The sequence below is a fragment of the Quercus suber genome, unplaced genomic scaffold (assembly GCF_002906115.3).
Source record: "Quercus suber isolate HL8 unplaced genomic scaffold, Cork oak 2.0 scaffold_154, whole genome shotgun sequence".
Taxonomy (NCBI): Eukaryota; Viridiplantae; Streptophyta; class Magnoliopsida; order Fagales; family Fagaceae; genus Quercus; species Quercus suber.
Window position 1 is genome coordinate 77,221 of NW_027069615.1, and position 72,089 is coordinate 149,309.

The 72,089-nt window shown below is 34.9% G+C and overlaps 4 protein-coding genes and 1 pseudogene across 4 annotated transcripts; 3 read left to right on the forward strand and 2 right to left on the reverse strand.

Moving 5' to 3' along the window:
* The first annotated feature begins 18,524 nt into the window (after window positions 1–18,524).
* LOC136069151 (proline-rich extensin-like protein EPR1) lies at window positions 18,525–19,250 on the forward strand. The gene has a single exon (XM_065777358.1). It carries the CDS (start codon window positions 18,525–18,527, stop codon window positions 19,248–19,250), a length of 726 nt encoding a protein of 241 aa, XP_065633430.1.
* Window positions 19,251–29,321: 10,071 nt separating this feature from the next.
* Window positions 29,322–30,035, reverse strand: LOC112039615 (uncharacterized). The gene has a single exon (XM_024072500.1). It carries the CDS (start codon window positions 30,033–30,035, stop codon window positions 29,322–29,324), a length of 714 nt encoding a protein of 237 aa, XP_023928268.1.
* Window positions 30,036–32,422: 2,387 nt separating this feature from the next.
* On the reverse strand, window positions 32,423–37,943 carry LOC112039620 (pentatricopeptide repeat-containing protein At4g16470; the record flags this gene model as incomplete). The annotated part of the gene is given in 4 exon segments (XM_065777359.1): window positions 32,423–33,077; window positions 33,796–36,802; window positions 37,656–37,705; window positions 37,707–37,943. Coding segments are annotated over 3 exon segments (1,572 nt in total), but the record flags the coding sequence as incomplete, so codon positions are not given.
* A 1,765-nt stretch (window positions 37,944–39,708) lies between these two features.
* Window positions 39,709–42,713, forward strand: LOC112039621 (cell division cycle 20.2, cofactor of APC complex-like; annotated as a pseudogene).
* Window positions 42,714–54,510: 11,797 nt separating this feature from the next.
* LOC112039622 (metalloendoproteinase 2-MMP) lies at window positions 54,511–55,680 on the forward strand. Its single transcript, XM_024072506.2, has one exon. The coding sequence runs from the start codon at window positions 54,542–54,544 to the stop codon at window positions 55,481–55,483; it is 942 nt and encodes a 313-aa protein (XP_023928274.1). The 5' UTR covers window positions 54,511–54,541; the 3' UTR covers window positions 55,484–55,680.
* The last annotated feature ends 16,409 nt before the right edge of the window (window positions 55,681–72,089 follow it).

The following is a 72,089-nucleotide window of genomic DNA, read 5'->3' on the forward strand; positions in this document are numbered from 1 at the left end:
CTAGAATTAAACACCATTAGTTGAGTGAAAGTAGAGATGCTTTACCGCGACTAGTGTGATTTTTCAAAAAATTCAAAGTATGTAATAAGTCTCCAATTAATTAAATTCACATAGAGATATGGAATTGTTAGTTGAAGATATTTTTGATATTATTCGAGAGAAGATATTGAATACTTAAGGAATTTTTAATCATCAATGGGAGATTATTAGAATTTAATAATTAGGATGGATAAATTGTGTGGGATTTGTTAGGTAAAATCAATCGCTCTAGATCCATTCTTATCATATTTTTACACTGTTAGATTTTTACGCTTTGTTAATTCTTTTTATTCGTAGATTTATTTTTATTAAATAGTTTAATTTAATTAAGATAGTAGAACATTCCATTTATTTTCGATTTTTCCAAATAGTAATTAATTTAGTGAATTTTGGTACTCAATAACATAGTTAATCCTTGTGGGTTCGACACTCATTTTCTAAAAACACTTTACTACTTGTTACGATTCTGTGCACTTGCAGATTATTTTACGTGAACAAAGAGCAACCTCAAAACGTGATTAGGGTTTATCCTTTTATACTTAAACCAAAACATAAAACCCTACATGTCAAACAGGCTTGTGCCGAGTTGAAAAATTATACAGAAAAACAATCTACACGATTTTCGATCGATCGAGCCTAATTTTCGATCGATAGAGCTAGGCAGATTTACACAATAAATCCTGCAGTAACTCGATTCCAACTTTACATAGAAACATATACTTTGAGCAAGTCTAAACAAGACTAAAACGTTTTGATCATGGATTGTCAACATTACAAATTAAAGTTCTAATCATTAGTTCCTAATTCCTTAGAACCTAACACTTTTATTATTGTAAAATTTTTTTATGCCGACAATTCCTGTCGCAATGATTGTCATAATAATACTGTGACGTACGAGATTATGAATGATTATTGATTACTTTTATATTGATATATATCACTTTTTATATTTACTAATTACAATTAGTCACATTAATTAGAATTGTAACAAAATTTATGGTACAAGAGTTCTTTATATTGAGCCCCAATTAAAATATGATCATGTTAACAGATGTCTTAAAGGCAATTTTTAATAAACCATAATAGGAAAGTTTTGACACCACTTTTATGAGAAATATAAAAAGCTGTCAACAACATTTATTATTTTATCTTTCTCTTAATAAAATATTGGCGTAAATGCACTTTTAGTCCCTATATTTTAACTTTTTTCCATTTTGGTCCCTACATTTTAATTTTACCACTTTTAATTCCTAAACCAATTAACGCATGTTATTTTCATCTATTCCATCAGTCAACCGATGGAAATAGTTGAGGTGGCAGCCGAAGGAATTAAAATATTATAAAAAATGCCACATCATCCATGACACATCAGCATATAAATTTAAAAAATTAATTTATTAATTTTAACTAAATAAAATAAAATAAAATTTCTGGGTTTCAAATAAACTGGGTTTTGTTTTTGAAATAAAATCTCTGCAAAATTGAATCCAATTCAACTTAAAAACAAGCTCCTAATTACACAAAATTCCAAAAACAATCACATTCTAAAAAATTCAAATAAAATTCTTCAAATTGTGAAATTCCAAAAGAGACAAAGAAAGAATCATACAATTTAGTGACGACTCTGTAATCGTCTTGATTGGAGCAAGTGACATCGGACCACGGCGACAGATCTCCATCTCCACAAGGATCGTCTCCAACCTAGGCGTACACGACTGTCCACCCTAGAAACGCCTTGATTTTGTTCAAAGCTTTCACTGCAGCCAAAAAAAAAAAAAGAGAGAGAGAGAGAGAGAGAGAGAGAGAGAGTGTGTGTGTGTGTGTGTGTGTGTGAGAGAGAGAGATTTGGATCTGATCGGAAAGGATCGAATCAGATCAGAGAGAGAATAGTTAGTTAAGAGTGAATACTGTATCATTACGTTTGAGGGTTTTGGAGACAGTGACGGAAAACGAAATGAGAATGAGAGAGTGCGAAGAATGAAAGACATGGTACCGCCATTTTAGATGTATGTATGTATGTATGTAATCTATGAAAATAAGGGGTGGAATTTTGAAGTCAGAGTCATAGATCTTTCTAGTTTAACGCTAGTTAGTTAGAGTTTATCAGTTTAGGGAGAGACAGAGAGATTTTATTAATAATTTATAGTTTTTTAAAGTCACTTCTAAATCTTAAAATAGCTGAGGTTGATTGATTTTGTTGTTGATTGTTTGAAATAAATTGGGTTTTGTTTGAGTTTTTGGGTTTTTGATTGCTTGAGATTTCTAGGTTTTCTTTGATTTTATGATTTTGGCTATGAATCTTTGGGGAAGAACGAGAAAAACTAATGGGTTTACAGCATGGGTCTTTCAGCATTGGTCTTTGTTCTTTTCTCAAATTTTATTGCATTATTGATTTGATTTTAAGTGGGAAAGGAAGTTGATTCAATAGGTTTAATTTTGAATTCGTGTTCTTGGGTTTCAATTTTTGGGTTTGTGTTCTTGTGTTTTTAAATTTGAGTTTGTGTTTGGTTTTGGGTTTGTACTTTTACGTTTTTGTGTTGATGTTTAAATTTGTGATCATGTTCTTGTGTGTTCTTGTTCACACTACAACAAAATGTATTTTCAGTGACGAAAGTCATTTCGTCACTGTAGCCCTGTCACTAAAAGTCCTGGTGACGAAAAATTTCGTTACTAAAAGTCCGATTTGATTTAAAAAAAAAAAAAAAAAACTTTTAGTGACGAAAACGTTTCGTCACCAAATGTTTTCCTCACTAAAAATACTATTCAGTGATGAAAATATTTCGTCACTAAAAACACTTTAGTTTACTAAATCATATTTAGTGACGAATAATTTTGTCACTAAAACTATGTTTGGGTACATATAGTGACGAAAAAATTCGTCACTAAAACTATTTTTAAGAAAATCCAAAAATGTATAATGACGAAAATTTCAAGTGCTAAAACAATTTTTTGTTGCTATATTTGTGACGAAAAAATTCGTCACTAAAACTTATTTTCTATTTTTATTTTTTTCATGGCTTTGATACTAACCTATAACCTGTCATTACATTATTAAAACCTCACATTTGAATAACACATTTATTTCAACAAAACATTTATAAAAAAAGATCCATACATTTCACAAGTAAAAAATAAAACAAGTATCCAATTCAAAATTCTTCCATACAATAATTGTTTGCAATACATACAATAACTCTACCTAAACCCTATTTTAGAACTAACGGAAGATGTCCTCATATATCTTCAAGTAATGCCAAAAGTAAAAACCCCTAAAAGCCACCAATAAGAAATCTACACAAATATAAAAACAATACTTCGTTAAAATTGTAAAGTAAAAACATTAACTATGTTATAAGAAACATTTCAACAATGCATTAAGAGTAACCACACCAATAACTATTCTTGCAAAATTAATAAATGCATTGACCCCTTCAATATATGGATGACTTAATCTGCCATCGGGTGTCTTACCCATTGTCATCCAACTTTTATCCATGTTTGACTACAATTACAAGATGAATGCTACTTTAGTAAAATAAAGACAACTCATGCATAATGTATTATAACATCTAAGTCTATAAGCTACTTAGATAAAGTTCTATCCTATTCATGAATGCACAAGTCTAAATTAATACTTAAATAAATATACATTGCACACACAAATATACACTCCCAATATGAATTTAAACAACTTTATAACATCACGCAAGCCACCCACTTGCTCCAACACAACAACTCACCATAAAACAAATTTCCAACATCACAACTATAATGCTTACAAGTATTGAAATTGAATAAAGGAACACAATTGCTACTAATCAACAAGTTTCATTCACATTTGCAAGAAATTAAAAACACTTCCAATATGAATTTAAATCACCTTATAACACCATGTAAGCCACTCGCTTGCTCCAACACAACAACTCACCACAAAACAAATTTTCAACATCACAACTATAATGCTTACAAGCATTAAAATTGAATAAAAGAACATAATTGCTACTAATTAACAAGTTTCATTCACATTTGCAAGAAATTAAAAACACTTCTAGTATGAATTTAAATCACCTTATAACACCATGCAAGCCACCCGCTTGCTCCAACACAACAACCCACCACAAAACAAATTTCCAACATCACAAGTATATAAAGAGTTTTATAAGTTTTTAACTAGAATATACTTACTTTGCTCAAACTAAGTTTACAACTTTCAGAAAAAATCTAAAGTTAACTTGTGTTCTTCACCTTGTTCCTCACAATTTCTTCAGCCACCAATGAGAAAGAGAGCTGGAGATAAAAGAAAGATAACTTTTAGTGAACCAAATTAAAATACATATTCTTTATTCTTTTTCCTATTTCTAAATAGTGGTATAGCCAGACCCAATCATTAGAGAAATATGCACCAATTACAAAAATTCCAATTTTGATATCTATCTATATATACGCATTTGAAGGACAACTACAAAGACATCCTTTTTCTCAGTTAATAAACTTGGTAGTTCACGAAATTGCAAGCTGCTACTTCTCTTAATTGCAAGCTCCTTGGAGTGTATCGGTGTGAGGGAGAAATATATGGGTTTCGTCGACGCTTCGTTGACCTTCTGGGTTTGAGAAATATGGGAAAAAAATGAGTTGATTAATTGATATATAAAGGAAATCTATAGTGACGACTTGAGTTTCATCGCTATTGCTTGCCTTTAGCGACGAATCTGCATTTCGTCACTAATAGCATGACTAGCAGCACTTTTAGTGACGAAAGTGTTTTGTCACAAAAAAATAGAACTTTTAGTGACGAAAAAATTTGTCGCTGTAGATCCATTTGTTTCCCACCTACACTTTTTGTTTGGCGCTTGAATTTAGCATACCCTATAGTGACGAAATTTATATTTCGTCACTAAAGGTTACTATTTTTTATATATTTGGTGACGAAATATAAATTTCGTCACTATATGGTACTTTTTTGTGACAAAAAAATTTTCCTCACTAAAATTCGTCACTGTAGTTACATGTTGTTGTAGTGTCAAAATGAATTAGATCTAAATTAATGTATTTTATTGCTTTTAATTCTTTTTTTTTAAAGTTAAAATTGACAAATTATTTTTTTATAAAAAAATTAGATGCTGATGTGGCTTTTTTATAATATTTTAATTCCTCCAGCTGTCACCTCAGTTATTTTCATCGGTTGACTAACGAAAAGGACAAAAATAACACACGGTAATTGGTTTAGGGGATAAAAATAATAAAATTAAAATATAGGAATCAAAATAGAAAAAAGTCAAAATATAAGAACAAAAAGTGCATTTACGCTTAAAATATTACTTTTGTTATCAGATGGTGCCCTAGTCTCATGCCTTTTTCATCAATATCGTTGTTTCCGCAAGTAATAAATATCTAAATCCTACATGCTCTTAATTTTGAAAAATAAAATACAAATTTGACATTATTATGGTTTAATTGAGAAATATAACGAAGGAAATATATAGTTAGGTCTTACTGTTGTTGGGAGGGACCTCTGAAATTAATCTTCCATACAAAAACAACAAATGCTAGATCATGAATGACATCATTCATGAAAACATAGTTTCAAGTCCAAGCAATTATAAAAAGCCACCACATTGCACTAGTTTTGCACCATCCTTAATTTGAAGAGCCCAAAATGTCTTCCAAGTACTTGTTAGTGTTACTCCTGTAGTGGTGCTTCTTAGTCTCACCACTTCCACTCTTGCTGATATAAAAAAAACCTCCAGTTAAAAGCCCCCCACCTCACAAGCCACCTCCTCTTGAGGAGACCTTAGATGGCAAACCAGATGGCTACAAGCCACCACCAACACACAAGCCACCAACCCCACTCGATAAGGAAGAGAAGTCATTCCCTGGACAAAAGCCACCAAGCCCTTTTGAGAAACCTCCAAAGGGTAAGGGAGAGAAGCCACCATCAGAACACAAGCCACCAAAAGAGCATTTCCCTGGACACCCTCTGCTAGAGGATGCCAAAGACTCGTACGAGCCGACCGCTGAGAAGAAGCCACTTCCTACTCCAACAAAGAAGCCGCCAGTGCTACCATACAAGCCTCCCCACAAGCCTCCATCAGCCAACTGATCAGTGGTTTAGATGTGTATTTAGTTAAAAATAAGAGCTGCACAACTGCTGTGTTAAGTGTCTATGGTTCAATTACTTCAGCCCAGGCTCATGTGCATGCTTAATTTGGACTTTGGTTTTTCTGTACGTAGTCTGCATGCATGGACTGATGGACATGCGGGTGGTCTTGTTACGCTTAATTAATTAATGTCGTGTATGTTATTATCACTATCTATGACATACACTCTATTCTACGTAATGATTGTGGATAGAAACTCTAATTAATTCATTCTAAAATAAATTAATTATTCTCAACAATTCTATAAAATATAAATTGAAGTAAAATGGACTTTTTGTAATGACTAGCTATTAAGAAATTTAATTTAAGTTATTAACACGTAAAACCTATATGATATCGCACTAAAAAATTCCGGTATGTAAAATAGGAATAAATTAATTTAGCTGGCGTTCGGAGTTTTGTACAAATCTCGCAACGGGCTCAGTTTCCAATCCGATAAAGATAGGGAAGATCTGGACAAATCTCTTAAACAACTTCTCATAGATCAACTTTATGTCGAAAGAGAGTTGTACGTTATGCACTATTTTGTTTTATCAATGGTTTATATTCCTATTGGCAGCAATATTATTGTTAGTTTGTCAAAGCCATCAGTTCACCTGTACATAGACAAGTGACTTTTTTTTTCTTTATCCTACCTACCAGACACAAGAGTACATTGAGACGAAGGAAACCGATGATACAGGAATGTCGGTGCGTTTTAGGGAAAAAAGAAAAAGAAAAAGTATCCATTATTAATGACATTCATTGAAAATATGAAAAGCATAAACTGGTGGTGCTATTCATCAGTCCAAAAAGAAAAATGTTATGGCTAATATTTTTTTTATAAATTTTTTTTTTTTTTTTTACAAATTGTTAAAGTGGTGAATTGTTATTGATAAGTAAAAAAGTAATGTTAGTAATAAGCTCAAATAAGAATCAATAAAAATTCGTCACAATCTCAATTTGCAAAAAGGTAGTAAAATAATTTGTTTCCATCATTTCTCATAAAAAAAATAGTATATGTAACAAGCCACATGATCAGTGTGCCTTTAGTCACACTCATTTGTGAATGGTTAATTATTTGCTATCCATTAAGATATGCTTACTATGTTTCTCAAAAAAAAAAAAATATATATATATATATATATACGGTATATGCTTACTATGTTATCTTTTGTATAAGTTTGATTTCTGTCAGATTATTAAAGGTTTTCATAGACTTCATTGAGCCAGCTGATGGTAGCCAGTACCATATATTCAATTAAAATAGGTATGCATTATAGAGTTCGGTCAGTCACATGACTTGTTTTCATCCCTCTTCTATCCACAATGGTTTTTTCAATCATATCCTATTTTACCATCCTAAAAAACTACTTTATCAATTATACCATACCATTTTACAATACCCCAAACATCCCAAAACTCTATTTTTTTCCAATCTTATTTAAATATTCTTTTTTAATCTTTTTTTTACTATTTCTCTTTTTCTCTTCCTTTTCCTCTCTTTCTCCCTCAGCCTCTAGCACTGGCCTCTCAACCTCAACCTCTAGCAAACCCATACCTAGCAAAATCACAAAAAAAAAATCACCCCAATCAAACAAGAACCAGAAATCCACCTGCCACCCCAGCAAAATCACAACAAAAAGTCACAACAAATCAAAAAATCCATACCAAAATCACAACAAAAAATCACCACTTGCCACCCCAGCAAAATCACAACAAAAAATCCATACTAGAAACCAGATTACAACCCAGGCCTCTTTCTTTAGCCATCAGTCACAAACACACAACAACAAAAAAAAAAAAAAAAAAAAAAAAAACAACACACACACACACACACATAGAACCCAGATCGCAACCCAAAAGAACCGGATCGCTACCCACTTCGGCAGCGCTTTTTGACACCAAACTCTCCACTATAGTAGCGCAACCCAAATCACAACCCACTCTCAACCCAGATCGCAACCCACTTCGGAGACGCTTTTTAACCCGAATCAAGTCAAAGCTCTCTAACATCTGTGACGAAATCCTCAAGCTTCTTGGTACTAGCTGATTTTGATTTTGATTTTGATCTTAACCCAAACCCAAAAATAGCTTCAGCAATGGAGAGAGAGAGAGAGATGAGAGACTGTGGAGAGAGTAAGGACTGAAATTTACCATAAAATATTAATATAATATTTACCATTGAGTTACAGTGCGATTCTATGTTTAGAATCGCACTGTAGCACAATTGGTTTTTTTTTTTTTTTTGGCAATAGTTACAAAACCCAACATCTAATGGAGTGGCATTTTGGGCCTAAATTGTAAAATAGGCCTACATTTGGGATTTAGCCTATCCATTGCTGATGCTCAACCACCGCTAGTTTGATATCTAGTAATAAAGTCGTCTTGCTAATGGTGTATTTGGATATCGCTTCTTTTGTTGAAAACTGAAAACACTATAGCAAAATAATTTTTAAATGTGCGAATAGTACTGTGGGACCTAGTTTTGAATTTTTTTTTTTAATTTTAATAAAGTATTTGCGGGTCCCATGAATAGTGCATGGAACACACTAGAAAAGCATAATTTTGACATCTAAAAAAGTGAAACGCTATTCTCAAAAAAAAAAAAAAAAAAAAAATGAAACGCAGGTGCAGTTTTAGCATCATTCAAATGAAAGCTAAGTGAACGTTTGGATGCAGCTAAAATGATTTTTTAGTTGCATCCATATCTATCAGTGAGTCCCGTGCACTGTTCACGGAACCCAAAAACATCATTTTTTAGCAAAAATTTCATTAAAAAGGGTTCCACGGTACTATTCACAAATTTAAAAATTATTTTTTATATTTGTTTTTAGTTTTCAGTTTTCAATAATAAACAGTATCTAAACAGACCCTAGTGGAAATTCGAGAAACCCCGTTGTGCACTTTTGTAGTGTTATTGGAATGTAGCTCAAACTGTATTTATCGTGCCGACATATATTTAAATATATATATATATATATATATTTTGATGGGATGTATTTAAATATCTAGTCTACGCATGATGTGGGACTTCTCACTTCATTGCCATATTGCCATGTGATAAAAAATGATGATCAATAATAGAACTAAAAAATTCATAAAAGCTTCGCTGGGCATGTGGCCCATGGGACCAACCACTAACTTTTTTTTTTTAAAATATTATTATTTAATAAATTATAAGAGAAGAGATTTGATTATTGAGGGTGTGTTTGTTTGGAGGTGAAATAAAGTAGATGAAAAACTTTGCGGAGAAAATAGAAATGAAAACTTTTTTAGAGTGTTTAGTTGAGTAAAGATGAAGGAATATAAATAGTGGGATCTAGGTATTTTCTTTTCGGATCCTCCAAAAAGTTCTCTCGTTATAATGGGGAGAGAGAGGGGAAAGCTCAAAAATAGCCTTCACGTTAGACTTCACCTTCAACGTGTTGGCTTTTTTTTTTTTATTCTTTAATTTTTTTTCTTTCTCTGTTACTAACATGTTGGCTTTTTTTTTTTTTTGATTTTTTTTTTTGGATGTGTTAGCTTTCTTCTTCTTCTTCTTCTTCTTCTTCTTCTTCTTTTGGTGATCATATATTTACTTTCTCATTAATTTTGGTTGGTTTTTGTTTTTATTTTTATTTTTTTTTGAGAAAATAGTTTTGGGTTAATTTCTTATGCTATATATATATATATATTTTTTTTTTTTACTTTAATAAAGTGTCCATCTATACATAGTTTTTAAAAAATTATAATGTGTTACTTTTTGTTTTATTTAATAGGGACAGATGGTAAATTTACACAAATATTATTTTCAACAAAAAAAAAAAAGTTTTTCATCCCTCCACTTTTCCTCCCTCCCAACTAAATACAAATGAGGAAAATTAAAATTTTTTCTATCTTCCTACTTTTCCATTATTTCTCCATTTTTTATTTTCCCACTTTTCTATCCTCCCAATTAAACTTACCTTAAATATTTCCAGAATATTACACAAAATACTAGTTGAGGTATGAGACACTTGACAACACCAACCCTTTTTCTTAGGGGTGTGTCGGTTCTCAACCGAAACTGATCGAAATAATTGGAAATCCATCGGTTTCGGTTGGATTTCAGTTTCGGTCGGTTCCGGTTGGATTTTTTGGTTTTCTTATCAAACCCAGAAAATATTAACAAACCCAAAAAAAAATAAACAAACCCAAAAAATCCCTTTGCTTTCCCACGTTTTCTCACCACCCAAACACCAACAAACACCAAGCACCAACAAACACCAAGCACCAAGCAAAGTAGCAAACACAAAACCAAAAAAAAAAAAAAAAAGAAGAAGAGAGAATGGCGAAGAAGCGTACCGGCGAAGCCAACCAAACTCCCAGAAATCATGAAGAACAAAACCCAAACCATGAAGAACAAAACCCAAACACCCAGAAACCTTGAAACCCAAACACGAAGAACAAAACCCAAACCACAAACCCAGAAACCTTGAAGCCCAAACAGAAACCCACAAAGAACAAAACCCAAACCACAAAGACAAAAAAATCAAACCAGAGAGGCTGCGGCAGCAAAGGAGGCGGCGGCGACAACGGGGTTTGTTGATGTTTTCTCTCTGGATCTTTAGGTGGGTTTCTTGATTCTTGTTCTTGATTCTCTCTGAATCTTGTTCTTGGTGTGGGTTTTTCATTTCTTGCTTCTTGATGTTGCCAACAGAAGTGAGAGAGAACAAAACCCAAACGTTGGCTGAAGAAAGAAAAGGGAAGCTGAAGAAAAGAAAAGAAAAGAAAAGAGAAGACGTCGGCTGAAGAAAAGAAAATGGAAGAATAATCAAGGTTATTTTCGTATTTATGCTACTACTAGGGGTTTAAAAAATTAAATAGCAAAAAATACCCCCCCATCCTGCATGAAGGCTCGAACCACTCCCTGCTAGCTAAGCCGTAAAAAGTATACCAGTAAGGCCACTGATCCATTGTGTTTTAATATTACATAAATATATATATATATATATATATATTCGGTCAGTTCGGTTCGGTTTCGGGTGAAAAAATCCAGCACCGAAACCGAAACCAAAATTTCGGTTTTTAACTGAAATCGAAACCGAAACCGTACCGAATCGAAAATTTGGCAACGGTTCGGTCGGTTTTGGTCAGTTTGTTCGGTTCGTTGGTTTTTTGCACACCCCTACTTTTTCTAAATTTTTATACATTATGGGTTCGATTGTTTTTTTTACTACTTTGCGCTAAGGTGTTTATGTGGACCACCTACGTATTACGGACCAATATACAGATGTTTTTCCTTTCGGTGGGAATGATATCCATGTATAGGATAGGATATAAAAAATCAAAGTAAGAAAACTGGGTATGTAACTGAGCTTAAACTTAAAAGATTCAAAGATTGCATGCAAAAGAGATCGCTGCATCAGCATGGAAAGCAAAGAGATAAATTCATTTATGTTACTAGCCTTCACCAGGAACAAAGTAACAAGCATTGTACATTGTCAAACTTTTGAACTCAGTAGGACCCAATTGGACCCCCTCCCCTGACATGAATAGTTGCACATTCTGTTAGAAATAAATGAGAGATAATACCTGAATTTTTCTTGAAAATTATACAATTTGATATTACCAAAAAAGAGGTGGCAGAGATAAGACGTGGACCGAATCACTGTCTCGAGACAAATCATGCTGTCTACGGTATATCTAATGTAGTTAGACAAATAGTTTCTATAAGTTGCCCCCAAGATACAATAGCCTAGCCACCTTTGTTGATTATCCTTGCGAGCTTACACTACTCGTAGGATATAAGCTATCTATAGTGCTTTCTTTTCCCAGAAAATTTTGTAAAAGATAGAATATTTTTAGGACAATAAAAAATTATTTTTGAAAAGTTTTTCAGCTTTGTAAATCAAAAATAATGTGTGTCTTAAATTTTTATTTCTTTCCATATATATATATATATATATATAAAGCTAGACCCATTGCTTGGCCTCAACCAAAAAATAAAAACGTTTGCCAACTTTTAAAACTTCAAATGGTCATAAAATTATTGAAATCAATGTCATGAATAGCTTTCCTTTTATACATATATTATATATAAACCGGTCAAACCTTTTGCCAAAGTGTACGATGAGGTGAGGTAAGTTAGTAGACAACTCAAGTTTGTCTTATAGTGTCATAACTCATAATGCCATTAAAACAAAATTTACAGCCCCTAACGTGCCTGCATTTAAGCTGTCAAATAATGCTTTTCTTTGAAACTTTGACTATACACCATAATTACAACCAAGAATGGAAAGCAATACATAATGCTATAACCCATTAACAGTAAATTATATAAATATATAGTTGTACAATATCTGATACTTTCTATCTATAATGTTGTTATTAAATATATTAAAAGAAACGTTTTAAAGCAAAAGTTTATAAAGGAAAGTATACTAAAAGTTGGCAATATATGGTATTAAAATTCACATTAATTTTTAGAGATTTCCTAATTAAAACCATTGACAATAGTTATTCAAATTTTGAATTATATTTGAATTTTCAAAATTTAGCAATCAATGTATCTGACATTAAGGGATAATTGATTTCCTCAATTCACATAAATGAGTATTAAAATAAATATGATATTTTTTATAAAAATATCCAACAATCCCCCACTTATTTTTATAAAAAATAAATAGGTAAATATATATATATATATAAGAACAACTTTCTGGGTTAAGTAGAACATTATGCATAATAGGAGTGCCAATGGCTTGAACCCTCATTTAGTGTTTTAGCAACATTGTTCCAAAGTTAATAGTGATCTAAGTCTTGAACTATAACGTTTTCTATGGATACAAAACATTACATCACACACATAATGTTCCAATACTCTACTACGAGCTTCTAAGCCAGCACATTACTGCCTTGTGCTTTATCCCAGTATCCATGAGCTATTTAGAGAACTAGATCCATTCTCAAAGGAAGTGGCCTCACTTCCATGCTCACTTAGGTGTGGCTATCAAGGATGTTCTTGTAACTCTAACATCCCACTCATAAGAGCTATTGTCCACATTAAAAGTTTTTTGTTTTTAAATAAAAACTCATCCTATATAACGTTACAAGATACATGCACGCACACCATAGGGAGGGACATGAGTATTATTACTCATACATATATTTAGCGCATGTTAATCAAACTACTCTATGATTAGTTTTTCCCTTTGAACCTAGTTCTTGGGATCTCCAGTCCCTAGGTAGGGTATCCTTATAGGTAGTTTATTCTTCTTTGGGCTTAAGTCCCATCCCCTTATGGTACCATTGTTTATGTATGATCTCACAGTACTGTGTTTTATTCTAATAGATATGGATTTACCATTATAGTATTTATTGCGCACTCTACCAATAGTGGCAGTACTATCATAATCAATTAAGACGGGTGAAATAGGTTTCTCCCACATGGGGATTTCAGATAATAAATTTCGTAACCAGCCCGCTTCTTCACTAGCTAAAGATAAGGCAATTAATTCTGCCTCCATGGTGGATTTAGCAATAATCTGTTATTTTTTAGATTTTCAACTTATTGCTCCACCACCTATTATAAATAAATAGCCAGTGGTAGATAAAGAATCACCTGATAAGGTGTTCCAACTAGCATCACTATGTCCTTCAAGAACAGCAAGATATCTTTGATATAGCAAACCATAGTGCGCAATTCTTTTAAAATATCTCTTTAATTGAGTCATGACACTCCAATGCTTAAAATTGGGTTTGCTAGTAAATCTTGCTAAAACTCCTATGGCATAAGCAATATCAGGTCTAGTACAATCAGTAGCATATCTAAGACTACCAATAATACTAGCATATTCTTTTTTATTGTAAATATCATTTTCATCTTTAGTAGGAAAAAGATGCACACTAGAGTCAAAAGGAATACTTGTAGGCTTACAATCAAAATAATTATATTTTTTCAAAATTTTTTCTATATAATGAGATCGATCTACAAATATGCCATTTGAAGTTCTAGAAATTTTCATGCCAAGAATCACATTAGCTTCTCCTAAATCTTTCATATCAAAGTTATTTTTAAGGAGCATTTTGGCAGCAATTATAATATCCATATTAGGACCAAAAATTAGAAGATCATCAACATATAAACAAATTATAACATGAGCATCATCAAAAGTTTTATAATATATATATTTGTCACTTTCATTTGCTTTAAAACCATTAGAAAGCAAACATTGATCAAATTTCTTATGCCACTGTCTAGGTGCTTGTTCTAAACCATATAAAAGATTTTAATAATTTACACACCTTGTGCTCATTACTTGGCATTGTAAAACCTTCTGGTTGGTCCATGTAGATTTCTTCTTTTAAATCTCCATTTAGAAATGTCATCTTTACATCCATTTGATGTATCATCAAATTATGAATAGCTGCTATAGCAATCAATAATCTAATAGACGTAACTTTAGTAACAGGAGAAAAAGTATCGAAAAAATCAATATCTTCTTTTTGTTTAAAACCTTTAGCTACAAGCCTTGCTTTGAATTTTTCAATAGAACCATCAGGTTTTGATTTCCTTCTAAGTACCCATTTACACCAAATTGTTTTACAACCTAGAGGTATATCTACAAGTTTCCAAGTATTATTAGATATAATAGAATCCATCTCATTATTGATGGCTTCTTTCTAAAAACTTGAATTAGGAGAAGATAAAGCTTCTTCTAAAGAAAAGGACCAAAATCCTTTTCAATTCTAGGTCTTTTACTCCCCCTAGGTTCAATCTCATATTCATTAACATCTTTTGACTTAGATGTTGAACATTCAAATTTCTCTTGTTGTTCAAAACCCCCACTATTTTTATATTTAAATGGAAATTTATTTTCATAAAAAATTGCATCTCTAGATTCAATTATTGTATTATTATCAATATCATAAAATCTATAAGTTGTTCTATATAAAGAATAAACCAAAATTACACAAATAGAAGCCTTTATCCCCAAGTTTAGGTCTTTTGGGATCAGGTAGCCTCACAAATGATATGCAACCCCAAACTTTGAAAAAATTCAGATTTGGTTTATATTTTTTCCATAATTCAAAAGGAGTTAAAAAAAAGTCTTTTTATGAGGTACTCTATTCAAAACAAAATTTGCAGTTAAAACAGCTTCACCCCAAAAATATTTAGGAGCCCTAAAACTAACAAGCATAGCATTAGTTAAATTTATAAGAGTTCTATTTTTATGTTCAGCTACTCCATTAGAAGATGGAGAATAAGGGGCAGTAGTCTCCTAAACAACACCAAGAGATTGAATATAATTATTAAGACCAAGAGTATCATATTCTTTTCCTTTATCAGTTCTAAACATTTTAACATTTTTATCAAAAGTATTCTCAACTTCTTTTAAGAAAATTGATAATTTTTCAAAAGCATCACTTTTACTTTTCATAAGATAGACATATGAATATTTTGAAAAATCATCTATAAAGGTTATAAAATACTGATTACCTCCACGTGTCAAATGTCCTTCAAATTCACAAATATCACTATGGATAAGCTCTAGTAATTCAGTATTTCTTTCAATTGGTTTATGAGGCTTTTGAGTAATTTTAGTCATGCTACAAATTTCACATTTTTCAAGTTAATTTTCAAGTTTAGGAATTAAACCTAAACCACTCATGTTTTTCATATATTTATTATCAATATGACATAATCTACCATGCCAAACATTCACACAAGAAACAATATAAGCAAAACTTGAATTTTCATTCATCTCAACATTAAGTTTAAACATGTCATCACAAGCATAGCCTTTGCCAACAAACATGCCCTTTTTAGAGAGTACATATTGATCAGCTTCAAAGACTTGTTTGAAACCAGCCTTATTCAACAAAAAACTAGAAACTAGATTCTTTCTAATGTCAGGAACACGAAAGACAGCTTTGAGAGTGACTTCTCTCCCAGAAGTAAATTTGAAAAGCACCTCTCTAATACCCACAACTTCAATGGTATGAGAATCACCAAGCATAATTTTCTTTTTCTCATCCAAGATGGTATAGGTCTTGAACTAATTTTTATCATAACAAACATGTCTGGTTGCCCCAGAATCAATCCACCACCCTCCCAAACCTTTGAGAATATTAATCTCGGTAACCATAGCCACAAGAGGCTCTTCAATGACATTGGCTTGAGCCATAGGTCCATGCTTTCGAAAATGACAATTTCTAGTCGAATGTCCAGACTTTCCACATACAAAACATTCACAGTTGCTATTATTAGTGTGGCTGCCATTATTTGGAGCATTCTTAGGATGGTGTGCTTGGTTCTTTCTTTGATTAGAGTGGGTCTTATGTTGAGGCTGATTTCCATTGAAGTTTCTTTTCTTAGGCTTTACATGGATAGTCATTATTTTTTGCATTGGCTTTTGACATGTTTTCATTTGAGGAGATGAAATTTACCTTAGGACCATTTGCTCCATGGAGTTCAACAGCTTTGTCTTGGTTCCTTGCCTCTTCCTCCACTCTCAAACGGGTGATAAGGGATTCAATGGAGAGTTCCTTTTGCTTGTGTCTCAGGACTTTGGCAAACTCTTCCAAGATTCAGGCAGCTTGTCAATGATGGCTGAAACTTGCATTTGTTCATCTACTCGAATGCCTTCAAATCGAACATCTTGTGAAATCATTTGGAGTTCATAGGATTGTTCCACCACAGACTTGCCTTCAACCATCTGAAACCTGAAAAATCGACTACATGCATATTTCTTGGATCCAACTTCCTCTGTATCATATTTTTAATTCAATGCCTTCCATATCTTTTTCACTGATTTGTAAGCTTGATCATAATAATCATACAAATCATCAAAAAGACAATTAAGTAAATAATTTCCATAGTAAAGATGATTCTTATCCGATTTCTTAACATCTTTTTCATGTTGAGAAAGTTCTTCTTCAGTCAATTATTCAGATTTCTTTTTCTTTGGTTTTTTCTCAGTTAACACATAAGCCACATTCAAGAGAGTAAGATAGAATAAAGTATTTTGTCTCCACCTCTTAAAGTTAACACCACAGAAGCGGAATGGCTTATTAAGATCACCTACTCCAAAGGAATTAGACATAACATTACCATTTTCCAAGGACGATTTTGTGCTCTCCATATTGATTTGTCTCAAATTATTGGAAATAAAGGAGAGATAATGCTAAAATTTTCCTTGAAAATTACACAATTTGATATTACCAAAAAAGAGGTGGCAGAGATGAGGCATGGACGAAGTCACTGTCTTAAGACAAATTGTGCCGTCTACAGTATATCCGATGTAGTTAGACAAATACTTTTTGCACGTTGCCCCCAGGGTACAACAGCCCAGACACCTTTGTTGATTATCCTTGTGAGCCTAGACTACTAGTAGGATATAAGCTCTCTATAGTACTTTCTTTTCCCACAAAATTTTGTAAAAGATAGAATATTTTTGTGAGTAGTAAAAAGCAATAGATGGTAAGTGCTTAGACCAATAAAAAACTCATTTTTGAAAAGTTTTTCAGCTTTGTAATTCAAAAATAATGTGTCTTAAACTTTTATTTCTTTCCATATATATATATATATATAAAGCCAGACCCGTTGCTTGTCCTTAGCCAAAAAATAAAAATGTTTGCCAACTTTTAAAACTTTAAATGGTCATAAAATTATTGAAATCAAAGTCATGAATAGCTTTCTTTTTATACATAGATTATATATAAACCGGTCAAACCTTTTGCCAAAGTGTATGTTGAGGTGAGGTAAGTTAGTAGACAAATCAAGTTTGTCTTGTAGTGTCATAACTCATAATGCCATTAAAACAAAATTTACCGCCCCTAACGTGGTTTTTTTTTTTTTTACTACTTTGCGCTAAGCTGTTTATGTGGACCACGTACGTATTACGGACCAATATATAGATGTTTTTCCTTTCGGTGGGAATGATATCCACGTATAGGATAGGATATAAAAAAAAATCAATGTAAGACTTTCAAAAAAAAAAAAAAAAAAAATTCAAAGTAAGAAAATTGGGTATGTAACTGAGCTTAAACTTAAAAGATTCAAAGATTGCATGCAAAAGAGATCGATGCGTCAGCATGGAAAGCAAAGAGATAAATTCGTTTATGTTACTAGCCTTCACCAGGGACAAAGTAACAAGCATTGTACACTGACAAACTTTTGAACTCAGTATGACCCAATTGGACCCCTCCCCTGACATGAATAATTGCACATTCAAGAAGAAAAGATATCCATTTTGAACAGTACGTGTCTATGGTAGGGTATGTTTTAAATGCTTAATGACGTATGATCTTACGAAATAGGCTCTAGTATCCCTTATAAAAGGCCAAGAAGTATTGCTGTTTTGAACCATCCAGAGACCAAAGATGACTACCAGCAAATACTTTCTAGTGTTGCTCCTTGGAGTGGTGCTTCTAAGCATTGCCTCAATGGCTGATCACCATGAGTCTCCCAAATATGAGCACAAACCTCCTAAGGGAGTAAAGCCAGCCCCAAAACACAAGCCACCTACTCCACTCGATAGGGAAGAGAAGCCATTCCCAAAACACAAACCACCAAGCCAAGGTAATGAACCTCCAAAGGGCAGGGGAGAGAAGCCACCACCACATGATCATCACCTTGGGCATCTTTTATTGGAGTCTTCTTCCATTGATGGCAAACCTCCTCCCAAAGGAGCAAAGCCACCACCAAAACATAAGCCACCAACCCCACTTGATAGGGAAGAGAAGCCATTCCCAGAACACAAACCACCAAGCCGAGATAATGAACCTCCAAAGGGTAGGGGGGAGAAGCCACCACCACATGATCATCACCCTGGACACCTTCTATTGGAGTCTTCTTCCATTGATGGCAAACTTCCTCCCAAGGAAGCAAAGCCACCACCAAAACATAAGCTACCAATCCCAGTTGAAGACGGAGAGAGAAAACCATTCCCAGAACACAAGCCACCAAAGGGTAAAGGAGAGAAGCCGCCACCAAAACACAAGCCACCAACCCCACTTGAAGATGGAGAGAGAAAACCATTCCCTAAACACAAGCTACCAAAGGGTAAAGGAGAGAAGCCACCACACAAACCACCAACTGCCAACTGAATGCATAGCTAAATGTTTAGAAAATAAGAGTTACAACTTATGTTATCTTTCATGTCAGTCACTGTTCTATACGTGGAACAGTTACTAGTAGTAGTGAGCTATGTTCATGTTGTGTACTCTACTCGTTTTAGTGTAGTTTGCTCTATTGCTTATGAGTATATTGACATGCAGTTATGCTTCCTGGTATTACTATCTCAATGAGTTGATCGAATCATTTTCTATCTTACATAGAAGAACACAAAGTCACGTTTGCATTACATATTCTCGTAAAGATTCTAACTTTTCTTAATATTGACATCTTATCACATATCTCAATCGGGATTCGTGATTCTCATCCAAGGAAATTAAGATTTTACAAATATTATTCTCTACAGAACGAAAAGCACCAAAAGTGTATTTCCTAGGACACCCTCCCACGGTTGATGCCAAAGACTCGCACGAGCGGACTGGGTACATTACAGAATTTTGGTCAAAATTTAACTAAGACAATTTATTGCTAACCAAAATTTGTGAGAGTTATAGTATCTCATCATTGGGTCTAGTGGGGTACTCTATGTGGACACCAGATTTTTAGGACCTACTTGCCTGCCCCAACTTTTTCTGTATGTTAAGAGAGTGGCGTGTGTGTATTGGCGACACTAGGATGATTTATGTGCAAGTGAGCCTCTTGTTTATTTAATTTTTAATCTAAGAGTAAACACTATTTATTGGTTTTTTAAGTGTACGATTGGTCATCTAAAATCTAATTTATTTTAATTACTTAATTAACAAAAGAATTTTCTAAGCCTTCTAAACTAATTACAGAAGAAAAACTCTCGAATAAAAGATTTAGGACTCAGAAACTCGATTATACACATCATACAACACCTATCCAAAAGATAATACCAAATTTTAATTTAAGTAATTGTGGACAAAGGCCTTTTACACAAGCTGAAGAATGAATTAAAATTACTTGGTGGTATTATATTTATGTTACAAAGTTTCAGAATGAAAGTAGGAATTAAGTATTAGTAATATACTTTTTTTTTTTTTTTTTTGGGTTGGGGTTAGTCATCACGGTGGCATGGTGTATATGGTTTAATAGGAATGTTGTGAGACAAGGTAAAACATGACAGTCAACTAAATTTTGTCGAAGGCCAAGTACTTACTAGAGGAGTTTCAAATGGCTAACTTCAAGTTGGCTTGCCATGAAACCAGAGAGAGAGAGAGAGAGAGAGAGAGAGAGAGAGAGAGAGAGAGAGAGAGAGAGAGAGAGAGAGAGAGAGAGAGAGAGAGAGAGAGAGAGAGAGAGAGAGAGAGAGAGAGAGAGAGAGAGTCCACTCAATAGGGAAGAGAAGCCATTCCCAGAACACAAACCACCAAGCCAAGGTAATGAACCTCCAAAGGGTAAGGGGGAGAAGCCACCACCACATGATCGTCACCCTGGACACCTTCTATTGGAGTCTTCTTCCATTGATGGCAAACCTCCTCCTAAGGGCGCAAAGCCACCACCAAAACATAAGCCACCAACCCCAGTTGAAGACGGAGAGAGAAAACCATTCCCAGAACACAAGCCACCAAAGGGTAAAGGAGAGAAGCCGCCACCAAAACACACGCCACCAGCCCCACTTGAAGATGGAGAGAGAAAACCATTCCCAAAACACAAGCCACCAAAGGGTAAAAGAGAGAAGCCACCGCACAAACCACCAACTGCCAACTGAATGCATAGCTAAATGTTTAGAAAATAAGAGCTACAACTTATGTTATCTTTCATGTCAGTCACTATTCTATACGTGGAACAGTTACTAGTAGCAGTGAGCTATGTTCATGTTGTGTACTCTACCCATTTTATTGTATGTAGTTTGCTCTGTTGCTTATGAGTATATTGACATGCAGTTATGCTTCCTGGTACTACTATCTCAATGAGTTAATCGAATCGTTTTCTATCTTGCATAGAAGAACAAAAACTCACGTTTGCATTATATATTCTCGTAAAGATTCTAACTTTTCTTAATATTGACATCTTATCACATATCTCAAACGGGACCCGTGATTCTCATCCAAGGAAATTAAGATTTTACGAATATTATTCTCAGCAAAACAAAAAGCACCAAAAGTGTATTTCCTAGGACACCCTCCCACGGTTGATGCCAAAGACTCGCACGAGCCGACTGGGTACATTAAAGAATTTTGGTTGAAATTTAACTAAGACAATTTATTGCTAACCAAAATTTGTGAGAGTTATAGCATCTTATCATTGGGTCTAGTGGGGTACTCTATGAGGACACCAGATTTTTGGGACCCACTTGCCTACCCCAACTTTTTCTATATGTTAAGAGCATCCACATCAGTCCTTCTAAATTTTTTGTCTATTTTACACAAAAAAAAAAAACCTAGTCTTTCTATTTTACACTATCACTTTTATAAAACACCCACATCAATTTATCTATTTTACAAGATATTTCAATAAAATATTCATTCTTCTCAATTTTTTTATTATTTCTCTCAACTCTCTTTACCTATATACGCACACTCTCTCTCTTTTCAGAATAGATCACCTATCTCTCTCTCTCTCTCTCTCTCTCTATCTCTTTTCTACCTTCTCTCTCTTTCTCAAAAACCAAGCTCCGGCGATCCATGAACCACCCTCCACGACCGGCCGATCCACGAACCAAGCTCCGGCGACCCAAATCCTTTCTTCACTGGCCGATCCACACTTCACAAGCACCAATCTATCTCTTCGATCAACAAGCACCAATCAGTTAGTAACTCCGATCAGGCAAGACCCATACCCATGAGCTCCGATCAAGCGAGACCCACGAGCTTCGGTCATTCCAGACAAGCACTGATCTCTCTTTGTTGTTTGTCCGTTTGGGTTTGTTTATGTGTGGGTGTGTTTGTGTATCTCTATTTTTTTTTTTTTTGAGCAAGTGTATCTTTGTGTTGATTTGTCAGTGTGGATGTGTTTGGTTTAATTTTCAGTTGATTTTGGGAAAAAATTTTGTTGATTTTGGGTTAATTTTTAGTTGATTTTGGTTAATACTCTGTGCTAGGGTGGTTATTCTGGTGCGTTGGGTTGTTATAATGGTTGAGAGAAGTCGTTTGATGGAGAGAGAAAATAAAATAAAAAAATTGTTTACACGGGAATAGTAATCGTGTATATATACATGGTTACTGTTCATTTGCACAGCCGGGTGTATATTTTGCACAATTTTACACCCACTGATGTGGGTGTTTTTTTGGCCAAAATGTGTAAAAAGGGCTGCTTTATGTATTTTGCAAGAGTATCTATGGACTGATGTGGATGCTCTAAGAGAGTGACGTGAGTGTATTGGCGACACTAGGATGATTTATGTGCAAGTGAGCCTCTTTATTTATTTAATTTTTAATCTAAGAGTAGACACTATCTATTGGTTTTTTAAGTGTATGATTGATCATCTAAAATATAATTTATTTTAATTACTTAATTAACAAAAGAATTTTCAAAGGCTTCTAAACTAATTACAGAAGAAAAAGTTTCGAATGAAAGATTTAGGACTCAGAAACTCGATTATATACAAGGAAGATGATACACATCATACAACATCTATCCAAAGGATAATACCGAATTTTAATTTAAGTAATTGCGGACAAAGGCCTTTTACACAAGTTGAAGAATGAACAAAAATTACTTGGTGGTATTATATTTATGTTACAAAGTTTTAGAATGAAAGTAGGAATTAAGTATTAGTAATATACTTTTTTTTTTGTTGGGGTTAGTCATCACGGTGGCGTGGTGTATGTGGTTTAATAGGAATGCAATGAGACAAGGTAAAACATGACAGTTAGCAACTGAAATTTTGCAAAAGGCCAAGTACTTACTAGAGGAGTTTCAAATGGCTAACTTCAAGTTGGCTTGCCATGAAACCAACAAGATATATATATATATAGACAGTGGATACCCCTAGCCCAGTCTTGGTATAAGACTAATAATGATGGGCTACTATTTTTAATACACAGTCTGCAAGAGTTGGGGTTATTATTCGAGACTACAAAGGGCAAGTAGAGGCAGCCCTAAGCAAAAACTTACCAATCCCTTTGGGTCCTATAAAGATTGAAGCAAAAGCATTGGGGGAAGGGGTTATTTTTGCTTTGGACTTGGTGATCTCCTCTTTTTATAACCTCGCCACTTTGATGTGGTCGTCACTTTATAAGCCCGTCACTTTTGATGAGTTCGTCACATGGACCGTTAATTTTATAGCCCTGTCCATATTATGGACTTGGTGAGCTCCTCTTCTTACAATCTTGCCACTTTGATAAGACCATCACTTAAATGAGACCGTCAACCTAGGTGGCCGGTATTTTTCATCCCTTTGGGATAAATTGATGCTATGTAGTTTTTGAATAGTGGAGTCGTCTGTTTCTTATGGACTTGTCCACATCCGGACCTGGTTTCTGGCCCATTCAAGGGCTTCAACCATGCTACATCCACTTGGGATTGATCCGTCTGTCTTGAGGGCTTATAGTCGACTACTTTTGCAGCCTTAAGATCATCCACTTTTTAGAATCTTTTTACTTTTTATGGACTTGAGGTCATCCGTTTTTTGCAAACTTGTAAATAGAAAATGCCAGCCTTCCTGAATAAACTCCTCTTATTGCCATGCATTCATAGAAAAAAGTAGCTCTTTAAAAAAAAACTTGCTCTTTGGGCTTATTGTAGCAAAAACTAAAGTAAATGATAATTTTGAGGAGTATAACTGAAATTTGCTATGGTAAACTATAAATGAAAGGAGGTGTTGTTGTCATCTCTACTGGTAGTACTTTCGTAAGTGTTCCGTGTTCCAAGGAGGTGGCAGCTTCCGTCTGTCTAGCGTCTCCAGGTGGTAGGTGCCCTTCCTCTGCCATGCCGTGACTCGGTAAGGCCCTTCCCAATTTGGGCCGAGCTTCCCTTGGGTTGGGTCTCTTGCTATGCCCATGACTTTTCTTAGAATAAGGTCTCCAACTTGGAAGTCTCTGCATCTAATCCGGGAATTGCAGTGCTTAGCCATGCGGTCCTGGTACTGTGCGAGTCTTTGTTCTGCTGTAGCCCTGACTCCGTCTATTAGATCGAAATTAAATAAACTAAGCAAATAATAAAATTAAGCAAATAGTTAAACTAAGCAAAAGATATAAAGCAATGAAAAGATGTAAACAATCAAGGGAAAGGAATTAAGGTTTTGGAATCCGCCTTGCAAGTCATATCAGCATATATTTATGATCATTAATTTTTCCCACCTCACTACATGATAATCTAGAAATCAATCTTGCTATCATGGAAAATATTCTCGTTAAAATCCTTATTTTAAAAATCAAAGGCATGTTCTTCTTCGCTTCTTAAGTATAAAACCAAATTATCAATTGTATCCGTAGCCAAACAAATCACAAGATATATCCAATTCTAAAAATCAAATCATAACTTGTATCCATTGACAGACAAATCACAAACGATATCCAATTCTATAATCAAGAATTAATAAACCAAGCATTCAATTAATTAAGACAAATCCTAAATCATGAGAAAAACATGATTGAACTCATATCTAGAATCCCATCTTAGTCAATTGATATGAAGCAAGAACAATTTAATTCATTAAAGAACAACTATTGTGGGAAAAATCAAATCACATAAATATTACTGATAATCCTTAACAAGGTTTTAATTAATTAAGACAAATCCTAAATCATGAGAAAAACATGATTGAACTCATATCTAGAATCCCATCTTAGTCAATTGATATGAAGCAAGAACAATTTAATTCATTAAAGAACAACTATTGTGGGAAAAATCAAATCACATAAATATTACTGATAATCCTTAACAAGGTTTCATCCTCAACCCTAATTATAAATTTAGCTACTCATGGTAATTGAAATAAAACAAAAGAATAAAATACTAAACATTAAACTAGACAAATAAAATAGAGAAAGGAATAGTCACAATGCTATCATGGAGAAAAGCTACAAAGAAGCCACATGCGGCACTGCCTCTTGCTCCAATTTTTTGTTTTGCATCACAGCCCTAGCACTAGCCTCAGTCCCCCCCTGAATTTTGCCCTTCAAAGCCTTTAAATAGGTCAATGAATCCTATTACAAGTTGAATTCCCGTTTGGAGAAAATCCCAGACTTTTAGGCTTTACTTAACCGACTATTTAGGCCCACTTAATGTCAGAATTAGGGCTTCTGGTAAACTACAAAATTGTAGCTCTTTAAGTTAACTTTCCAGCCCAACTTGAATCATCTCTATTGGACATCTGAGGCAAAAGTTATGCCAAAAATACTAACTGATGTGCAGGCTAGAATCCTAATCCGAATTGGACTTGGATTTGGTGCAAATTTCCTTTGATTCCTTACTCCAATTGGACTTAAATTTAATATTCATGCCTGGCTGGATGTAAGTTGGCTTGATTCAATTGGCCTAGCCCCACTTTGCATGTAAAGCCCTTGTTATCTGCAACACAAAGATATTCTATAATCAGTCACAAAATAACATAAAAGTAAGGCCAAATATGTAGATATGTAAGTATTTTATTGTATATATTTCATGCACATCACCAAACCTGCATATGATGCATCTCCAAAAAAAACTCAATACGTTTTTCTCCGTAATGGTGGCTAAGGCTTCAGCTTCCACCCATTTTGTAAAGTAGTCGATGCCGACTACCAGGAACTTCAGCTGTCATATTGCGATAGGGAATGGTCCCTTAATGTCTAGTCCTCATTGAGTGAACGGCCATGGGGCTGTTATTGGGGTTAACTCCTCGGTTGGTTCCCTAATGATATTGCTAAACCTCTGGCACTTATCACAGGTCTTGACATAAGCCTCGGCATCCTTTTGCATGGTGGGCCAAAAGTACCCTACTAGCACTAGCTTGTGCACTAATGATCTCAACCCTGAATAGTTTCCATAGATTCCCTCATGTACCTCTCTCATGGCATAGTCTGCTTCTTCAGGATCCAAGCATCTTAGGTACGGGCGGGAGAAACCTCTTTTGTATAAGATGTTATCAAGACGAATCTTGCCGCTTGGACCTTCAGCTTTCTTGCAGATTCCTTTCCATCTAGCAATACGCCATTTTTTAAGTAAAAGACTAACAACGTGGTCCAATTGCTTTTGGAGCCTATTTCCTGTATATCGATGGAATCTATCAATGGAGAGAGCTGAACAAAGGAGAGTGCATTATACTTGGTGGTCATATGTTCGGCTGAGGCGGCTTTGGCCAAGCGGTCAGCTTGCTCGTTTTCCCCCCGAGGGATTTGTATGATTTTGGCCTTCAGCTCGTCTACCCTCTTCTTTGCTTGGTCCAAATACCTCTTCATTCTTTCACCCCTACACTCATAGTCCTCGTTCATCTGGTTGGTAACGACCTGAGAATCGCAATAAATGACCACGTTTGAGGCTCCTACAGCTTTGGCGAGATCAAGCCCTGCTATTAAAGCCTCGTACTCCGCCTCATTGTTGGTAGTAGGAAAATCAAGGCGGACCATACACTCAACCGTGTCCCCCTCGGTTGATAGCAACATGATGCCGGCTCCCCCAGCTTGTCTGTTAGATGATCCGTCTACATGTATGCTCTACTAAGGAGACTCTTCTGCCCCCTTGTCCTCACCTTTCGTGAACTTTGCTATGAAATCTGCAATAATCTATCCTTTAATAGCGGTTTGTGGGCGATACTGGATGTCGAACTCACTTAAATCTATGGCCCATAGTGCCAATCTGCCAACAGCTTCAGGGTTGCTCATTGCCCGTCGCAAGGGCTTGTTGGTTAGGACGATTACCGTGTAGGCTTGAACATACGGCTTGAGTTTGCGTGCCGCCGTAACTAGTACGAAGGCGAGTTTCTCCATGGGCGGGTATCTTTCTTCGGCACCGCGAAGTGGCCGGCTAGCGTAATACACAGGCTTCTGTACTCTCTCTTTTGCTCTGACCAAGGCAGCACTGACGGCTGCAGGGGAGATGGCCAGATAGAGAAAAAGCTCCTCACCGGGCTATGAGAGACTCAGTAATGGCAGGGAAGAAAGATAGACTTTTTAATTCCTCAAATGCTTGCTGACACTCGACAGTCCATTCGAAAGATTTCTTTAGTGTGCGAAAGAAGAGTAAGCATTTGTCCGTTGCCCTTGATACAAATCTATTTAGCGCAGCTATTTTGCTATTGAGGCTTTGTACTTCCTTCACATTCTTTGGCAGTGCCATCTCCATTATGGCCTAGATTTTATTTGGGTTGGCCTTGATGCCTCTCTACGACACCATGAATCCTAGGAATTTTTCTGCCGTCACTCCGAAGGTGCACTTTGCTGGATTAAGCTTCATGTTGTAAAAGTGAAAAGTGTCGAACGTTTCCTTGAGGTCTTCCAAGTGATCCTCCTCCTTTCAACTTTTCACCAGCATATCGTCAACGTAGACTTGGACATTTCTCCCAATCTGCTGCGCGAACATCTTGTTCATAAGCCTCTGATACGTTGCACCTGCATTTTTTAAGCCGAACGACATTACCTTTTAACAAAAGAGTCCTTGACTAGTTACGAACGAAGTTTCTCCTGATCAGCTTCATGCATTCAAATTTGATTGTAACTAGAGAAAGCATCCATGAAGCTTAATAGCTTGTGCTAGGCCGTAGAGTCTACTAGAATGTCAACCCGTAGGAGGAGATAGCTGTCTTTGGGGCAGGCTTTGTCCAGGTCGGTGAAGTCCACACACATCATCCACTTCCCGTTGGCTTTCTTGACCATTACAACGTTTGCTAACCAGTCGGGATAGTACACCTCCCTAATGAAGCCTGCTTCTTGTAGCTTACCGACTTCTTCTGCTATCGCTTGGTCTCGCTTTTGGGCAAAGACCCACTTCTTCCGTCGGACAGGTGGACAGGATGGCGACACATTTAACCTATGCACCATGACTGAAAGGTCAATTCTTGGCATGTCCTTATGGCTCTAGGTGAATACGTCTTGATTTTCCTTAGGGAAAGTTACGAGTGCTGAGCGAATTGCCGGGCTAGCGAAAGTACCGAGTCTGGTGGTCCTGTCTGTCCTGAAGTTGTCGAGGGGTATCTCCTCGAGCCTCTCTATGGGTTCTACCCCCGTTCGTTGTTCTTCTATGCTCATGGTTTGCAACTGGTCGTCTATCTCCAACATTACAATGTAGCACTTACCCGCAGCTCTTTAGTCCCCTCGCAACTATCCTACTCCATACTCAGTGGGGAATTTAATCATCAGGTGATAGGTCGAAGCTACGGCCTTCTAGGAGTTAAGGGTAGGTCCTCCTATAATGGCATTGTAGGCAGATGAGAAATCGACTATAAGGAACATAACGTCCCTAGTTATTTGTTGGGGGTAATCTCCAATGGTAACCGGTAATGTGACTGCACTTAAGGGGTACACTTTAGTTCCACCGAACCTGACGAGTGGAGCATTAGCTGGGGTTAGTCGCTCTCTGCTGATCCGTATCTGTTTGAATGCAGGGTAGTAGAGAATATCTGCGGAGCTCCCGTTGTCGACTAAGACCCAGTACATGTTATAGTCCCCTACCTGGATGCTAATGACGAGCGCATTGTCATGCGGATGGTGAAGGCGTCGGGCATCTTCTTCCGAGAAGCTGATAAGGGGATTGTCGACTTGCGGCATCTTCGGAATGATGCCGGTGAGCTAAATGTTCTGGACCATTCTAAGATAAGTCTTTCGAGCCCTTTTTGATAGGCCGTTGGCAGCCACGCCTCCTACAATCATCCTTATGTCTCCTAAGGGCTATCTCGGACGCTCGTTGTCTCGTCAGGGGGGTTGCTCTTGAGGGACCAAATCTGCCCTTTCCTTGCTAATGAACTTCTACAACTTCCCTTTCCTCATAAGGGCTTCAATTTGCTGTTTCAAGTCATAACAGTCGACCGTGTCATGTCCGTGGTCGCAATGGAAGCGGCAGTATTTATCTCAGGACCGCTTGTTGGGATCTCCCTTCAGCTTTCCAGGGAAAGTCAATGCCCCGTCGTCCTTGATTTGCATAAGGACTTGGTCAATTGGGGTGGTTAGTGGGGTGAAGTTTGTGAATCTCCCAGTAGGGGGCTTAGAGCACCTATCGTCCCTTTACTCTCCGGTTCTTGCCATCTTCCGCCCTCTTTCCTGTCGAGTATCTTCTTGCCTTTCTCTCTTCTTGGGTCTTTCCTCGCGAGCTAGTAGAGCGTCTTCGGCATTCATGTACTTGGTGGCCCTGTAAAGTACGTTTGACATAGTTTTCGGGTCATTCTTATATAGTGAAAATAAGAACTTACCCTTCCTCAAACCATTCGTAAAAGCTGTCATGAGTATTTTGTCGTCGGCCTCGTCAATCGAGAGTGCTTCCTTATTAAAACGGGCTATGTAAGATCTCAGCATTTCATCCTCCTGTTGTTTGATACTCATCAGGCATGCGGTAGACTTCTTGTACCGATGCCCTCTAATAAAGTGCGAAGTGAATTGAGCGCTCAGCTCTTTAAAGGTGCTGATAGAGTTGGGTGTCAGCCGACTGAACCAAATTCTCGTAGGGCCTTTCAGCATTGTAGGGAAGGCCTTACACATGATCTCGTCCATTACTCCTTGAAGATGCATCAAGGTCTTAAAGGTCTCTAGGTGATCAAGCGGGTACTTGGTTCTATCGTAGCTCTCAATCTGTGGCATGTTGAACTTTTGTGGCAAGGGGAAGGAGTTGACAGAGGTAGTGAACGGCGAATCGGTTCGGTGAACCAAATCATCAAGGTCACTAGATACCCGTCCCTTAAGGGCGTTCATCATAAGATCCATCCTTTCCTTCATCAATTGCATCTTTGCGACCATGTAAGGGGGGCCGTGTCAAAATCGAAGGGACGGCTGGTCTTCTACCGCTCTTATTGGTTTAGAACATTACTGCCTTCGGGTCCCTCCTAGTTCCTTCTTTCGGCGCTGGTCCCTTCTTGATCATCCCTCTGGTTGTTTGGTGTTGCATTCTTCTGCTGCAGCTGTTCTTCCAGGTCGTAGTTTTGCTTGGTGAGGCGTTCCACGGTAGCGACGAGAGTTTGGACTTGTCTCTCAAGGGCGGTTGTGGGTGGTTCCTCTTCTCGAACGTTGTTTGTGGTTGCCATAGAGCAGGTGAGCACCATGCAACTCTCTTGTCCGGGAAACTATAATATGATAATTTTCCACAAACGGCGCCAACTGATGACGCTAAAAATGTCACCAGTGAGCCACACAATGCTTGTACACTTGATACGTCACCTGCACAAAGAAAAAGAGAAGACCTAATGAAGAGCACCGGTGTGGTGCAGGCCAAATGCCCTCCAAAGGTCAAGTTAGAACTTCTTACAACTCTAAAGTGCTAGAGATGGTTTAATAATGCGTACATTTATTTGTGAAGGTATTGGGGCTTTTATAACAGTAGAGGGTTGACCATCTCTTCCTTGAGCTAGAAGTTCTTTCCTTATAGGAATCCTAATGAGTGCATATTATGGAATCCTTTCCTTGTTGGATATTATTAGTAAGCGTGGGATACAAGTCATTTTCTTATATACTCATGCGTGATGATCAAGCCAAGGTTTCACTAAGACTGTTAGCTTCAAGATCGTCAGTTTGCCTTATTCCCTTCAGCCATAATGGCGTCAACTTCTTGATGGTGTTACCTCCTGGGCGAGCTGACTTTCTTCCTGTTAAGTCACTGTTCATTAGTTTTTTGGGTCTTCAGTTTCTCTCACAGTTTACCCTGTCAGCTTAAGCCGTAGGACCTATTCCCCTAGCAAAACCTGACAGTTTAGATCTTGGAACGCTTCACATGTTATAATTTCACTTATCAAGTAGTCTCACGTGCTACCCATTTACCAGCTTGCTCCCTACACTTAACACAATCCCACAATACCTGCCTCTTTCCATTCTCATTCACATCCATAATCAGCCCTCTTCCTACCCAACGTGACTTCCAATATCATGCACCTTTCCAAAATTGAAATTTTTTGAATTCGAATTGAACTTCAAAGGAAGTCTGAGCTTATTTCCTTCCATGATTTTCGCCTCAATATTATTCTTGCCATTAATACCACCTTCTCCACCCTTAGCACCACCCATGGCTGATGGGATAAAACTTCCAGCCTGAACTTTGAAATCTACTAATTGTGTGTGAGATATGTCCCTTAGAGGCTCTGTTATATTCTCCACGACGCTATTCTTAACCTTTTCTCTAATGAATGGTTGTTAAGCGTGTTTCGAACTTGCCTGCACTGGAGCTTTGACAGTTTCTACAAAGGACTGGAAAGAATGAAACTCTGGAATCTGCTTAGACTTGTACGGTACAAATTTCAATCCACCCAACACATAATGGGAAGGTTCCAACATTCTTCTTAATTCAATCCCAAAGTCCCTCCATCCTTGTTGTAACTTTCCGACATGGATAATGATAGATCTTCGCAACCTACCTGCCTTAAGCTCAGTCACTGATAAATACTGACCAAATGAGTTTGACCCTTATTGCAAAGTGTAAGCAGTATCGCCTTCCCCCCTTGAGTGTGAAGAACTACTTTGGACTGACTCCAATCATGGTGTGTTCCAAGTTCCACATTAACCAAATTGTTGCACTCTTGCCCATAAAAACTGATTGCATGTAGTATTTTTCCCATTCAAAAATCTTAAGGGAGAAAAAATTTTCTCCTTCCTCCACCACCAACTGAAACAGCTTAGATTAAATAATAATAAAAAACTTCAGAAACCACCCATTCCGAACCACTAACAATATGTCCATCTATAGTTTGGTAGTAAATCCTGCACTCAGAGGACATTTTTACCTCCCTTTTATTGGAAGGGATAGGAGTCAAACGACTCAAACTAGACAAGGTATCTCTTCATTACAATCTTCAATCTTAGTTCTAATTTTGGTGATTCCTAAGCTAAGGCCATAAATCTAAAAAGATCTTAGGGCAATTTGCTTTTGGAACAAAGGTAAGAAACTAAGACATGCAACTTTGATTTCCATAAATCTAAAGAAAAAAACCTTTATAACAAGTAGAACACAACCCTATTCCCCAAAAACTTTTAACTTCTCAAAGGGAGACATCACAAGCAAATGGTTGATATTATTAGGGTATCTAAGAAATGGCACCTGAGAAAACTATACATTAAATTTTAAACTTCCATACTATACGTGAATACAACTATCGAATATAAACGATTCTTTAAGAAGAAGAAAAGAATAGAAAAAACATGTTTCAAATTCACATTCACTATAGTTTTATATTTTCCAGCAATGTATATTGATTATAATTAAAGCATCTATCAAACATTGACCACATAAATAGATGTAACAATATCTACATTCTTGATAGGGACCTAAAGTTGTAAAATTCCTAACTCAATTGCAATTTCACTATTGACAAGTTGCGTAGACTACAAGGCAGAGCATACTAGGAAATTTTAGATTTCCTACTAAGCAGTTGAACTACGCATAAGAGACACACTGAACGTTTTGAGATTCCAGGACAGTCTTTGCAGCTTCCTTGACTACTTGTCCGTAGACATAGTGCTGTCGACACACAGGCATGTAGACAGACCAATCAGTTCAGTCTTTGTCTCCACTGTTTTCCTTAGTTGAACTATGCATAAGAGACACACTGAACGCTTTGAGATTCCAGGACAGTCTTTGCAGCTTCCTTGACTACTTGTCCGCTGACATAGTGCTGCCGACACACACGCATGTAGACATCAGCCCCACCAATCAGTTCAGTCTGTGTCTCCTTTGTTTTCCTTAAGGTGAAGAAAGCACGTTTACTGCAAAGTTCACAGTGAGCAGTTAATTTGGTCACGGTATCAGCCAGGGGAATTATAACCAGCATAGAACCGAAGCTCCTCCTGTCAACAATATTTATATTCATCATTAGAAGGATCTTAAAATTTCCAAGCAATGTAATATGATATGATGCCATTTAATTGCAAAAAAGCTTTTTAAGTTATAACCTAATTGTTTCTCAAAAAAAAAAAAAAGTTATAAGATAAAACTCTCAATCCAAAAAGAATAGGTAATGACCTAAAAGCCGTTATATGAATGGTGGTAGATTATAATTAGGTAAAAAAAATTTAAAAAATCACAAGCATATAAATAGCTAAATATAATTGGCGGACCATATAAGTGCCCAAATAATTGCCATCTAGTCCAGCAACTATTACTCTTTTTCCATCATGATCAGCAACTTCACGTTAGAAATCATAAAGGTCCTCAAAGAATTGAGCTTCATCAATACCAATCACATCTAACTGTCACCAAATACAGGTCAAAACTAAGTATCACTCCTAGTGTACATAAAAAACCGATGAAAGTTAAATGTAATAATCTCACCAAAAAAAGCCAGAAAACTATGCTTATTTCAAATTGAGATATTTCTCAGACACACAAACCACTTACTCATTACTGAAACAGTGCACATTTACCAAAAAACAATAACTTTATTTCAAACAATACACGCGCGCGCACTCACAGAACACACACACAAAAGAAAATAGTTCTGTATTTTTACACAAGAAAGGATAACTGTTTGTAATACATGTATCACAAATTGTGTCATTGAAATACCTGATCATATGCATCAAGACCAAACTTTTGTTTGAGTGATGACAAATCAGGTAAGGCCAAGCATGGCAATTTCACCCCATCATGCGTCACGATCGAATCCAATCCATATCTTGTATCCTTCTTTGATTTTATTATTGCCACACTTCTGTATAACAGAGATGTAAAAAAGAAACAAAGCATCATAAGAATAATTCCAAAAACATTTAAACATTGTTCAGTAAAATCAAGTATTTGAATATTTGCTGCCCTTTATTTGCATAAAGCATGGAAATTTTTTTTCCAACAGAAGTTTTAGTGTTTTTGTAGTTCAAATACCTGTGCAGCAAGATGCTTCACATAGTTGCAGTATCTCTTGAATGAACAATATCAACTGTGGTTATAAGAAGTTACAAGCTCCCATAGTTGAATTGATTAAAATCAAAAGCTTTAGATAACAAATGGAAGAAATCCAAATAGAACACTGATCTCTTTCTAATACTCAAAAAGCTAGAATTCCAATATCTATATAGGGTCCTAGGGTCTTCAAGAAAATAATGGGAGAGGAAAGGGATCTTAGGTTTAGGGATCGGGTCCTGACATAATATTTTTCAGCTTAAATGTTGCAGCACATTAGAATAGACCTAGATTTAGAGGCAAATAAGAAACTTAGTCAAACATAATATGTTTTACAGACTTTACTAGGCACAAGAGAAGGTTATTATGCCAATAAAATGAAATTTGATATCAATTACTTCTAATAAATGGAAAGAAATGAAATTGAGAATTACAAGTTAAATGACATCCAAAATAGCTATAGAAAAATAATGCGTTTAGAGTGATAAGGATCTTGCAAAAAATGACTTTAGATGTGTATACGGACAAAGAGGATTAAGGGAGGGGGCCATGTAATTTCTAGAAGGATGAGAACTGAGGACGAAAGGTTGAGAAAGCGGTGGGGAGGAGTGATTACATATCTTGCATAAATGACACATAATTTGATAAGCTTCTGTTTCAATTTTGAGGTTCTTTTTATATGATTTATATCTAGTTTGGGAACTTAAGGAAAGCGGAGGAGCGAGAAATGCCAGGAATTAACAGCTGCATTTCTCATATATCACACTAAACAACAGCAACCAAGCCTTAATCCCAGAATTTTTGGGATTGGATTCTCATATATCATATAGTATCATGCAAGATTTTACACATTTATCATCGATTATATATCATATCATACTACAACAACATCCAAGCCTTAATCCTGAAATTTTGGGTTGTCTTCTCATATATCATATCATACAAGTAAATTTTCATACACTCGTCATTGATCTAGATTGCCTGTGAATTCCTGTACAAGCATCAATATGCATTATTCGAAATGCAATTTTTGGCATTAGCAGGAGTCAGGACACTGAACAGGTTGACCTATATGCTTGGACAGATGGAATGGCTCTATCGCTGCTGTAACCAGAATTAATAAACTGAAACTAAACAATTTTCTTTGGTACAGATAAAAATATGTTTAAATTCTTGAAGGATGAAATAACTAAAATGATCCAGATGCCTAATTACATAATATTTGATATGTAACTGATATCTATTGAGCCTCACCCATAAATGGACCTTCCAGATTTTACAAAATTTAAGAAAGCACAAGGTTTTAGGCATACAGCTCTTACTCTCTCAAATAGCCCTGCTTCGCAACGGAGATATTCACAGGAAATGAGTCATTTTCCATGACGTGAGTTAGTTGTCACTTAGATCAGGAACATAACCTGCATCCTTTAAAATACAAGTCATTTCTCTGATCTACTCATATAGCTCCTTAGATTGTTTATCACCCTTGAAGAAGAATTGGGACCCATTTTGAACCTCTATTCTGCTATAACCAGGCTCCTTTATGATCCCTGATTCCCGCATCACAGCCTTGACCTCTGCAGCATTTTCCCAAAACCCAGAGGTGGCATAAGCATTAGACAAGACCACATATTTTCCAGGATTTTCGGGTTCCAATTCAAAAACTTTCTTTGCTGCAAGCTTTACCAAGTTCATATCTCCATGAACCCTACAAGCCCCAAGCAAAGCACCCCATATCACTGAGTGCTCCTTACAAGGTGAGTTCAGAACAAACTCATACACCTCTTGTAACTGGCCAGCACGCCCTAAAAGATCAACTATAGCCGCATAATGCTGCCCTCTTGGCTGAATTCCATAATCTTTGGTCATAGATGAGAAATATGCCCAACCCTCATCAAGCAAACCTCCAAGGCTGCAAGCAGAAAGAACTGAAAGAAAAGTAAGATAATTTGATTTGAAACCTTCAGTTTTCATCCTATGAAAAGATTCCAAAACCTCTACAACTTTTCCATGCTGACCATAGCCAGAGATTAAAGCAGTCCACATAACAACATTCCTATTTAAAGACTTGTCAAATACCCGATGCCTATCAGATAAACTACTGCATTTAAAGTACATGTCCATAAGGGCACTATTGACTACCACATTTTCACTAATTTGACACTTGATTATGACAACATGGGCCTGTTTCCCATGCTCAAGTGTTGCTAAAGTGGAACAAGCTTTGAAGACTGTTGCAAAGGTATACTGGTCTGGTATAAAACCAGTCCGTCTCATGTTGTAATAAAGATTTAACCCCACTTCTTCAAGCCCCTTTTGCACATACCCTGCAATCATTGCATTCCATGAAGCCAAGCTTTGCTCCCGCAAATTATCAAATAGAACGTGAGCAGTTCCTAGATCCCCTGATTTCACATACAATATCAACAATTTAGTCTTCAAATACCCATTGGGATCATATCCAACAACAACCATTAGTGCATGGATTCTTCTCCCCTTCATATGCTCTTTTCTAAATATGCATTCCTGCAATAGAAGAGCATAGGTTCTTGGTTCCACTCGCACTCCAGTAGTGCACAAAAGCCCCACAGCTTCCCTTAATCTTCCCAAAATACAAAGACCCTTTAATGTTTTATCCAATTGGAGGTAGCTCTTGTAAGGCTCAACCTGAAAGCTGGTGATAATCACATTCCATCAATTGAACCAGTACATTGCCAAAATCTACTATTTCCCAGTTCTAAAATAATATATGCAATTATGCATGTCAATTCCATCAAACCTTGAGCAGCTTTACAAAAATCACATTACATACATAAGTATGTATAAGTATGTATATAGTAATGGAAAATTCCATTCAAATTGCCAAATATTCAAAGTACCCAATTCACTATTCAACCTAGGATCTCACATTGGGCACAGAAAATAATACTACCCACCAAATAAATGAAGCATTTTATCAACAAACTGCATGAATTCAAGCTCAAATTCAATTATAATACATACATAAAAATGTATGTAAGAATGGCAACATTCCATTCAGACAGTCAAATATTCATACTACCTAATTCACCTCAGAATCTAAACATCTCATCTTTGGCACAAAAAAAATACTACCCACCAAATAAAAATTATCAACAACCCGAAAAATTCAATCATAAAACATACATAAATATGCATATAAAAGCAGCATAACTCCAATCAACCCATTACACTACTGCACCTAAGACATCTCATATTTGGCATAATAACAACACTGTTAACCATTAAAAGCAACAATCTCAAAAACAACTCACGCAAATACAAGCTCAAGCTCAATTATAATACATAAATTTAAAGGGGAACATTTCCATTCAAATAGTTAAAATACCCAGTTCAGTACTGAACCTGAAAGATCTCATCTTTGACACTAACAACACCACCCACCAAAACGAGCTAAAATTTTTATCCACAACCCACGTAAATTTCAAGCATGTATATAACACACACAAAGAAAGTAACTAAAACTAAACTAGTGAAGGTTCACAAACCTGCCATTGCTGCTCTCAGACTGAATTCTGCGAAGAAGGGTGGTGTTTTTTTCCTGCGAACATGGGGCCAACGATCACGTGAATCTCTCCGAGAGGCGCGGGCGAAGTCAGTTGCTCCGTGTGCACGCCACGACTTTGGATTGAATGAATGGAACAAGTGGGAGAAACGGTTGTGGGTTTTAGGGGAAGGAAAATTGTGGAGTTGCATGGAAAGGATTTTGGCCAAGGAAAGGAGGCCAAGATGAGCGGTTTTGGGGAGGTGAGAAGTGAAGGCTGACAACGTTGGGGTCAGGAAAGACTTCTTATGAGAGAGAGAAAAGAGAGCTTTCTTTGGTTTAAGGTAGAGCAGCTCAGACTTCAGAGAGCTTTCATAGAGAGAGAGAGAGAGAGAAATAGCAATTATGTACCCTTTATTTTTTATTTTTTTATTTTTATAGTGAAAGGCAATTATAGATATATACATATATATATTTCCCCTTTTACGTTAAAAAGTAATTATCAACCTCAATCATGATTTCAAAAACCGGACAAGTGAGAGCAAGGGTACAGTGAGAATGTTGCTTTGGGGGGCCACAAATTATACTCAATGCAACGAATTTTATTTTTTAAGAGGATCATTCTCAAGTTAAAACTTGCCATCTATTGCTTCTGATGAAAAACATTTGTCATTGTATTAAAGTTCGACTTTTAAAATAAAAGGCATAAAAAAAATAACCATTTAAAAAATATAGTAAATTTTAAAACTAAATTAATATATAAAAATTAGAACAAGGCAACTAGCACATAGTCAATATATAAAAAATGTAAAAAAAAAAAAAAAAAAATGAAATGATCATTTCTTAATACATTTCGACTCAATCCTTTGGGATATATCAAAATGTAATTCAACCTTCTTTTAAATCACAACAATCATTATGATTGATCATGGAATAAATGTTACAACAATTTATCTATTAATGTATAAAATCAAATAATCCGTTAGAAAATCATAATTCATGGCAAGAGATAGTTGTTCATAATTGCAATAAAATCTAAACAAGTGAATAGAAATACAGCTATTTTATAAAGAATATAGTGCTAACCACAAAAGTTGAAAAATATATTTATCATCATTATATACTCAATATTCTTATTAAAAAAACTAATTAGTGTTGTTAAGTTGAAAAATAAAACTAAGAAACACACATAACAAGAAATAACAAGCATTTAGGTGGAAATGTAGAATGACATATGCACAATATTCTTATTAAAAAAGCTAATTAGTGTTGTTAAGTTGAAAATTAAAACTAACAAACACACATAACAAAAAAATAACAAGTACTTAGGTGGAGATGTAGAACGGCATCACTTAATATCCAAAAGTCTCAAACTTATAACTTTGGGTCTCAAACATCAAATGACTGATCTTCAATTTGGGGGAGGCAAATATAATTTTTTGTATCTATACTTTTAATTTTTAAATATATGTATATACTAATATAATATTAATTTATTTTAAATTTTTTTAAGGGGTCTCATAGCCAACATATGCAACCGTCTCTAGGTGAAATAATCAAAAAAAGGCATAGTTTTTGGTTCTCTAATCAAATCGATGATGTCATAAAATAATTTAATTAATCATTTAAAATTATAAAAATAAAAATAACTTATCATATTATTTACTAAATATATCCAAAAAAAATACAAATAATTTTAAATGAGTGTTTATACCATATATTAAATTTAAATGTATAGGACAAAAAAGTATAAACAATTAAATAAACATTACAAAAATAATAACAATTCTCTAACATTTTTTTACAACATAATTAAGAATAAATAATTTAATTGAACTTCCCTCTAACTTGATATATTTTTCTTGTAGAGACCTTATTCTAAAATAAAAGGGTTAAAAACTTAAAATGCAAAGTATTCTTTAATATTTATTTAATACATAGGTAATATATTTGCTTCTCACCAAATTTTTTTTTGGCACCGAATGGACTGAAATAACCCCTGACCGAATGGACCACGGACTAGTACGGTAAACACACGCTCTGAAATAAGTCTCTCTCTCTCCCTCTTTGAAATTCAAATTCTCTCTGAAAAGTGAAAACACACTCTCGCTTTCACGCTCTGTGACTACAAAACTCTCTCTCACTCTCTCTGATAACTGATAATGGGTTCCTATCACAGGAACTCTCTTCCACAACAACACCCGGATCGAAGAACCACTAATCTCCAAAACGTAAGAATTCTTCATCAATTTTATATTCCTCTCTTCTTAATTTTCTTGTGAATTATAGAATTTAAAGCGTTCTCTAGGTTTTTGATCAATAACAGTTTTAAGAATTTTGTTAATTTGTCATATGTGTGTGTGTGCGCGCGCGCGCGTGTGTTTGTGCAGATTGACCGGTTTATTCCAAATCGGTCGGCAATGTACTTTGATTACGCACACTACATGCTCACTTTTTGATGAACGAGAAGGGGGCCACACTACATGCTCACTGAAGAAGGTAGGAGGAAGCAGAAAGAGAACCCATCTCCAGCGAGCGTGGCGTACCGAAAGCTACTTGCGGAGGCCTTGAATCTCAATCGTACTCCAATTCGCTCACTTGGGGTTGTAGACCCGGGATTGCTTTCGCATTCATCATTGCCCAAACCTGCCACTACCAAGCCCCCTCGACAGACATGGCTTGCTATTTTTTTGTTTTTTTTTTTGGAGAAGCGGGTTGCTATCTGTGTCTGTTTAATCACTGATGTTGCTTTGATGATTTCAATTCATATCTTAAACAAAGTCTTCTTTTAAAGAATTTTGGGAATTTTTTTTAATGAATTATATTGGTTTAATGAATAATTCCTTCATATTTAGGATTTCAATTCATATCTTAAACAAAATAGTAATCTTAATCTGTGTGTTTTGTTTGTTTTCATTGAATAACTATTATTGTGTGATGATTGTTTACTTCCTTCAAATTGGATTTCAATTGATTTCTTAAACAAAATTGTTTTTTGAAAGAATTTGGATTTTTTTAAAGACATAATGGATTGGATTTCAATTAATCATCTTTGTTCTCCTTTTCTTTTCTTTTCTTTTTTTTTTTTGGCTTTTAATAACTAGTGTTGTGTAATAATTTTTCTGATTCTGATTTGACAGAAATCTGAGATGACGTTGGATGCTCCTGATATTCTGGATGATTTCTACTTGAATTTACTAGATTGGGGCATCAGCAATGTCATTGCCATTGCTCTTAGAACCACAGTGTACCCCTGGGATGCCTCAAATGGCTCTACCTCCAAACTTGTCACCAGTGACGACGAAGATGGGCCCGTTACAAGTGTCAGTTGGTCAGTTGGGCTCCTGACGGCTAGCAAATTGCTGTCAGCTGAAACAATTCCCATGTCCAACTGTGGGATTATACTACTTCTAAAATGTTAAGAACACTGAGTGGTGTTCACAGACAAAGGGTTGGTTCATTAGCTTGGAACGATCACATCCTTACAACTGGAGGAATGGACGGTAAAATTGTCAACAATGATGTGAGGGTGAGATCCCACATTGTTGATACATACAGGGGACACCATGATGAGGTCCGTGGACTAAAATGGTCTGCCTCAGGCTAACAGTTAGCCAGAGGAGGGAACGATAACTTTCTCTATATATGGGATAGGTCTATGGCCTCTTCCAATGCACCAACACAGCAGCTTCACACACTCAACAACCACACTTCTGCGGTCAAGGCCCTCTCTTGGTGTCCATTCCAGAGTAATTTGCTAGCCTCTGGTGGAGGCTTTGGTGACTCGTGCATTAAGTTCTGGAACACACACACAGGCGCTTGCTTGAACTCAATTAACACCGGCTCACAGGTGTGTTCTCTGATGTGAAACAAGCATGAGCGTGAACTGCTTAGCTCACATGGTCTTCCCAAGAATCAGCTCACCCTTTGGAAGTACCCGTCAATGGTGAAGATCACGGAACTAACTGGTCATACATCCCGAGTCCTTTTTATGGCACAGGCATTAATTTGGAGTTGATCAAGTTGTTTTCATTATCTATGTTTTATCTCGTAAAACATCTAATGAAAGTATGCTGTGTAAAATGAGTTTTAATTCTGACTTTCATCATGCAATTGGTTTTATATGAACATATTTGTAACTGAGATCACATTTTCTAATTGTTAGCAACTTTGCTGCTATATATGTATAGAGCCCAGATGGATGCACAGTGGCATCTGCAGCAGGGGACGAGACTTTGCGATTTTGGAATGTGTTTGGGACCCCCCGAAGTGGCTAAACCTGCACCTAAGGCAAATCCAGAGCCATTTGCTCATGTCAGCCGCATCTGATGAACAGCATCTAAAGAGGCTTGGATTTCTGACCTCATTGTATCTGCCTCGGAAGGGGGAAGGAGGAGCTGGAATTTTCATTTCCGTCGAGCTCCAGAGGATTGGGAGCAGGAAAATGTTTGTTCTTTCATTGAGTTTTTGTATTCCCATATGCTGAGGGGTGAGGGGGATGATACTTTGACTTGGAAGTTGACTAAAGGGGGTGTTTGATGTGCACTCTTACTATAAGTTGTTGTCTGGTCCCTACAGTGAGGTTTTTCCTTGGGAGTGTATTTGGTGTGTAACGGTGCCCAAACAGGTGTTTTCTTTTTTTGGACAGCAACTAGGGATGGGATACTCAACTATTGATAATCTAGTTAAGAGAGGTCAGTCGTTGGTTAACAAGTGTTTGTGTTATTGTGATGGGAAAACTGTGGATCATCTTCTTCTCCACTGTAAGTTTTCTCATGCATTATGGAGTGCAATTTTCGAGGTATTTGGGATCTATTGGGTAATGCCGAAGACAGTTAGCTCTGTCCTCTTTGATTGGAGAAATTGGTTTGAAAAGCATCTGTCAACCATATGGAATACGGTCCCGACATGTTTAATGTGGCTGGTTTGGATGGAACGTAATACACGCATCTTTGAAGACAAAGAGAGAACCTTAGATCTTTTAAAAGCTCTTCTCTTTGGCACTTTGTTTTAGTGGGCGCATGTTTGGAGTTTTACGAATTGTATTTCCATTTTTGATTTCTTACACTCTATTAGATTAAGTCTTTGAACCTGCTGTATTTTTTCTTGATCAAAATGTTCACCATCGTGAACATGATGCTCAGTATTTTTGAATAAAAGTTTTATTATCTATCAAAAAAAAAAAAAAAAAAAAAAGAGTAACCATCCACTGTAACTTGTGGCCCTTCTTAAGGTATTTTTTGCATTACTTAAAAGTGTAATAATATGATTAGTGGGCTTTAGTAGATTGGATAGGCTTCTTCATACTATGTTCTTATGTGTTCTTAAATGAAACAATCTATTTTAGTAATTTGTAGGGAATTTGTTTGTGTTTTGTTCCTCTTTTTTTATCCCCCCCAACAGGGTGTACTGGTTTAATTTTTTAGTTATTCTGACTTGTTAAGCATAGATATGTTTGAGTATGGGGTTTTTTATATCTTACCTATGGGGTATGGTATAAACTGTTATGCATGTTCATCATACAATCATAGAATGATAGCTCTTGCAATTGTAGTCTGATAATTTGAAGAATCTCCTTAACAACCAACTTTCTGTTACCAATGCATAACAAGAAAAAGAAGGAAAAAGAAAAATAGAAGTGATTGCAGTTTTTATGTGTATCCTGTATTTTTAGGCGTTGCCTCATGCTCCTTAAACATTGCTTGAGGCAGTCGCCCAGGCACTAAAGGGTGCCTAGGTATATGTGTATGTATGTGTGTATTTGAAATTTGTTTTAGGCATTGTCTCATGTGCCTTAAATATTGCTTGAGGCACTTGCCCAGGCACTAATGGGCGCCTAGACATTAGGTGAGCATCTCACTAAAGGTGCCTTTCCTAGACTTTGAAGGTGATCACCTCACGAAAGCCTCCTAGATCTAGAGCTTTGGAGGTGACCTTAGTGGAAGCTCATCTCACCCGAGCACGTAGCTTACTTTTGACTACACTAATGTTAGCTATCATATCAAGTTATATTTTCCAACATAATACACCAATTAGAAGACATTTCTTACTCATTTGCTTATCTTGATACAAAGAATCACTTTATAAGCATTTCTTTTTCATCTGCTTATCAGTTGAATGCCTTACTTATCTCCTTTTGTTAACATCTCTTGAGAACATATAATTCAAAGCTTTGCATTTTCGTTTAGTTTCAACTTTTCCAAATTCATGTGAATCCAATGCTTTTTAGCCTCTTTCTTTCCTTGAGTTGTAAAATTTATGTGACCATTTAATGCAATGCATCAATTAGTAATAGAGTAAGGTAAAATATTTCACCTTCACTGGTGTCACTTTTGAGATCCATTCCAGCTTTTACTGATTACTGTCCATGAATATCTTCAGTTGCGGACAACATACGATGTTCCTTTACTCCTTGCAGAAAGGTTCATTTTGATGGGTGTGTCATTTGCCTCATCAAAACCACTTAAAACATAGGTGGTTAAGCCCTCTTTGGGACCATTCACTTGTTGGGTTTTGTGGAGCCTAGTTTATTTTTGGCCCGTTTTGTAACCCATTCTAACCCTGTAAGCAGGATATAAAAGTCGTTTTTATAATTAGGGTTTGTGACTACTGTTGTTGTGTTTTTACAGAGAGAAAAAAAAAAATACTGTAGCCGCACTTTGTATTTTTTCCCTGATAATAGTGAAATCCTTGCAACTCCGTGGACGTAGGCAAATTGCCGAACCACGTAAATACTGTCTTGTGCGTGTGATTATTTTTCTTTGACGTGTGTTTTCTCTATTTTTTTTTGTTTCTCACAGGTTTGAATTTTGTTTGAATTCCCAACAACTGGTATCAGAGCCTAGGGTTAGGTTTGAGTGAGAGCAATGGCAGAGGAAGTAGGAAAGGCATTTGGAATAGAAAAGTTCGATGGCACAGACTTTGGATTTTGGAGGATGCAAATCGAGGATTACCTTTATGGGATGAAGCTGCATTTGCTGCTTCTAGGGGAAAAACCTGAGGCTATGAAGGCTGAGGAATGAGCTCTTCTTGACAGACAGGTACTGGGAGTTATCAGGTAAACTCTGTCTAGGTCTGTTGCACACAATGTTGTAAAGGAGAAGACCACAGTAGATCTGATGAAGGCTTTGTCTGGTATGTATGAAAAGCCGTCAGCAAATAACAAGGTGCATCTAATGAAGAAACTGTTTAATCTGAAAATGACAGAGAACGCATCAGTAGCACAACATCTGAATGAATTTAACACTATCACAAATCAATTGTCGTCTGTAGAAATTGATTTTGATGATGAGATTCGTGCTCTGATCGTTTTGGCTTCTTTGCCAAACAGTTGGGAGGCAATGAGGATGGCAGTAAGTAATTCTACAGGAAAGGAAAAGCTCAAGTACAATGATATTCGAGATTTAATTCTGGCTAAGGAGATTTGCAGAAGAGATGCAGGTGAAATCTCAGGAACTGGTTCTACCCTAAACCTTGAGACAAGAGGCTGAGGTAATAACAGAAATTCTAATCGGAACAGAAATAAATCTAGATCAAGCCAATAAGTACAATGCTGGAATTGTGGAAAAACAGGTCACTTTAGGAACCAATGCAAAAATCCTAAAAAGAAGAATGAAGATGATTCTGCTAATGCTGTAATAGAAGATATACAGGATGCATTACTTCTTGCAGTAAACAGTCTACTTGATGATTGGGTTTTGGACTCAGGAGCTTCGTTTCATACCACTCCACACCGAGAAATCATACAGAATTATGTATGTTGTAGGTGATTTTGGTAAGGTGTATTTGGCTGATGGTTCAACCTTGGATGTTGTAGGTATAGGAGATGTCCGGATATTGTTGCCCAATGGGTCTGTTTGGTTACTGGAGAAGGTTCGACATATTCCTAACCTGAGAAGGAATCTGATTTCTGTTGGACAACTTGATGATGAAAGGCATGCAATATTATTTGTTGGTGGCACTTGGAAGGTTACAAAGGGAGTTAGGGTATTGGCTCGTGGAAAGAAGACCGGTACTCTATATATGACCTCAAGTCCAAGAGACACAATTGCAATTGCTGATGCAAGTACTGATACAAGCCTATGGCACCACAGACTTGGTCACATGAGTGAAAAAGGGATGAAGATGTTGCTATCAAAAGGAAAACTACCAGAATTGAAGTCCATTGATTTTGACATGTGTGAAAGCTGCATCTTAGGAAAGCAGAAAAATGTGAGCTTTTTGAAAACTGGCAGGACACTGAAGGCTAAAAAATTGGAGTTAGTGCACACTGATTTGTGGGGGCTTTCTCCGGTTGCATCCCTTGGAGGTTCAAGGTACTACATCACTTTCATTGATGACTCAAGCAGAAAGGTATGGGTTTATTTTCTGAAAAATAAATCTGATGTATTTGAAACTTTTAAGAAGTGGAAGGCTATGGTTGAGATAGAAACAGGTTTGAAAGTAAAATGTTTGAGGTCAGATAATGGAGGAGAGTACATAGATGGAGAGTTCAATGAGTATTGTGCTGCACAGGGAATTATGATGGAAAAGACCATTCCTGGGACACCACAGCAGAATAGTGTGGCTGAGCGCATGAACAAAACTCTTAATGAGCGTGCTAAGAGTATGAGGTTGCATGCTGGACTACCAAAAACTTTCTGGGCTGATGCTATTAGCACTGCAGCTTACCTGATAAACCGAGAGCCATCAGTTCCCATGGAGTTCAAACTTCCTGAAGAGGTTTGGAGCGGTAAAGAGGTAAAGTTTTCCCATTTAAAAGTTTTTGGTTGTGTTTCTTATGTTCATATTGATTCTGATGCTCGTAGTAAACTTGATGCTAAGTCTAAAATATGTTTTTTCATTGGCTATGGTGATGAGAAATTTGGCTATAAGTTTTGGGATGAACAAAATAGGAAAATCATCAGAAGTAAAAATGTGATATTTAATGAACAGGTTATGTACAAGGACAGGTCAACTGTAGTGTCAGATGTTACAGAGATAGATCAAAAGAAATCTGAGTTTGTCAACTTAGATGGATTGACTAAAAGTACTGTCCAGAAAAGGGGTGAAGAAGATAAGGAGAATGTAGATTCACAGGTAGATCAGAGTACACCTGTAGCTGAAGTCCGCAGATCTTCCAGGAATATTAGTCCTCCATAACGTTACTCACCTGTTTTAAATTATCTCCTGTTGACTGATGGTGGTGAGCCAGAGTGTTATAATGAAGCCTTGCAAGATGAAAATTCAAGCAAGTGGGAGTTAGCCATGAAGGATGAGATGAATTCCTTGTTGGGGAATCAAACATGGGAACTGACTGAATTACCAATAGGAAAGAAGGCTTTGCACAACAAGTGGGTATACAAAATAAAGAATGAGCATGATGGTAGCAAACATTATAAGGCCAAATTAGTTGTTAAAGGGTTCCAGCAGAAAGAAGACATTGACTACACAGAGATATTTTCTCCAGTTGTGAAGATGTCAACAATTAGACTGGTGTTGGGAATGGTGGCTACAAAAAACTTATATCTTGAGCAGTTAGATGTGAAGACGGCATTCCTTTATGGTGATTTGGAGGAAGACCTTTACATGATTCAGCCAGAAGGGTTTATTGTTCAGGAACAAGAGAATCTAGTCTGCAAACTGAGAAAGAGCTTGTATGGCCTAAAACAAACTCCTAGACAGTGGTACAAGAAATTTGATAATTTTATGCACAAAATTGGGTTCAAGAGATGTGAAGCTGATCATTGTTGCTATGTTAAATTCTTTGACAATTCTTATATCATTTTGCTGCTGTATGTGGATGATATGCTCATTGCAAGGTCTAGCATTGAAGAGATTAATAATCTGAAGAAGCAATTGTCAAAACAGTTTGCAATGAAAGATTTGGGAGCTGCAAAGCAAATCCTTGGTATGAGAATCATTAGAGACAAGGCTAATGGTATATTGAAGCTTTCACAATTAGAGTATGTGAAGAAAGTTCTCAGCAGGTTCAACATGAATGAATCTAAACCAGTGAGCACACCCTTGGGTAGTCATTTCCAACTGAGCAAAGAACAGTTACCGAAGACAGAAGAAGAAAGGGACCATATGAGCAAGGTGCCCTATGTCTCAGCTATTGGCAGCTTGATGTATGCTATGGTGTGTACAAGACCAGACATTGCACATGCAATGGGAGTTATGAGCAGATTCATGAGTAGGCCTGGAAAGCAACATTGGGAGGCAGTCAAGTGGATTATGAGATATCTGAAGGGTTCATCAGATACATGTCTTTGCTTCACAGGTGCAAGTTTGAAGCTGCAAGGTTATGTAGATGCTGATTTTGCTGGTGATGGTGATAGTAGAAAGAGTACTACTGGGTTTGTATTTACTCTAGGTGGTACAGCTATATCATGGGCTTCAAATTTGCAAAAGATTGTTACTTTGTCTACTACAGAAGCTGAGTATGTTGCAGCAACTGAAGCTCGAAAGGAGATGATTTGGCTACATGGTTTCTTAGATGAATTGGGTAAGAAGCAGGAGATGGGCATTCTACACAGTGATAATCAGAGTGCAATCTTTCTTGCCAAAAATTCGGCTTTTCATTCAAAGTCGAAACATATACAGACAAAATACCACTTTATCCGGAACCTTGTTGAAGATAAGTTGATAACACTTGAGAAGATATGTGGATCTAAGAACCCAGCAGACATGTTGACTAAGGGTGTCACTATTGAGAAGTTGAAGCTGTGTGCAACTTCAATTGGTCTTCTAGCTTGAGGACAGGAGGATGAGTTGCAGGGATGAGGGATTGCTTTTGGAGGATAGTGACTGATGTTGATGATTGAACTAGTCTCCAAGTGGGAGATTTGTTGGGTTTTGTGGAGCCTAGTTTATTTTTACCCCGTTTTGTATCCCATTCTAACCCTGTAAGCAGGATATAAAAACCGCTTTTATAATTAGGGTTTGTGACTACTGTTGTTGTGTTTTTAGAGAGAGAAAAAAAACACTATAGCCGCACTTTGTATTTTTTCCCTGATAATAGTGAAATCCCTGCAACTCCGTGGACGTAGACAAATTACTGAACCTCGTAAATACTGTCTTGTGCATGTGATTATTTTTTTTTTTATGTGTGTTTTCTCTATTTTTTTTGTATCTCACAGGTTGGAATTTTGTTTGAATTCCCACCACCACTGACCCTAGGCCTTCTCCACTTTACCAAGGTATTGCTATGCTCATAATTTTAACAGCTTGACTTACGTTGTTGTTAATAGTTTTCTCCATCTTTACTCATATATGTCAGGTCCTAGCAGTAATCTCTCAACAATACACAGTCATCATCGTCATCATCAGCATGTGAAACCTCATGCAATTGCTCCATCCCCTTCAGAAAACCAAGGTAATATCCATGATATGTTCAGTGGTAAGTAGGAGAAGTTTAATTTGATCATTTTATATATTGATCAATATTATTAACTTGTGGCATGCATGACTCTTTTGAGTCCAAATGGCTGTAAAGAACACTAATGCAAAAAGCATAAGTATCAAGATATCAAGAAGAACACTTAAAATGTGCATGACTGATATATTTGACAAGTAACCCGTGAATAACTTTGTTTTTAATTTCTTAGCGTCTGCTGTCAAAATTTTTGCTTGTTGATGAGGCAAACATCAATTGAGTTGCCTTGAAATTTGCTAGATTAACTTTGTGAATTGATATTTGATTCACAATATTTTTGTACTTACTAAATTCTATGATGTTGTTGGTTTGGTTTAAAAAATTACAACCCCAAAAAGTTAAGCTGCACTCATGCCTTTTCTATTTTGTTCCAGATGTTATAATAGTTTTTTTTTTAAATAATTATAAATTCAAATAAAGCCAGTGAATATTAGGAAATTCAATAAGTGGCCTTTAGCTTTTAAAAGAGGAGCATGTTTTGGGTGGTATACAGGATCAACAAAATGGTATGGAGAAAAAAGTCTTTCAAAGTTGAAGTCAAAGTGTTCGTATGATAAAATAGAAACTATCACTTAACAAAATTGGTAATTGTAGAATCTCTCTCTCTCTCTCTCTCTCTCTCTCTCTCTCTCTCTCTTTTTTAATGCCTTAAGCATGTGTTTATACTAGGGAAAATGGTTTGATATTTTTTTGCTTGGTAAAGTGACTCACATACCCTATGGGATAGAAATCGCGAGCTCTCACGATCACTAGGGGTGGAGTGCCATTAGGGCTACAGACAGTTGGTAGTTTGAAATTTTGAACATTAGTTGAAAGATCGATCATAATATCTTGTTCATCTCAAAAGCTACAATGAAAGTTAAAGGACTTTTTCTGTTGCTTGTTTTGAGTTTCTTCCACTCATGTACTTGTTAATGGATTTTTTGGTAGCTTGTGATCAAATTTGTATAGATCCACTTACTGCAACTCCCGTTGGTTCACCTTGTGGTTGTGTGTTTCCCATGAAAGTCAGACTTCTTCTCGATGTAGCCACCTTTGCTGTTTTTCCAGTAATGAGGGATCTAGAGATTGAGATCGCAGAAGGCACCTATTTGGAGCAAAGGCAAGTTAAAATTATGGGTGCTATTGCCAATAGTCAAAATCAGGAAAGAATAGTTGTGGATATTAACTTGGTTCCACTGGGAGAGAAGTTTGATAATTCTACTGCAGTACTGACATCTGATAGATTTTGGCATAAGAAAGTGCCTTTAAATACAACTCTTTTCAGTAACTATGAAGTGGTATACATTAGTTATCCAGTTATATGAAGTGGTATACATTAGTTATCCAGTTACCTACCCTGATTACCTTTAATTTCTAGTGAAAGGAAAGAAGAACAAAAGGGAGTCCTTATCCTTCGTTTTTATTTTATTATCATGAGGGATTCCTTCTTCACCACCTAGTGGGAGTTACATTGGCAATGGACCAAACGGAAGTGGTAGAGATCTCCCAATCACACAAATTTTGTCAACGAGAACCACCAGATGAACCTCAAAACCATTGCCATAATTTCTTTTTCTGCATTTGTGCTCCTACCCTGATTACCTTTAAATTTCTAGCGAAAGGAGAAAAGAACAAAAGGAGTCCTTCAAGTATCCTTCCTTTTTTTTTTTTCTTTTTTAATTATTATTTTTTATTATTATCATGTTTTGGTCACTGAAATAGTTTTCATCAGGGATTTCTTCACCACCTTGTGGGAGTTACATTGGCAATGGACCAAACGGAAGTGTTGGAGACCCTCCCAATCACAGCAAATTTTGTCAACAAGAACCAGCAGATAAACCTCAAAACCATTGCCATAATTTCTTTGTCTGCATTTTTGCTCCTATTAGTTTTCATTGGAGCTGTCTGAATCTTTTTGAGGTGGAGGAAGGTTAGATCTGGTAAGTTTGTGAATTTTTATGTAGATACTTTTACTCAAATGCAGTGTCATCAAATGTTTTTAAACTCTTTATGGTAAACAATGCTCCATCATGACTGTATGTGTTAGTCCTCCCTAGCTTGAAATGCTTGGTTCCTTTATAGCCACCATTTATTTTATATGCCTGCCTAGTGCCTGATTCTTATATATAAATAAAATGTCATGAATGTTCTATCATAATTTGTCATTTTTTGTTGAGAAGATTCTAGTCATACCTTGTGAATTATTACTCAAAAGTATGGATGTTGGTCCTGTGGCTTGGGTTCATGATTTAATTCCACATTTGCGTTATGTTTCCTAGATATTCCATGTGTTTTGAGTCATCCTTCTGCTAGACATGTCAATACTAATTGTTTTTATTTAATTGTTAATAACATTGGAGGTTCAACGGTAAGCAGCTGCGGTGGCTGCTGTGATGGCGAAAGCGATGTGAGAGTGGAGTAACATCAAGAGAGACAAGACTGCTAAAAAAGGCCAGAGCAGTGGCTCTGATACCATGTTAGAAATACTAAATGAATGTATTGTATTTTTCAAGTAATAAAATATACATGAGTGCCTTTATATAAAGGGCAGAGTGTGCAGTACAAGTATGTGTGCTATATATACATGAGTACCTTAGGCCCACTTTGTTTACTTGTATAGCACACATATTTGATTTTCCTTTTAAGTCGTTTACTATGGCTGTATCCTGTATGACTTTGATTAGCCAATAGACCAGCATTTATAAGAGACTCCTAGCATTATTCTCAAGTCTCATTTATCATATTAATTGATTCAATTCCTTCTCCAAAAGAAAAATTAATTGATTCAATTCCTAAAACAAGGCAAAGTTTAAGGGGCGTTTCGTGGCCTTCTTGTATGAGATAGGCACACTTTCTTAGAATCTGTGGTTATAGGAAATGCTTCACTACAAAAAAACTGGACCTAAAGCAACGTTTTTAAAGCACTGTAATAGGTCAACCTATTGTAGTAGTTTCTAAAAGTGTTGTATTAGGTCTCTTTAGTGGTGGTTTTTGAATCCGCTGTATTAGGTGTCATTAGTGGTGGTTATGCGACGTGCTCTTATCTTGTAAAAGCACCTTGATTCCTTTTGTTTCTCAAAAAATAAAACCTTGATTTTCCTTTTTGAGTCATTTGTTATGGCTATATCCTGTATGACTTTGATTAGCCAATAGACCGGCATTTATAAGAGACTCCTAGCGTTATTCTCAAGTCTCATTTATAATATTAATTGATTCAATTCCTTCTCGAAAAGAAAAATTAATTGATTCAATTCTAAAAACAAGACAAAGTTTAAGGGGTGTTTCGTGGCCTTCTTGTATGAGCTAGGCACACTTTCTTAGAATTTGCGATTATATGAAATGCTTCACTACAAAAAAACTGGACCTAAAGTAGCATTTTTAAAGCGCCACAATAGGTCAACCTATTGTAGCAGTTTCTAAAAGCGCCGTATTAGGTCTCCTTAGTGGTGGTTTTTGAATCGGCTAGAAAAAAAAAGCCGGTTATAAAACCAGTTTTTTGTAGTGCTTGTTATAATGGGAAGAATGCTTTTCTTTTAGAACTTACTACAATTAAAAAGAGATAATCAAAGTGGTAAACTCACCTTGCATTCTTGCAATTATTTTTCTTCTCGTTTCTTAACAAGGGTAGTTGAAGATTTTTTTTTTTTTTAGGGGGGGGGGGGTGGGGGGTTGGAGAGAGAGACATATAATATTGTACGTAATATTTATTTTATTTGTAAATTTTTTAATTTATAAATTTCAAATCTAGATATAAAAAAGAGAGAGATAACAAAAAAAAAATTTAATTTTCTTTTGAGGGAAGATTGATTGTAAAAATACAGTCACATTACACTTCTATTTGAGGTTTCTTATAAATTAGTCATTCAACTTTCAAAACATGTAATTCTCACCCTCGACTATCACCTATTGTCATTTGCTCATCCAAAAATGTTGTTTTGGACAAAAATTGACATTGTCATAATAATAAAGGAGGTAAGATGCAAGTTTTGGAAATCAAAAGTGTAAATTATAAGTTTTGAAAGTTGATACATCGATGAAGAATCGACCCTAAACTCAACAGATGTAAAGTGTATTTTAGCCAAACTCATAATATCACATCATAATCAAAGTTTTCCTACATAGAAGTAATATACTTAAGTGTATTCTTAGAATATAAAAAAGTGATTGGTTGACTAGTTTTTTTTTATTTATTTTTTATTTAGAGTTTCAACTTATGGCGTCCTCTTCTGATGATTGTGCTTTTTATCATCAAATCAAGACACCAATCAGTTTTTTTGTGTAAGCGATGATTTAACCCTAGATCTCATATTCAACCATCAAAGACTTTACTAGTTGAGCTAATTGGAACCCACGTGGTTGACTAGTTAAGTGATGATATCGGACATTGAACAATGATGACAAAAGTGATTGCAGTTAATATAACAATGTTAAGCATAAACTCATTATTAGGTTATTAAGCTTGTGAGTTAAGTTGTATCTCAACATAGTATAAATTTCTCACAAAGAAGTTCCAATAGTTTTTTCATTTTTTGATAATTCGATAGTTGAGGGATAGAAGATTTGAACCCTAGATTTATAAGTTGAAATACGAAGCTGTGTCAATAAGCTAAAAAGCTCTTGGCCTCCAAATGTTAATATTTAACTCTTAGAAACCCAAAATGTTGTATAAATTCTATTTATTTTGTATACACTCTGTTTTTCTCTTTCTCTTTCTCTCCAATTTATTCCTTTTAGATTCCTAATAGCTAAAAAGAACCATTGTATACCCTTAATGCGATGATCACTCTATAAATACAAGTAATTGTGAGATATGGGGGGCAAGGATCGAGATTCAAGCCTTCAAGAGAGAGTTTCACATACATATACACTTACATTAGATTATAGTAGAATTTCTATCTTCTATAAAAAAAATAAAAATAAAAAAAGCTAAAAAGAGTAAACAGAAAAAATAATAATAAATTTTCAAAGTTTTCTTATAAATTGGGCTATTACGTGGCCGTCAATATAAGACCATTCAAGTCACGTGTATTAAATTATATATATGATCTATTAAATAATTTAAAATTATTAAAAAAATGATTCCCTTCTGTCTGTGATTTTCATAGATGATTTTCTGGAATTTCTAGAATGTCTGCCCTCCCAAACCCGCAATTTCCGCTAATCATTTTGTCCCTAGTTATCAGTTTGGAGACTAATGTGTTGGACCGATCGAGGCTAGTCCAAGAGTATATGTTAAGACCCAATATTACAGAATTGGTCTCCTTTTAATATTCTAATGCTCCTTGTTTCTCACCCCCACCACCCCCCCACCCCCCCATAAAAAAAAAAAAAGTCTTTCATTTTGCTAGTAAAAGTCACGTACACAGGACTGACTTGGCAAAAGATTTATCAATTTGCCCCTTCTACCTAATAATCTATAAATAGCAACCAAACTATAACACTTTTGCACCATTAAGTTCTAGCTTCTACCTTAATTTCAAAATTTCTCAGCAATGTCTTATAAAGTTTTTTCTCTGTTTTCATTCACTCTCCTCCTTCTTCTCCTTCTTCCTCTCCATTCCCATGCAACTTCAAGAAACATCCATGACAAAAAATTATCACCGTTTGAGTTTCTCAAACATCTTCAAGGATGTCACAAGGGAGAAAAGGTCAAAGGCATCCATAACCTCAAAGCTTACCTTGAGAAATTTGGTTATTTGAGCTATAACCATTCTCAAAATCAAACTCATACCAATGATGATGATTTTGATGAACTCTTGGAATCCGCCATTAAAACTTACCAACTTAATTACCATCTCAATGCCACAGGGTCAATGGATGCCAACACAGTATCAACAATGATGATGCCTCGTTGTGGGGTGGCAGACATCACCAATGGTACAAATTGGATGCGCTCAGGCAAGAAGAAACATCACCACCGCCATGGCTCTTTTCATACTGTCTCTCACTATTCCTTTTTCCAAGGAAATCGCAAGTGGCCAACTTCTAAGTACCATCTCACCTATGGATTTCTCCCTGGCACCCCAACCGAAGCAATAAGTCCCGTTGCAAAAGCTTTTGAAACGTGGGCTGCTAACACACACTTCAAGTTCTCAAGGGCTCAAGATCAAACAAATGCAGATCTCAAAATTGGTTTCCATAAGGGGGACCATGGAGATGGGTCCCCTTTCGATGGAGCTGGAGGAACCCTAGCCCATGCTTTTGCACCGACTAATGGGAGATTCCATTATGATGCAGATGAAAAATGGAGTGTGGGGGCAGTCCCAGGTTCATATGACTTGGAGACAGTTGCCTTGCATGAAATTGGGCACCTTCTTGGGTTAGGGCATAGCGAAGTTGAAGGGGCCATCATGTGGCCTGCCATACGTTCAGGGGTGACCCAAGGTTTGCATAGGGACGATATTGACGGCATTAAAGCCTTATATAATTTTTAAGTGTTTAAGGATTTGCAATATGCAATTATTAGCAGGTAGAGAATAAAGCATAGTGCAAATGCATGGGACTAGAACTATTGGACCATATAAGTAGAGAAAAGAAGAGAGAAAATAAATTTTTAACCAATTCACGGTGGAAAGTGATGCTTGATTGTATTTTACTTCATGTTGTAATAATACTATTTCATTTTTTTCAAGAGCTAGCTTTGTAGTTTAACTGAGATTTCTTGATGTTTACAACGAAAATGTCCAATATTCAAATCCTTCCACCCCAATTATAAAACCATTAAAATAAAGTAAAATAATAATGCTTCATTTTGAAACCATCATGGAATTATACAACTTGGAAATTTGTATGATGTGATAAATAAAACTTTTTAATTTCGTTTTAACTATAACTAGTTTGTGACCCTATGCATATGCATAGATACACTTAAAAATATACAATAAGATGCATAATATAATTCCTATATATATAATTTAAATACTATTAATAGTCATTTTTATATTTTGTTAACTCTTTAAAAAAAAATTAAGGATATTATTAGGTATAAAATTTATATTTACCATTTTTTTAAAATTATTGTGAAGCACCCTTTTTTTTATTTTTTATTTTTATAATTCATTTATTCTAGACTCTTTGATTTTTGTACTTAATAACTCACTTGGATTAATAATTATGATATGGTCTCACATTTGATTCTAAAATTAAGAAATAAAACTTTTTAAAATTGACACCTCTCCATGTACAAAGTGCTTGGGGGTTTGGGGGGAAAAGTTTCGAGCTGCAGGGTTAACAGTATGTTGTAATTATCTCTCAATAAATAAAAAATAAATAAAAAAACTCTTTAAAAATAAATAATTTAAGACATATGACGCAAAATTAAAACTTTAATTTAGAATTCTAATTTGAGTTTCTCTTAACTTCACTTATTATTACATATATAGATAACAAAAAATTTTAGGACTTTTATGATTGACTTTCAATACAAATGTCTTATAAAATTTGGCACTTTTGATAAAAGGATTATAGTTAAAGTAGTCATCTTACTCAGGGGCAGAGTTAGAGTTAGCGGGGCACCTGCCCTCCCTAACTCCTAAAATTTCCTTGCATATGTAGTCTACTCTTGTTACTGACTGACATAGAAAGAAAAAAAAAATGAACAAAAGGATTCCCACTTGAAAGTGACTCTTGTTACTCACTAACAAAGACCAAACCATATAACCTTTTCACCAATTTCACTATTCTTATAAACAACTCTTATTGTCTCACGTTTTGCAACTATTGCACTATTTTTTCTTTTTAATTTAATATCATTATTTTTACCATTTTCACTATGATACCTTTCACAGCATTTTATTGTTGAGTGATGCTAGAGATATTACAAATTTTACTACTTACGTCTTACAAATTAGCATGTGACCAATCACAAAAAATAATTTCAAACATATATTCATTATATTGTTTAAGTAACACTAATCACATTTTTATCACATCAGTTTGTAAAATTTGTAGTAGCTATGACTATGAATTGGTTATTTTTGTTTATTTATTTTAATAATATGAAATATATTCATATTTTCTTACAATTGTTTATTTATTTTGTTTTATTATTGATTAATATTTTTTAGATTAATTTTACTTTCAATATTGTCATTTAATTTTTCTCCCTCTAGACTAAAATTCTGGCTCTGCCACTAATCTTACTAATAAATTTTTTAAAATTAACATGGATAAAAATGTATTTATCTAAGATCGCCATCCATTGAATCATTATGAACGAAAAACCTCACGTAGAACTCAATGACTGAAAAAAACAAAGTAGTCAAAACATGAGTTTGTGGGATAGACTACCCCTAATACCAGGGAAGACATCCTGATAGGGAAATGTGATTCTTGAAACATGTTTCCTAAATTTACAAGAGTAACGGTCATAAACCTAGATCTAGGCCACTTATGAAAACAAGCCCTAAAATCTCACCCACTAGTGCGCCACTAGTGTCCTCTATTGATACCTCATTTTGTATGTTCTTGACTAATTATGCCAATAAATTTTAAATTTTTTTTTCCTTCAGATCAAAGGAGTCGAAAAAATTAAGTTAATTTGACCCAATTGAATGTCAAATTAACCAAATTCAAGAATTAAGAGCTAAAATGATCAAAATACCCCTCATTGATCAAACCTTGACCAACAATCAAACAAACAAGAAAAAATCATTTGACCACCAAATTCTATCATATCACACCAAAATACATCTCCCACAACAGGTTTCCTATCATTCACTAAGTTTAACCACAGGAAACCAAAATTTGACCGAAAATTGACAAAAACTTTAATCGTTCAATTAGGATAAATTCATGCTCATATAAAATATTATGTAATTTCCTTTAAAATGATTACTTGCAAGCCCACATAAGACTTGATCATGATTAATCGAGGTTAAATCTCAATTAAATCATGATCAAACAACCTTGGCTTGGTGCAAGGGGTCATTGAAAAGGTCTTGTGACTCAATTTGGAAAGTTGAAATCACAAAAATTCCACTCAAACAAAAAGAATTCGAGAAAATACCAGAGTGGAAATTTTTGGACAAAAACTTAGTTCAATGCTACTTTCCCAAACTTCTAGCTTTTAAAATTTGAAAAGAAAGGCTACAAAGTTGGTATCTTTAGAAAGAAGACATCACAAGCTTTCCAACACAATTTGTTTGAGCTAAATAGAGATCAAATTGGCCTAAAAGCATGTTTAAAAAGATGGGGAAAAAAAATCATGGAAAACCCACAAAATTTGGTCCAAATCAAATTGCGGTGCCCTCTTTGCGCACAAATTTGTGACAACTCTCCCATGGTTGATCCAAAAAGTTGATAATTTCATACACTAGGAGCAATTATCTACATCTTGAAAAAATAAAATGGCATCTCAAGATCATCTCTTTATTTATAGATATTGCTTGTACAAGAACAATAAAAAACCAACTTTGAAGATTTCCCATGTGAACCACCCTACTTCTTGACTGAATTACCTTACCAAATTACCCAAAGTTGATACCTTTATAAAGAATGTTGTACAAGCTTTCTAACTATACCAAAAATGAGCAAAACGGAGTTTAGTAAGGCCTCCAATCAAGTAAGCGAAGTTATTAGCTCAAAACTGTAAAAATGGACAAAAATCAAACTGGGATATTTGAAAAACCAGGGTCCAGGCGCATGCACACACATACCTTGTGCAGGGGACCTGTTTCTTAGGTAAGTGTGAGAAATTTTGTTACTTAATAGCTATAAAAAATTAAAACAATACCACTCCCACTAAAAAATGCAAGCAGAAAACCCATAAAATTACCCAAACTATTCCCATTTTTTTCAGAAAATTCATAAAGAAATGTCCTATGATCAAAATTATGATCTACGAGGGTATAGTCTCTAAATATATCTTTATTTTCAATGTTTTTGTGCTCCATGTTTGTGTGATTAATGTATTGAGCATGTTTCAGATATTTATGAATGAATATTGCCATGCATGATTGGGCTAGAATTTAATTGCAAACTTATGATTAGTTTGTTAATTCTAATATTTAGATGAACGTATTCATGCATATTAATTTGGTTGCCATTTGATGTTTTGTTTTACATAATATTTAGATTATGTGTCTCACCCATTTCATGCAAACACACAATGACGCATGTCGACACTATTTTTTATCTGGCTTTGATTTACATCTCAGGCCCTAGAAATTCTTTAAAAAAAAAAATTTATCCATGGACTGTGGGATTCAAACATCAGATCACTTAAATTTCCAGTTTATGAGTTGAAATGACTAAAATGCTCCTAGTCGGCCAAACTTTGTCCGAGTTGGCCAGTGGCCTGATAAGTGCAATGTTTCACCAAAATACTAATTTCTACCGTTTTACATCAAAAATAATATTTCCAAATGATTTTACCAACTTGGACCAAGTTTGACTACTACCAACCTAGGCTTGACTGCAGTTTGACCAATATCCTACCACTCCTTCGAAATAAATTCGAGCTCAGATTGAAGAAAATAATTTTTTTAAAATGATGTAGTACTTTTTTTTTTTTTCAATTCTTCTTTTGGGTAGCAAATTTCTTGGTTTTAACCGTATTTTCACTGCATCTCATTGTTAGGTTGTCTAAAGCTAATGAAGAGAAATTAGTGCTCAGTCATTGTATAAAGTTGGATTACAATATAGCAGCTCAGTTTTCGAATTTTTTTTTAATTTTATGTAGCAATTTCCTGTCAATATAACCAAAATTTTGTAAAGAAGAAAAAATATATAATAAAAAAAAAACAATGGAATTTTAAGAAAGTATTCCTTTAGTCAACTGCGCTGCATATTTTTCACACTCCCAATCCGCAGTTTACGCTAATAATTTTTTGTCCCAATTAATTTGGAGACCATATAATGTATGGCACTCAAGTCCAGTCCAAGGGTATTCTTTAGGACCCAAATATTAGAGAATTGGTCTCCTTGCGTGGGGACTTGGCCTATAATTATTCTAAGATCAACTTATACTATGACCGAAGAATTGGAAGTCTTTCAATCTTAAAATTTAGCAAGTACGAATCATTCTAATTCATATACGACTGACTTATTCCCAAAGATTAATCAACCTGCTTCACGTGATCGCATAAAGTTATATAGATTCTACTTGATAATCAATAAACAGCAACCAAACTAAACACTTATCGAATTTTGTTATGTTGTACAATTGTTCTAAAACATTTGAAATAATAGAAGAAATATCTACCTAATCTTTGAAGTTTGCTAATTTCACATGTTTATTTTATTTATTTTAATATTAAATTAATAATTGCGTCATCGTGGTTCGACCTCAATTCGACCTTAAAAACCTTAAACCTTTTTCTTTTTATGGTTCATTGAACAGTCTGGTTTCAAAAAAATTTAAATCTATATCTATATCAATATATTTATATCTATATAATATAAAACAAAAACATTTGACTTTTTGTTAACCGCTCCTTATTACGCCACATGGCTACATAAATTATTGCCATGTGTATATTTAAAAACACCGAATAGTTGTGACTTTTCATTTTCAATAGGTACATTTTCATTTAATAGACAACTTTTCATTCAATAGGGACATTTTCATTCAATAAGCACCTTTTTGGCCAATAGACATTTTTTCGGTCAATAGGCACATTTTCATTTAATAGGCACTTTTTTTGGCTAATAAACATCTTTTTGGTCAATAGGTACCTTTTGGTATATCCAATATGAAGGGTTATGACCTTTCAATAGACACCTTTTGGTAGACACATTTTCATTCAATAGACACATTTTCAACCAATAGGCACATTTTCGGTCAACAGACACATTTTAGTATATCCAATATGAAAGGTTATGACATTTCAATAGACATCTTTTGGTAGACACACTTTCATTTAATAGACATTTTTTTGGTCAATTGGCACATTTTCAGCCAATAGGCACTTTTTGAGATATATATTACAACTTATCTTATATATACCTATATATACAGCTAAAACTAAACTAGAGACACAACATTCTGTCTCTTATTCCTTCCCACAAAAAACTAATAAATAAAAACAACATTGTTTTATTCTACCTAATTAACAAAACTTTGTGCTATTTCTTTCAATATCTTTTTTTTTTTTTTTTAATTTCATGCATTTTTGCTTACTACTCTAACTCAAAAATAATGGTTTTTGTTTTTTCCTAAACCTCATTCAGTAGTTATTCCCGTGCATTACACGGGTTAGTAACTAATATAATATAAAAGCGTACAATTTGACTTTTTGTTTACCACTCCTCGTTGCACCACGTGGCTACACAAATTAATGCCACATATACATTTAAAAATACCAAAACATTGTGCCTTTACGTTTGATTGAAGTTTTAGTGATATTTTCACTTTTCAAAACTATTGTGTTCAGACATTTATAGTAAATTAGAGACACAATGTTCTGTCTCCTGGACAGTACTTACAAAATATTTTGACTCTTTTTGACCTTATATACACGCCCCTTAAAAACCCAATTGCCTATGCTAAACTATAGAGACAACGTAGATAGTAGTTATAAAATAAACATCACTTCTTCCTTATATCTCTCTCTTTGTACGCTCTTCTTTCCCTCTCTCTCCCTTTCTCCGAAATTTATTTCATGTGGACAACTTTGAAACAAATTTCTCCATAAAAGTATTCTCCTATTACCAAGGACTTCTCTTTTCAGTAACACTGGCCATCAAAGAGTCAAAGCAAATTTAAAGGTTAGATACCTTTTTTGAAATGTATGGTAAAGAAAAATGTCACTCTCTATCTTTTTTTCTTCTCCACCTAGGCCGTTGCCATTGAGATCAGCCGTCACTGTGGAGTTTGGTCTTGCCATGGAGTTCAGCCTCACCGATGAGGCCATCGTCATGGAGATCTCTGATTCTGATCTCCCTTTGTTGTTTTTGTTGTTGTTGTTTTTTTTTTTTTTTGGGGAGGGGGGGGGATAGTTTTGTGTTGATTTTGGGAATCTGTTTTAAAGTAGTATTGGGTGGTGGTGGTGGCTAGTGGATTTTTGTTGGTGGTGGCAGGCTGTGCTTGGGTATGGTGGTGGGCAAGCTGTGCTGTGTATGGTGGGGTTTTGTTGAAGGTTTTGAGTTTTTTTTTTTTTTTTTTTTTGAGGTTTTTGGATTTGGAATTTGTTGGAGGATCCAGTGATTGTGGTTGTAGTTTGTGGCGGTGGTTGTTGTTGTGGCGGTGGTTGTAGCAGTGGTTCTTGGTTCTTGGTTGGTGGTGACTGCCACTGGGCTGTGTGTTTGCATATTGTTGGGTTTTGAGTAAATTTTTTTTTTTAATGTGTTGTATATATTATTTTAATGTTTAGAATGAAAGAATAGAACGTGTGATGTGTGGTGTATCGTAAAATGATGTGGTAAAATAATAAAGTAGGCTTTTTGCATGTCAAAATGGCATTTTTTATAAGAGGGCTATTGAGAATGCTCTTATCACTATTGTTGAAGCCTCAACCACCATGAGATGAATACTTCTGCAAAATCTTTTGTAAAAAACTAAAAATTAAAAAAAAATAAAAGAAAAGAAAAATGTGAATGAGAACAATTCAAAATAAGAGTAACAAAACATAACAAAGAGATAAAGATGAGAGAATTTTTANTATATCAATATATTTATATCTATATAATATAAAACAAAAACATTTGACTTTTTGTTAACCGCTCCTTATTACGCCACATGGCTACATAAATTATTGCCATGTGTATATTTAAAAACACCGAATAGTTGTGACTTTTCATTTTCAATAGGTACATTTTCATTTAATAGACAACTTTTCATTCAATAGGGACATTTTCATTCAATAAGCACCTTTTTGGCCAATAGACATTTTTTCGGTCAATAGGCACATTTTCATTTAATAGGCACTTTTTTTGGCTAATAAACATCTTTTTGGTCAATAGGTACCTTTTGGTATATCCAATATGAAGGGTTATGACCTTTCAATAGACACCTTTTGGTAGACACATTTTCATTCAATAGACACATTTTCAACCAATAGGCACATTTTCGGTCAACAGACACATTTTAGTATATCCAATATGAAAGGTTATGACATTTCAATAGACATCTTTTGGTAGACACACTTTCATTTAATAGACATTTTTTTGGTCAATTGGCACATTTTCAGCCAATAGGCACTTTTTGAGATATATATTACAACTTATCTTATATATACCTATATATACAGCTAAAACTAAACTAGAGACACAACATTCTGTCTCTTATTCCTTCCCACAAAAAACTAATAAATAAAAACAACATTGTTTTATTCTACCTAATTAACAAAACTTTGTGCTATTTCTTTCAATATCTTTTTTTTTTTTTTTTAATTTCATGCATTTTTGCTTACTACTCTAACTCAAAAATAATGGTTTTTGTTTTTTCCTAAACCTCATTCAGTAGTTATTCCCGTGCATTACACGGGTTAGTAACTAATATAATATAAAAGCGTACAATTTGACTTTTTGTTTACCACTCCTCGTTGCACCACGTGGCTACACAAATTAATGCCACATATACATTTAAAAATACCAAAACATTGTGCCTTTACGTTTGATTGAAGTTTTAGTGATATTTTCACTTTTCAAAACTATTGTGTTCAGACATTTATAGTAAATTAGAGACACAATGTTCTGTCTCCTGGACAGTACTTACAAAATATTTTGACTCTTTTTGACCTTATATACACGCCCCTTAAAAACCCAATTGCCTATGCTAAACTATAGAGACAACGTAGATAGTAGTTATAAAATAAACATCACTTCTTCCTTATATCTCTCTCTTTGTACGCTCTTCTTTCCCTCTCTCTCCCTTTCTCCGAAATTTATTTCATGTGGACAACTTTGAAACAAATTTCTCCATAAAAGTATTCTCCTATTACCAAGGACTTCTCTTTTCAGTAACACTGGCCATCAAAGAGTCAAAGCAAATTTAAAGGTTAGATACCTTTTTTGAAATGTATGGTAAAGAAAAATGAAAAATGCTAACGAATACCCTTAGGGCATTGGTTAACAATCCATTTAAAAAAATGTTTTATGGAAAAAATTTTATTAAAAAAAAAAAAAAAAAACAATTAATGTTTTGACAGCTTTTTTCATCTATATCTATATCTATATATATTAAAAACTGAAGCGTAGCATTTATTGTTGCTACTCTCCAATTGAGCCATATCAGCGTTTACGTCATTATCATTTTTCTTTTCAATTTTCCTTTAATTGTTTTTAACATTTATTTTTTTAATATTTACACTTCTTCGACCTTTCTCCTTACCTTTTCATCTCTTCACTACCTCTTCAACCTTTCTCCCTCCTTTATCTTTTCATCTCCCACTACTTCTCCAACCTTTCTCTCTCTCTTACCTTTTCATCTCTTCACTACCCTCTACATTAATATCATTCTTCCTCTTTTCTTTCATCTTCCTTTATTTTTGTCTCTTCTTATTCACACCCTCTTATTATAAATTTGTCATTATCTCTTCCATTTTATGCATAGTTTTCCCTCACACAAAAAATGTTCTCTCTCTCTCTCCTCTCTCTCTCTCTCCCTCTCTCTCTCTCTCTCTCAATTTTTGGTGGATTTTTTATTTTTCTTGTATCTCTGCTTTAGGTTGATAATTTTTTAATATTCTTTAACACTATACTTTAGGTTAATGCGATTTAATTTTTTTTTTAATTTTTTTTTTTTGGATTGTTAAATTTTATCCTATTACGTTATAAAAAATTAAATATAGCATATAAAAATATAATATTATTCTATTACATAGCATGATTTGGATAATTTGTTATTTATTTATTTATTTATTTTAAATTGTTTCTTTTTTGTTCTCTTTGATTGTTAAATTTTATCCTATTGTGTTATAAAGAATTAAATATAGCATATAAAAAATATAATATTATTCCATTACATAGCATGATTTGGATAATTTGGTATATATTCTATTACACATCATGATTTTTTATGGTGCTTAATCTAGATGTTAAACTATGAGACTTTACTAATTTTTGTTTATTTTAATTTTTTTGAGGTTTTTGGATTTGGAATTTGTTGGAGGATCCAGTGATTGTGGTTGTAGTTTGTGGCAGTGGTTGTTGTTGTGGCGATGGTTGTAGCAGTGGTTCTTGGTTCTTGGTTGGTGGTGACTGCCACTGGGCTGTGTGTTTGCATATTGTTGGGTTTTGAGTAAATTTTTTTTTTTTAATGTGTTGTATATATTATTTTAATGTTTAGAATGAAAGAATAGAACGTGTGATGTGTGGTGTATCGTAAAATGATGTGGTAAAATAATAAAGTAGGCTTTTTGCATGTCAAAATGGCATTTTTTATAAGAGGGCTATTGAGAATGCTCTTATCACTATTGTTGAAGCCTCAACCACCATGAGATGAATACTTCTGCAAAATCTTTTGTAAAAAACTAAAAATTAAAAAAAAATAAAAGAAAAGAAAAATGTGAATGAGAACAATTCAAAATAAGAGTAACAAAACATAACAAAGAGATAAAGATGAGAGAATTTTTAAAAAAAAAAAAATACGAAGTTTAACTACAAAATTAGTTGTAGCCTAAGATTACAACCTTACTTAATATCTTTTTACTGAAGGTGAATTTTGACAAATCCACTATTGGATTACTTTGACACATTTGACAGAAAACTAGTGTAAACCACAAATTAGACTCTGAACATCTTCAAAAACATTTCCAAGTAGAGATAAATTAGGAGTTAGGGAACAAATTTCCTTCGTGACATTGACATTATCCCCTCAACTACTAGCTCAAATAACCCAGCATCAACAACAAATTCCACAGCTCTCCTGTAAGCTAAGATCTCTGCTTCTTCACTATCAATCACTGGTGAACCTTTGACGGACATGGCAACCATTACCTCACCCCTTTCATTATGAATAATTGCACCAAAAATGGCAGCATCAAAGTTTAGGAGTTGAAGTGTACAAATAGCTGCTCTTGGGCTTGTCGATACTCCTCCAACAAATTAGTAGCCCTTTTATTTAGCCAACCAAGTTCTTTAAGATTTCCCCCATGTATAATTGCATTCCTTCGATTCCAAATAATCCAAGCTTGGACCAAGAACACCTCAAACTCCTCAACCAAGAACCTACCTATAGCAGGTATTCAAAAAGCTGAAGTATATCCACTTGTCCATGAGAGCATTTTTACAGCCTGATGCAACAATCAACCCACACGTACTTAGCCACATCACAGTCCCATAAAACATGTGCACCCAAAATATAATATTATAAATCATATAGTAAATAATATCTAATTAACACAAAATTTAACATGTATATTAAGAGTATAAACAACATGCAATTCAACGGTTAGATTTTCAAAATATGTAGTCATGTTTATTTTATTGAGTAAGATTATAGTCTAAGGCTACAACCAATTTCATAGCTAAACTTTGTCCTTAAAAAAATAGTGGAGAAAGGGAAAAAAAAAGTGGAAAAAACGAATTGGACTTCAACGATAATCATTGATTGATTTTTTTTAATTATAAAATAAGTTGAGTTATATTAGATTATCTACATTATTCCCTTTACATTTTAATATCTTATAAAAATTATTGTTGAGGCCCTACTTTCAACTTTAGACAAGGAGCTGCAAACTTAATTATTGCTACTCCATGTTTGTTAACAATTTCTTTAATCTTTTTAAAAAAACATTGTTCCTATTGCGTATGATTTCTAGGTATTGGGAATAATTATTAATCAATGTCATCTTTAGCATAAATTTTAGATACAACCAATTATTACTGATAGTAAAGAAATACCAAATTATTATTGGTTTTGGAATTATCATTGGTGTTAGAATTTTTTTTTCCCCTCTTAAATTGTAACTTTTATTTTCAAGTAATGTAGATACCGCATTTTGTACACCTTACGGCTCGGACCCCCGTTCCCCGATGATGCTAAAATTCTAAGGTCCAAGGTTGGTTTAAGGTCTGATCAGATTACAAATTGACTTGAGAGGTGTTGAAATGAAAAATATCACTTTTTATGAATAAATAAATCTATTTTTGGAAAATAAAAGGTCAAGAAAACCCTCGACCTGCGTACGTAGGCCAAAACTTGCATACGCAGGTATGATGCATGCGTATGCAAGCATGGACTTATGCACACAGCTAGGGTTTCAAAAACCTATGAAAGGCGAGTTTTCTACATTAATATTAAGGTTTGGAATAGATCCTACATCGTCTAGGAGCCATTCCAAACCCTTTATTTGCTCACTATATAAAGCCATACATGACACCTTTTCAAAACACACAGAAAATCTTAAGAGAAAACCTAAGATTCACTAGAAATAGTAAATCAAAAAGGGAGTTTTTCACAAAACATCCTCAAGTCAATTTTATTTTGATTGGGACCTTTTCTGGTCTTGATCCTTGAATTTTGAAGTTTACTAATCATTTTTGTTTAGTTGTGAATAGATTTGACTGAGGGGAATAGTCAAAATCAAGATTAAAAAGCTTCTTGTTTGAAGTATTGAGTTCTAAAAATTTTCTTTCCATTTCTTTATTTTAATAGTGTTTTGATCTTTTTTATTGCTTTATTTTTATGTTAACATGTTTGCTTAGTTTAGGTTTTAGTTGTTTTTATCTTTTAAAGCATGCTAGGTTGCTAGATTTGTTGTTCTTTAGTTTATGTTCTTGCTTTCTGGGTTAGGGCTCTTCAGGGTGTGTTTGCGTGCGCATGGCTCTACATGCATATGCAGGCTCAAAGTATGCGCACGCATATAACTGGCCTGCGTACGTGGGCCTATGTATGTGAATGCGTACTCAAGCCTAGAAACCCTAATTCGAGTTTTCTGCTCTTGTTTCCTTGTTCCTTTCATATGATGTACCTTTGTTTGATTTCTTTTTATGCTGTCTAGATCTCTACTTCTTTTTTTGTATGTTCATTTGCTTTATAATGCTAGATTAGGGTTTTTTCCTTTCATTGCTTTAATACCATGAACATGCATTCATATATCCATTCATTGATGCATAGGTGCTAAGATGCAGTAGGTAAGTGAGGTAACATGCATTATGTTTGATGATAAATATGACCATGTTTGTTTGAATAATTTACTTTGGATACAATCTTATGTTTATTTGAATATTGCAATGCCTACATTTCTATCATGATTTGTTTTGCTGCCTTGGATGATGTGATATGAGATGCCATGATAAATGAATGCCAAGGTTGGTTGATGAGCATGATAGATAAATGTTAAGTTTAGGATGAAATGCCATGTTGTATGCTTAGATGTATGCTAATGTGTGTATGTGTGTTAAGATGCAATGTTGAATGTGCCTTTAATAGGATTAAAACGTAGGACACAATGAATGGAAGTCAACCCATGGGTCAGGCAGTTTTGGGTGCCTAACACCTTCCCAAGATTGTACCTAAACTTTAAACTCATACTCTAGTAGCAAGACTAGTCCTTCCACATAAGGGCTTTATATTCATGGTTCCTAGACTATAAAACTAGGTGGCGAATCCTTGTGTTTTCTCCACCCAATCCACTTGGCCGAGGCGTACCCTTCCCCCCCAAAAAGGCTCAACCGCGCGTTGCACCCACAAGTAATCATAACTTTAAGTAAAGTAAAATTTTAAAATTTTTGCTCAACTCTTTCGTGCATCGCATCAGTTAACTACTAGTATCACATATGGCCAAAATTTTAAGAAAAATAGCATTATTCACAAAATATGTAGTAGAATGCCACCATTTTGGAACTCGATTTTATGAAAATCAGTTCTACATAGAACTTGATTTAACAAATATTGAGTTCCATTAGTAAATTGCCACGGTAGCACTTGATGATGTGGCTTTTTTCAATTAAAAAAATACCATGTAAAACTCAATATATTGAAAATTGAGGTCTTTGCAATTTTTTTTTTTTAAAAATAAAGTGAAACTCAATATCCTAATCATTGAGTTCTGCAGCAACTAAATGACTAAAACCTAGAAACATAATATGGTCTCTCTCTCTCTCTCTCTCCAAAATCCTAATACCCTGTTTCACTCTTCCCAACCTAAAAATCAAATTCGTCTCTCTCTACCTATCCTCTCACCGTAAAAGTCAAAAAGCCCCAAATTTTCCACTCTCGTTCAATCCGTTAAGAACTTAATGTTGACTATATCAAGTAATCTTCAACGAACGACATCTCTATTTAGAGGTACAAAACCCATCTCTGAGAATGTGTATGCACATTGATCTTCAATAAACTAACTTTGCTATTTATATCTAAAGCAGAGAGAAGTGGGAAAACACTAACCAATAACTAACTAATCTACTATCCAATACAAAGATGCCACCTGTCTTCTAACTCTAACTAACTTCACTATACAAAAACTACTTGTAGCTTAGCATCACTATACACATAAACGACTTACAGTTTAAGCATTATATACAGAACTAACAGATTTGCTACTCTACTCTATTGAACTACAATACATCACAATGTGAATGTGAGAGATGTGTCCCTCAAAAAAAGAGATTTATGTACCTTTTTAGGGCACTTCTCTTTTTGGGTATATGGTATGGAGTTACCACTTATTTTTCTTTATACAAAAAAAAAAAAAAAAAAAAAAATTACAAAATACGTGACTGAATATTTCCATTCATTGATTAGTATTTTGTAATTAGTATTTTTTTGTAATAAGTATTTTGTAAAAGTTACACATCTGAAAGAAAATTAAAAAGTTACATAGCTTTGGGTCCTAGTTACAGTCTACCAAATATTTACATGGCTTGTTGTCCTAGTTACATTCTACCCAAAACAAATGAAGATAAGGCTAGATCTACTAAACCAAAAACCTAAATCCAAAGACTAAGTTACGGAATAGGAAGGTGTTAGGAATCCATTCCGCCTAAACAAATTTTGCCCAGACAAAGTCTGGTCTTCTAGACTCTTGTGACTAATGTACTATACTATGTATGTCATGCATGATATGTTGAACATGTGAATGAAAAATTAAATCACACAAATTTATGTATGGATGAAATCTCTTCTTTTTGTTAAAAAAAATTAGATCTGTTTTTATTGTTAAAAAATGATTTTGATTTGTCAAAATATCATATCTGCTTTGTGGGATGTAAAAAAAAAAAAAAAAAAAAGGTTTTTGATGATAAAAATTCAGATTTGTTTTGCTATATATTTTTAAAAAGATTTTCTAAGAAGAAAACTTCACTCATAAAATAAATTTAAGTAATCATGAATTAAATAAACACAAACACAGTAATACATAATCTCTTTCTTTATTTCAACAATTTGCATGTATTAAGAAAATCAGATTTGAGAAATATTTAGATCTGCATCTCATAAAGATACCGATCTCTTTTTTTTCGAGAAAACTTAGATCTACATCTAAGGAAGATGTAGATCTATTTTTATATTGAGAAAAAAAAATTCAGATCTACATCTTATAAAGATGCAGGTCTGTTTTGTTTTAAGAAAAAATTCAAATCTACATCTTATAAAAATGCAGATCTGTTTTGTTTTAAGAAAAATAATTTTTCACATGCAAATTTATTGACATTCAAGAAAAAGATTATAAAAATAATATAGAAAATATCATGCTTTAAATAAAAGGACAATTAACAATTCATAGATATTTGAAAAAGAAAGAGATATAATATGCATCATCACATCACAAGAGAAGGGTGAAGAAACAACCTCTTGCATGAGCACACTTTGTTCTTGAGAGGATGTTTTAGAGTTCAAAGAAATTGTTCAATTCTCTTTGAAACATAAAAACCCTAATTTTGTAGTAACACTCAAAGAGATGGTCAGAAAATTTGTGTGGTTTGAGAGTAAAAAATGTATGCCTCTCAGAGCGTAAAAAAAAGTGCTAAATTATGAGGTTTAGTCTCTATTTATAGAGGTCAGAAGACTCTAAAAAATAGGTACGAACGATTAGAGTTTGAATCCGGACGCATCCTTTTGCGAAAAGGTCGAAAATGGTATGCCTTATCGTCACCCGAAGGTCATTGGGCAAAGCCCACATGATGGCAATTTGGCACTTTTAGAGTGCCGTTTGGCACTCCAAATGTGCTGAGTTGGCTCTTGGAGGCCGAACACACTTTCGTGTTCAGGTGCCATTTGGTCTCTCCTTCTAGGGTTTTTTGGCCAGTCCTTGTACCTAGACGTGTTTTCAACCTCCATTTATGATTTTTTTTTTATCTCTTTTCAAGATAATTTATGCTTTTTTAAGAACAATTATCTTGTAAATAAATCCCTTAAAATAAATCTTGATAATGTTCAGATTATTCCCAATTTTGTTGTTATCCAATCATCACTTTTATTCCTATGCATGCATCCCTATTTTAAACACTAATTATCAACTAATCACAAAATTATCTAATTAATTTTAATTGCTTAACCAATTAGAATTAATTTAAATTAATCATGTGCAGTCAATTCTACCTAGACACAATGCATGCTAACCATGCAAACTTGATCATACAATATCTTTCGATCAGATGGTTCGATTCGGAAACCGGAAACACCATTGCGACCGTTAGAATCTTAAGATCATTTTTATAATATGCAATGAATGAATTGATGCATACAATGCAAGAACAAATTGATGCATGTGATGCAAGAACAAAATGATGCATGTAATGCAAAACTTTTTTTTTTTTTTTTTGGTACATGGATGGTCACTCTAGTCATCTTCCTTGATTAAATTATGGGTGCAAAATTGAGTGTCTACAGTGGAATTACAATACATCATCAAGCACTCCCCCTCAAGAGGAATTGTCTATATTAATTAAGTTCATCTTGGATGAGATACAAGAATTGTTTGGCTTGGTAAATAGTCTGCCAATTAATGTCTTGTAGGCACATGAAAGGTTTTGATCACTCCATCTTGAATTTTCTCCCTAATGAAGTGACAATCAATCTCTATATGTTTGGTTCTCTTATGAAATACTGGATTGGCAGCAATATATAAGGCAGCCTTGCTATCACAGTAAAGAAAGACTAGCTCTTTGTGTATGTGACCAAAAGTGCTAAGTAAAGCAATCAACCACACTATTTCA

Excerpts from the sequence above, each read along its gene's own strand:
- LOC136069151 (XM_065777358.1), top strand. The coding sequence starts at position 18,525 with ATGACTACCAGCAAATACTTTCTAGTGTTGCTCCTTGGAGTGGTGCTT.
- LOC112039615 (XM_024072500.1), bottom strand. The coding sequence starts at position 30,035 with ATGCAATTGATGAAGGAAAGGATGGATCTTATGATGAACGCCCTTAAG.
- LOC112039622 (XM_024072506.2), top strand. The coding sequence starts at position 54,542 with ATGTCTTATAAAGTTTTTTCTCTGTTTTCATTCACTCTCCTCCTTCTT.